This window comes from Hibiscus syriacus, unplaced genomic scaffold (assembly GCF_006381635.1).
Source record: "Hibiscus syriacus cultivar Baekdansim isolate YM2019G1 unplaced genomic scaffold, ASM638163v2 tig00111837_pilon, whole genome shotgun sequence".
NCBI classification, from domain to species: domain Eukaryota; kingdom Viridiplantae; phylum Streptophyta; class Magnoliopsida; order Malvales; family Malvaceae; genus Hibiscus; species Hibiscus syriacus.
In genome coordinates, this window is record NW_024063194.1 from 10,060,046 (window position 1) to 10,132,134 (window position 72,089).

The 72,089-nt window shown below is 34.4% G+C and overlaps 2 protein-coding genes and 1 pseudogene across 3 annotated transcripts; 2 read left to right on the plus strand and 1 right to left on the minus strand.

The window, feature by feature from the left end:
- Positions 1–23,110: 23,110 nt before the first annotated feature.
- Positions 23,111–27,830, minus strand: LOC120171907 (CLK4-associating serine/arginine rich protein-like). 2 transcript variants are annotated; one of them, XM_039179514.1, is made up of 13 exons: positions 27,570–27,830; positions 27,434–27,472; positions 27,090–27,238; positions 26,838–26,913; positions 25,918–26,200; positions 25,731–25,840; positions 25,186–25,233; positions 24,892–25,095; positions 24,522–24,623; positions 24,278–24,411; positions 23,964–24,102; positions 23,365–23,490; positions 23,111–23,270 (listed from the first exon to the last, which is right to left on the minus strand). In XM_039179514.1, the coding sequence occupies exons 1-13, from the start codon at positions 27,764–27,766 to the stop codon at positions 23,246–23,248; spliced, it is 1,632 nt and encodes a 543-aa protein (XP_039035445.1). In that variant the 5' UTR covers positions 27,767–27,830; the 3' UTR covers positions 23,111–23,245. The 2 variants fall into 2 exon arrangements, with proteins under 2 accessions (XP_039035445.1, XP_039035444.1); XM_039179513.1 differs by having other exon boundaries at positions 23,122–23,270; positions 23,365–23,493; positions 27,570–27,829.
- Positions 27,831–30,029: 2,199 nt separating this feature from the next.
- Positions 30,030–32,492, plus strand: LOC120171786 (red chlorophyll catabolite reductase-like). Its single transcript, XM_039179436.1, has 2 exons — positions 30,030–30,387; positions 31,742–32,492. The coding sequence occupies exons 1-2, from the start codon at positions 30,052–30,054 to the stop codon at positions 32,351–32,353; spliced, it is 948 nt and encodes a 315-aa protein (XP_039035367.1). The 5' UTR covers positions 30,030–30,051; the 3' UTR covers positions 32,354–32,492.
- A 23,786-nt stretch (positions 32,493–56,278) lies between these two features.
- LOC120171820 lies at positions 56,279–56,840 on the plus strand (annotated as a pseudogene).
- The last annotated feature ends 15,249 nt before the right edge of the window (positions 56,841–72,089 follow it).

A 72,089-nucleotide genomic window follows, 5' to 3' on the forward strand; every position in this document is an offset into this window, starting at 1 on the left:
ACTTGTCTAACCCTAAGTTTTATCTCCTGTAGTAAACTCGAGATCCACAAAAAAATGAGTGCTAGACGTGGTCCTCGAACTAGCCGTGGACGAGGGTCGAGTGGCTAGATTTGTAGACCCGATCGATGAGATACGAGTAGATCCCCCACCTCTGATAGGTGATCATGCTCCTACGACCCCAGCGAATCTGCATCCTGCCGCTGGTATTGGCATGACTACACCGATCATAGGAGCGACAGATATTGAGTCAGAGTCTACCGGAGTTGCATTGGATGAGAATTTTGGTAGACAATTTCTGCAGTTAATACAGGGAGCAGTCAGAGCTACTGGTGTTGTATCAGAGGTTCCTATTTCACAGATTTTGATTGCCAATGGAGTTAGAACTTTTGGGGGACAGATTGGAGGATCTCCTACTGAAGCTGAGGATTGGCTCCAGGATACAGAGAGACGCATGGATCAGTTGGGTTTGGACTCAACTAAGAGATATCTGGGTGCTGTAGCGATGTTAGATGGCAATGCCTACACTTGGTGGGAGACAGTGACTAGTAGTGTTCCTACCGATCGTTTAACCTAGAATTTCTTTAAGGATCATTTTCGGAGCCGTTTTCTGGGAGAGCGTTACTTAGCTCAGAGATGAAAGTAGTTTCAAGACATGGTTCAGGGAGACATGACTGTTTCTGAGTGTGAGATCGAGTTCTTGAAGTTGCTGAAGTATGGATTCAGTATGGTACCCACTGAGAGAGATCGATGTCATAAATTTTCCCTTGGACTCAGATACGAGCTGCGTAGGCAAGTTGTAACCCATCAGGATGAGATTTTTGATGTGCTGGTGGGCAGAGCCAAAGATGCTGAAGAGGTGGAGGTTTTAGCTTCTGGTAGAGAGCGTGGTTGATCAGGAACGATCTAAGAAATTTTCAGGCCCTATTGAGTCATCAGCACAGTCTGGGAAAAGGACTTGTACTTCAGTCCCTCAGAGAAGCAATACACATTTCAGGCCTGTAGCATCCTCACCGTTAGTTGGCAGTCGAGGCGGTTCCTCGTCGTATTATCATGGGTTCCTCTGTGAGTTTTGTGGTAAACAACACATAGGATAGAGTCGTAAGAAGATGGGTCTTTACTATCAGTGTAGATCTAGTGGTCATTTTCGGAGGGATTGTCCTCAGTTAGCTTCGTTTTAGTAGACCGCTACCCAGACTCCTGTGCGTTCTCAGACTACAGTACATACCCCAATTAGAGATCGTATTCAAGGAAAGACTCTAGGATCAGTATTCAGGACAGACAGTAAAGCTCGACCTCAGCAAAATAGAGGGCCAAGAGTTTCTGAGGCTAGACAGCCAGCTTTGGTTTATGCCACTAGACGACGGGATGACAGGGATGAGCCTAAGGTTATTGCAGGTACATTTACTATTTATTATATCCCATACTTTGCATTACTGGACAATGTCTTCACCCACTCCTATGTATCGAGCTCGGTATCTCGAAACCTTCAGATTCCGATCGAGAACACTGAAAATAATGTTATAGTTATGAGTCCAGTAGGACATGCAATATTAGTGAATAAAGTATTTCGGCGTTGTCCTCTCGAGGTTCAGGGAGAAATTTTTCTCGCTGATCTTATGGAGCTTCCTTTAGAGGAGTTCGATCTAATTCTTGGGATGGATTGGTTGAATAAACACAAGGTAAATATGGATTGCGAATACAAGCGGGCTACTCTAAAGACTTCAGATGGTCGGACTGTTGTGTTAATTGGTGAACGGCGTGGCTATCTCTCCAATATAGTTTCAGCGATGGAATTGATCGTATGATCCGAAGGGATATGAGACTTTCATTTCTTGTATTTGAACACTAAGGTTCATTGTCCATGATCGAAGAGATCCGTACAGTTAGCGAGTTTCTTGATGTATTTCCAGAGGAGTTGCCTGGTTTACCTCTGATAGAGAGGTAGAGTTCGGATAGAGACTTATCCGGGATCTGCACCTATTTATATGGCACCTTATCGCATGGCTCCAAAACTTAAGGTTGAAGGTCCAATTGCAAGAATTATTCGATCGAGGATTTATTCGGCATAGTACTTCACCATGGGGGAGCTCCAGTTCTGTTCGTGAAAAAGAAGGATGGGTCGCTAAGATTATGTATTGACTATCGAAAGTTGAACCAGATGACGGTCAAGAATAAATATCCACTACCCAAGATTGATGACTTATTTGATCAGTTGCGAGGAGCTACTGTATTCTCTAAGATTGATCTTCGTTCGGGGTATTATCAATTGAAAGTTAAAGGATCTGATGTTGCAAAGACGGCCATTCGCACTAGATATGGTCATTATGAATTCTTAGTGATGCCTTTTGGTTTAATGAATGCTCCTGCAGCTTTCATGGATTTGATGAATTAGGTGTTCCGACCATATTTGGATCAATTTGTGGTGGTCTTTATTGATGATATTCTGATCTATTCTCATACTGAGGCAGAGCATGACGAGCATTTGAAGATCGTTCTGCGAACTTTGAGAGAGCATCGTCTATATGCCAAACTAAGCAAGTGTGAGTTTTGGCTTCAAGAAGTGTCATTTCAGGGGCATATTATTTCTGCGCGAGGTATTCAGGTCGATTCAAGCAAGATTGAAGCTATTGTGAATTGGAAACGACCCAAGAATATCTGTGAGATTCGCAGTTTCTTGGGCTTGGCTAGTTATTATCGATGTTTTGTTGAGGGCTTTTCGATCATTGCTTCTCCTTTGACAAAGTTGTTAAGGAAGAATGTGTCGTTTGATTGGGGTGAGGCACAACAGGAGAGCTTTGAGAAATTAAAGGCGGTATTGACTCAAGCACCAGTATTAATTCAACTAGAGTCCGGGAAGGATTTTACAGTGTATAGTGATGCGTCACACTCATGACTCGGCTGTGTTCTAATGCAGGAAAGTAAGGTGGTGGCTTATGCATCCCGTCAGCTGCGACCGCATGAGTGTAATTATCCTACTCATGATTTGGAGTTAGCAGCAATGATTTTTTCCTTGAAGATTTGGAGACACTATCTTTATAGAGAGAAGTGTTACAGTTTCACGGATCATAAGAGTTTAAAGTATCTTCTGACCCAGAAGGAGCTTAATTTGAGACAGCGACTCTGGCTAGAGCTTCAAAAGGATTATGATTGCGTGATTGATTATCACCTTGGTAAAGCTAATATTGTAGCGGATGCTTTGAGTCGCAGCAATGATTTTTTCCTTGAAGATTTGGAGACACTATCTTTATAGAGAAGTGTTACAGTTTCACGGATCATAAGAGTTTAAAGTATCTTCTGACCCAGAAGGAGCTTAATTTGAGACAGCGACTCTGGCTAGAGCTTCTAAAGGATTATGATTGCGTGATTGATTATCACCCTGGTAAAGCTAATATTGTAGCGGATGCTTTGAGTCGAAAGGCGGTAACAGAGTTGAGATCTTTAATGGCCAGGATGAATTTATATGACGATGGCACTCTGTTAGCAGAATTACAAGTTAAGCCGACCTTGGTTGATGAGATCAAAGCTAAGCAGCCCCTTGATAGCTCATTGCATTCCATCTTTGAGCAAGTAGAGCAAGTGACAAGCTCAGATTACGCCCTTGATGAGAATGAAGTTTTATTCTTCAAAGGTCGGTATTGTGTGCCGGATGATGCTGAGTTGAGGCAGACTATCCTTACGGAGGCTCATAGTAGTCCATATGCTATGCACCCCGGTGGAGATAATATGTATCGAAATTTGAGAGAGAGGTATCATTGGGTCGGCATGAAGAAGGACATCTCGAATTTTGTGGTGAGGTGTTTGACTTGTCAGCAAGTTAAGGCGGAACATCAACATCCATCAGGTTTGTTACAACCTATCAAGATTCCTGAATGGAAATGGGAGCGTATTACTATGGATTTTGTTATTGGTTTACCTATGACTCCTTTGAAAAAGGACTCAATTTGGGTGATTGTTGACAGACTTACAAAGTCAGCTCACTTCATTCCTATACGGGTAAATTATACGTTGGACAAGTTGGCGAGGTTGTATATTTTAGAGATTGTTAGATTGCATGGTGTTCCATTATCTATCATTTCAGATCGAGATCCAAGATTTACTTCGAGATTTTGGAAGGCGCTACATACGACTTTGGGTACGAGATTGGATTATAGTACCTCCTTCCACCCACAAACTGATGGTCAATCTGAGAGAGTAATTCAGATTCTGGAGGATATATTACGGGGTTGTGTAATTGATTTTCATGGTAGCTGGGAGAACTTTTTGCCTTTGGCTGAATTCGCTTATAATAACAGTTACCAGACCAGCATTCGTATGGCACCCTATGAAGCACTCTATGGGCGTAGGTGTCGCACCCCGATTTGTTGGACTGAGTTACGTGATAGGAAGACTTTGGGACCTGAGTTAGTGCGTGAGACAGAGGACACGGTCAGATTGATCCGTGACCGTCTGAAAGAGGCATTGATAGGCAAAATCTTATGCAGATCAAAGGAGGAAGGATATACAGTTTGACGTTCAAGATCAGGTTTTTCTCAAGGTATCTCCATGGAAGAAAGTATTGAGATTTGGACGTAAGGGTAAACTGAGTCCGCGATTTATTGGGCCGTATCGTATTCTGAAGAAAGTTGGACCTGTTGCTTATCAGCTTGAGTTGCCTTCCCATCTTAGTCTTATTCATGATGTTTTTTATGTGTCTATGTTGAGGCGATACCATCCAGATCCAGGTCACATCATTCAGGTTGAAGAGGTAGAGCTGAGACCTGATTTATCCTATGAGGAAGAGCCCATTCAGATCTTAGAAAGAGATGAGCGAGTTCTTCAGTTTAGGCGTATCCCAATGGTCAAAGTTCAATGGAGTAATCGAGGCCCCTCAGAAGCTACTTGGGAGACATTGGAGTCAATGGAGGCTCAGTTTCCTCAGTTATTCTCATAAGGTAAATTTCGAGGACGAAATTTCTTGTAGAGGGGAAGAATTGTAACAACCCGAAAAAAACAATTTAAATCGGTGTAATTTGGTGAAATTTGGGGATTAAATTAAAAGTTTTCAAAACTTGTAGGCAATATTAGAAGTGAAGGAAATTTAGGGACCAAGCTCTGAATTACTCCTTTTAGTGTCGGCAGGAAATTTGATATATACGTATATGGTTTTCTGTTTTCAAAACAGAAAACAATTGTGAAATTCCTCCTCCCGCACTCTACTTCAAAGCCTGATTCCAACGCCGTCCGACCTCCGACCGTCAAATTGAAACCACCATCGTGTTCATCTTCGACCCGTGAACAAAACCCAGTAAATCAATTATAGCGAAACGCTGCCAAACGACGTGAATTTCGAGTCAAAGTCTCGACGTTTTTTTAGCACTACCGTTGAGAAAATATTAAATTCATCTCCGATCGTTGATCGGTTTTCGACACCTCCCGCACCATCGTGTTCCTTGTGCCGTTTCGAGTACGCCGGTGTCAACATTGGTCTCCGTCGACGGCGTCGCGTGAGGAGGTGGAGCGGTCAAAGATTTGGCCGAGTTGAAATCGAGCTCTCCGCCGTTCAAAAATTTGAACCGATCTTTGTAAGTATCTCGAAATCGCTCAAAATAATTTTTAGAAATTTTCCATAATTTTTAGACCCCCGGAGGAGGCCTCACGCGCCACACGCGCCGCGCAGGGAGAGTAAGTGGCTGAAAACCGGTTTGATGGGTTTTGAATCGGTTTGATCGCTCTGAACCGCTCTGACCCGCCCCGACCGACCGTTGATCGTTGACCGTTGACCGTTGACTTCCTTTGACCAAAACTTAAAATGGCTTTGACCGACCATTAAACGACCGTTAATCTTTTCCGAGTATACCTATTCTGATAGTTTTCGTCATCCCGAATCCATTTCCGAAGTCCGTTTCGTCAAATTCGAACCCGAAGGCCTCCAAATCGACTGTCAAAGTGGTTGAATTTGACTTTGACCAAGAATTTAAATTTTTGAAAAGACATACTTTATATTTTTTGGTGTCCTGATTCTGATTCCGCAATCCGTTTGGCCAAATTCAAACCCAAAATCCTCCAAATTGATAGTCAAACCTTGAAAATGCTTATATACTTAAGAATTTTAGCTTTGAACAATTAAGTAAGATTTGGAGCTGATAAATTATTATTGTTTAAAGGTACAAGAGACTCTCCGGATCGTTCGACAGCTCGACCCAGCTCTTCTAGATCAATTAAACCACATGTGCCAGTATTCACCCGTAAGACCCGTAAATTTTATGATTTAGAGATTTATTTATGTTACCCATAAGTAATATAGTGTTATTATAAAATAGGTTCGAAAACTGTAGCAGAGCGTGGTGAAACCAGCAATCAGTAGATCTACTATTTGAACCTATTATCGAGGTGTGTTCCCTAATTATTACTGAACTGTTTTATTGGTTTTAATATGAGGTACACTGAGTTCTTTGGTTACTGTTTTATTGATGCACCAATTTAATGTGATGATTTATGGAATTTGTGTCACGGTGCAATTGAACTTTGGATGAATTACAATAGTATAGCTCTGATCAAGCTAATAAACAGAATGGGTCTAATGTGACTCTTGGGGCCCCAAGATACATTAGGTTGGCTTCCCTTGCTGTGTGCTTAGGGTAAGCTATATGGACTTGGACTTACGGGCTTAAGGATACAAGCTATAAAGCTTATCCTTAGGTTGGCTTTCTTTTTGCAGTGTGCTTAGAGTAAGCTATTTGGAAAATAGTTTTGGAAATTATTGATGGTGTACAAGAAAAGAGTTTAAACTATGATTTTCAAAAGTTAAACTCTTTTATGAATTTATGAGATTTACTGGATTATGATTTGTTTAATGTACCTATTGTGATTTTAAGGTAATATTGGGACACACTGAGCCTAGCTCACCTTTCGAAAATGTTTTTCCCCCTTTCAGATACTGTTGGTTAGATACATCGGTTCGAGCACTTGGAGGATCAACATATCTCTTGAAGTATATCTGATTGTAATGTTTTATCTTGCTAGTTGACTTTGTTTTGGTGACATGGACCTTATTTTAAAGTATCGTATTTTAGGATGATGACACTTTTGCTATTACTGTTCGGTTTATTGTGATTTTGATTTTGAAGACCTGTTTTAAATTAATTTATTACTTATTGGTATTATTTACAAGTTGGGTTTTGATGGTATAATTTTTTCATGACATTTAATGTGATTTACCATTGATTGAATAACGGTTTCAGAAAATGTCTTTAAGAATCATAATGTGATCCACTAGACTTAGTCGAAACGCATAGGCCGGGTCTAGGGGGTTACATCTATTCGGTAGAACAGACTCTCCAGCCTTTAAGGGAAAGTCTCTCATGAAATGTCCTGTTTCCCCACATCGGAAACAAGCTCTTGTTTTGACCCTGCATATTCCTCTATGATTTGTTTCACAAATCTGACAATGCCTAACTTGACTCTGTGCTCGCACATCACCAGGCCCTACAGATTGAGTTTGTCTAACTCTCATTTAATTTGATCCTCTAGCAGAGGATGCCACAGATTCTGACCTTGCTTGAGATCGAAAACCAGAATCTCTACCTCTCTTGGGCGGTGCAAAACTCGATGAAGCTCTAGTTCTTTTTTACGACTGAGTTCTTTGCTCCCCAAACCACTCATTCTGAACTCTCTCTAGAGCTTTGGAATGGTTTACTACTTCTTGGAATGAAGACAAGTTCAGCACAATCAACATCTCCTTCAGCCTCGGGCGCAAGCCTCTAAAAACCATTCGCATGCATCATTATCTGTAGGCACCAATTCTACTGCAAAGTGACTTAGTTTGTTGAACTCACACTCATACTTATACACTGTACGGTTCATTTGCTTTAGGTTCAGAAATTCTTGCTTCATTTTCTTGATGAACTAGTCTCCTATATACTTGTGCCGAAATTCTTCTAGAAATAGAGACTATGTCACCTGATCACTAACCATCCTCAAGGTGATATTTTTCCACCATATTCTCGCTTGCCCACGAAGCAAGGAGACTACTCCGTCAAGATTCTCCATATCAGAACAGTGGAGTCCTTCTAACATAATCTTCACGTCATTGAGCCAAAGTTCTGTAGAAACGGACCTTCTTCGGCTTCACCTCAAAACTCTGGAGCTCCTAAACCCTTCAACTCCTTTGCAACATTCATTATTCTCGAAGTTGAAGTAGCAGGAGGTTAGAAACGCGCCAATACCACGCCCAACGTCTTAAAGAACACATCTTGATCAGCTACAGGCACTCCAAAAAGTACTTGTTCTTCACCTTGCCTGGCTATGGCAGGTGAATTACTGCTCTCAGCTAATCTCTCATCTCCCGCTTCACTTCGGGAGCTATCTTGTCCGGACATCTAATAAGACATAACTAAATATCTCTATTAGCTAAACAACATACTCATTGCTCTTATCAGATCAGAAGTTCTTACTACTATGTTGGCATGTACACTTTTTAAGACACTTTTGACTCCGATTTATATCGAGAATCGACTAAACTGTAGCTCTGATACCATTAAATGTAACATTCCAAACCCGTATCCGACCCGGATACGAATCCGCATTAAACCTCGATCAGAGCGTACATATTATATGACTCTATTTATATGCCAACACATATATTACATAAACACACATACTGTGTAAGATGCTTGTAATACCCCAAAAATTCAGATAATGACCAAAATAAATTTTGAAAGTTTGATGGTCAAAGTAGAAAATTGGGAAAAGTTTGAGGAATCAAGTGATCATTTTATAAAAAGAAATTTTATTCCATTAAAAGATAGTTTACTCTTGAGAGTGGGGTTTTATAGAAATCATATTTTTTGATTTGGAATTTTAGTAAAGGAAAATTAGAAAGGGTTAAAGTCCAATAAGGAATTGGTAATTCGGATCGAATTAGAATTTTACAAAATTTGAAGGATGTTATAAAATGGTTGTAAATATTATTTTAATATTTTAGATCAGACAAATTTGGTTTAGAAATGTGCAATTTTTTAGAATTTTTCAGATTTAACAGAAATAGTGGAATTTAGTGACTAAAACGCAAGATTTGAAAATTTCAGGGGAAATTTCGTAAGTCAAAGTAATTCATCTTTGACTTTGAAAGATGATAAGGATGAGTTGTAATGGTTTTATGGTGAATATGGAGATTCATTAATGGCAAAAATGAAATTTTCTATTGAATTGAATAAATAATTCCATTATAATATATTAAGCCATGTGCTAGATTATTTAACATTAGAATATCAATAATGGTGAGCATTTTCAGCTTCTTCTTCATCCAAGCAGCCGTGGGTTTTCTTTAAAAGTGAGAGAAAGCTTCAACTCAATTTTTAAGCAATTTACTTAGGATTTTGAGTATGTTGTAAATAGAAAATTGTTATATGCGAAAAACGCTATCTTTTGGTACCAATATTGAACGATAATCTTGTTGGTGTGCAAAGATCCCAATTCTAAGGGTTTGTGTTCATATAAGGGATCATGAAATTGATGATGAATCTTGATGTTTGTGAGGTAGTAGATTCATATTCAAGCATGTATGATGATTAGAAAATGTTTAATCTTGCTAGAACTTGTTCTTTAAATTTCGGCCATGGATTGTTTGAGTGAGAAAAATTATGGAAAAATTATATAAGGGTTGAAAATGATGAAGGAAGTATTTTACAAGCCTTAGAAAATTTAGGACATTTTTATAATTTTTGAAAAGTTAGGGATCAATTTGTAAATTCTAGAAAATTAATGGGTTGTTGTGTAAGTGTTGTATAATTGATGTACCATGCTGGAAATTGTTTGGGAATTGAAATGAGTGTTAGAATGTGAAATTTGAATATTTTTGGAAGTTTGAAAAGATTTGTGGTTTAAGTATAATAATTTCATAGTTGGGGTACTTAAATGTAATTATGCTTTTGTCAAAGCATTTGAATGGTAATAATTTCAATGAGGGAATTGTTGGTATTAAGAATTAATAAGTGTTAAAGTAATTGGTGGTGAATAGTTTGAAGTATGATTATGGAATTTATTTTTGGAAATATATTATGGAGTTGTTATGGATATGTTTATGTTAGTAAAATACTAACATATGTATTATTATGAATTTGTGATTTATACAGATCATGATTGATTTTTGATTGAAGCAAGTCAAGCATAAAAAGGGTTTATTGTGGAAAATAGTGAGGCACATATTTTGAAAGATATAAAGTACCAAGGTGAGTGCAATACATGCATGAAATTTTACATGGATGTTTTATACATCATCAGGAAGACTTGCGATAAGTCAACCTTGTTTATAGAAGCATGATATTATGTCATTTATCATATATTTGACATATTCTAAATATGTCAAAGGTGGAATATAAAATGCATCGATCACTGATTTTTTCATATGATGTTATCATGAACATATATATTTTTTATCATGAATGATATTGCGGGTATGAACTGCCCAATGTTAAATGGTATTGATATACTTTGCCATGGATGGATCAAATAAAATTGATTATATGCCCAATTATGTTATTGAGGTTTAGTGGTATTAATGACATGCCATAGAGTCTAGCAACTGCATATTAGGTAGCACTAGAGTGTCTAGAGAAGGCACATAGTGCAGGCCTCAAAGTGTCTAGTGAAGACATGGTACAAAACACTACGGTGTACTAGGTGGGTAAATCCCGACCTCAGCACTACGGTGCATTATTAGGTGAGCAAAGCTCGACCTCAGCACTTCGGTGCAACATTTGACTCCTATACCGGGTTCCTCATACAATTATACTTTGGGTTATGGTTTATTGGTTAATAGATGGTAACCTTGAAAATAAGCTTACGAGCTTGTGGAATAAACGGTAAGTATATTGGTAAAATATTGGATATGTTGGTATCATAATTTTATAGCATTGTGAATTTGACATGGAAATTCATGCATGAATTGTATTGCACTGATTATTGTTTAAATTGCCTCACTAAGTTTATACTTAGCATGTGATGATTTTCACGTGTATGTAAAAAGCCAGTAGTGGAGTAACGAAATCAGAACGACATCAAGCATCGAGGAGTATATTTCAATATCACTAAGACATCCTATAATGGAATTTTGATATAGATAGTGGCATGTAATTAATAATGTTGATTTATTTTGTTGAACAAATTTGGAAACAAAATGGTAACCTTAGAGTGAAGAAATGTTAAGTTTTTATGAGTTTTATGTAATTTTCAGAAATTATTGTAGCAGTTACTGTAGCAGTGCATCGATACACATTTTTATTCAAAAGTTTAGTGCATCGATACACTGTTCACGTACTGTAGCAGTGTATCGATACACTGTTAACTATTCACTATTCATAAAAAAATATTTTACCTTAAATTTGTTATAATGAAGCATAATTCATATGATATGATATTTTTATAATATCATTTATCATTTTAAGAAAATAAATTTTAAATCACTTTTGGTTTGAAAATGGTTTTTAGAAATTCAGGTAACATTTATAATCTGTATAGGTATAATTATACGGGTTATGGGTGTTATAATGCTTCTGATCTGATCTTCAAGTTGTGGTATGTTGCTCTGTTGCTTCTAAGACTGGTCTTCTTGCTTTTCTGTACCTACGTGTAAATCACTTACACGCTAAGTCATAGACAATACTAATAGTGAGACATAAACACATAATAATGCATTTCTTATGAATATGAGCATGTACCCTAATATGCAAATAAAATCATCACTATCATTCATGTTTCATTTCATTTCATATGATTCAATATAACCATTACTAATATGATAACATATAATGCAATACATCCACTTTTCTGTTCTTTATAGGCCTATGTATATATTGAGAACTTAAGATATTCGAGTGCATAGAGTTTGTGCACATTTGTTGTCACCACAGCTCATATAAGTTTCAATGAGTTGCATATGAGATTTGTCCCTAAGGACCTATGAATATGTCCTGAAGGACCTATGAAACCCTTGACTCTTGGCATGCCAACTATACCTAAAGCTCTCATATCACACCACATGGGCATTACTATTATTATTCATATGTTCATGTATTCATATCCTTTCTCCTGTATTCGCATATGTCTTTTCTTTATCACATAGCACATGTACATGTATTTGTCCATTTTATATCATATAACATTTAACAATTACTATAAACATATATAACATATATAACTTATGCATATACTTATAATAACCATCATGCATGCATGTTCATAACGACTATGTTATAACTATTAATCATAGGAATAGACTTATCACAAGTCATAATTCCTTTGAACTACATCTCTAATATGCACTCACCTTAGCCTTGTTGCTTTGAATCGATCCTAGTCCTTCGATTGTTCCAGAACGAGATTATGTTCTATATATCTACATAATAATACATGGATCCATATCAATATTCGAATTGATAGACTTTAATCGTTCATTCCTTAAACTAAAAGAAAGGTTATTTTCATCTTTTATTTAAGGTAGGTATCGATACACTCTGTAGTATCGGTACATTCCTTAACATGTGTATCGATACACTACCTATGTATCGATACACAAATTGCGTTCGATGTTTTTATTTACCAAGAGTGTATCAATACACTTTCTATGTATTGATACACAAATTACATTCGATGTTTTTATTTTAAGGGGTGTATCGATATACTTCTTGTGTATCGCTACACTTTGAATATATACACGCTAGCCCAAAATTCACATTTTATGCACGAAATTACTTAACTTAGCTCAAAAACTTCATATTTCATCTCCCTTACATATTCCTAACTCACCTTCATATACTTAAATCCATTACTACTCATTTATCACCTCTTAAACCTTAAAATCCTATCATCCGTGTGAAATTCAAGAATTACACCAACTTTGCAACATGTTCTAATTCCAATTCTAACACTTTTACATGTTAATAGGTTGATGACAATCAAATTCAATCCCAAACTTCATTAGAGAACCTTCTTCCAAAATTTCACTTATTTTCCCTTTTATATACTTAAATCCATTACTACTCATTTATCACCTCTTAAACCTTAAAATCCTATCATCCGTGTGAAATTCAAGAATTACACCAACTTTGCAACATGTTCTAATTCCAATTCTAACACTTCATACATGTTAATTAGGTTGATGACAAGTCAAATTCAATCCCAAACTTCATTAGAGAACCTTCTTCCAAAATTTCACTTATTTTCCTCTTTTCTTTAATTCCCTTTATTATCTTCATCCTATGGTTTGAAGACAATTTAAGCTTTCCTTAAGCTTAATTATCATCTGATGATCAACAAACAAACTTAAATTCAGAAAGAAATCAACCAACAAGAAAACTCACCTTTACTTGGCTCTCACGTAGGAAAGGAAGGAAGAAGAATAAGAGAACTTTGGAACTTGTTTTTGATTCATTCTCTTCCACGTGGGTTAATATAATAACATCCCAAATAATTATCTTGCTATCAAAAGACACTTTTATCCTTTTATTCATCCTTCTTTATAAATTGATCCTACACAATATTTTCATATAAGTCCTTAAACTATTCATTATTCTACTTTAGCAACTAAATTCTAAAATTTAACAATTTGGTCACTAACCCGATATTGAGGATGTTACATGGCATGACAATTATACCCACAGTTCTCATATTACATAACATTGGCTTTACCACTTATATATTTCATATGTTCACATATTCAACCAAATCATCACATATACATGTACTCATATAACTCAAATCATTTCTCATGTAACCCCATGGGTCCTATCTAATAACATATATCATATGTACATATAATCACTTATATCATATCATATAGCTTATGTTTTGTTCTCTTATGTTCACATGGATCATATAACATATATCATAACATATAACCATATGTCACTTATGCATGTACTCATAATGATCATAACATATACATGTTCATAACTATTGAACTATGAAATCAAATATAGGAAATAGACTTATCACAAGTCTTGCTTCCATAAAACAACATCTATACTATAGTATGCACTCACCTTAGCCTCACTTAGTCCAATCAACTCTTGTAACTTTTATCTCTCTCATGATCGTTCCTAACTCTTCGATCGTTCCGGAACTTGCTTATGTTCGATATCTACACAAATGTACATTTGATAATGTATTAGAATTTTAATCCTTATTAATCGATCAACAATAACCTAAGCTAAAAGAAGTACTTAATTTAAATTTCCACTTTGAGTAGTATCGGTACCCAAGGCATAGTATCGATACTTACTTTACTGTGGTATCGATACTGTGCTTTGGTGTTGATACTCTTTCCCAGTTCTGGAATTCCATTTTAAAAATGGTATCAATACTTTCCTAAAGGTATCAATACCATGGGTATCGATACTACCCTTAGGTATCGATACTCCTTGAATAACTTATCCTAATTTGGCTTATGGTATTGATATTGTTCATACATTATCGATACCCTCACCCCAAATATCACCCTTTTCTCTTTGAAGTGTCGATACTGGATGAACAATATCGATACCTCTTGCCAAGAATTCATCCTTTTAACTAAAAATTTCACCAATAACTACTTATACTTTCCATTTTGAACTCATTTCATGCCACTAAACTTACTAAAACCATCTTATATTCATATAACACATCATCATCTTCAATATCTCATCATAAATCTTGAAACCAAGAATCTTACTGAATTTCCAACATTTTCTAATTTCATTTCTAACACTTTATACTTCTTATTCTAACTGATGACAAGTCAAATTTAGTCTTAAACTTCACTTACTAACTCATTTCCAAATTTCACCTGAACAACTTTTATATTAAATCCTTCCTATATTCTCATCTTTTGGTTTTAAGAAATCTTAAGCTTTCCTTAAGCTTAAGTATTTTCTAAAGAACATAAACCAAGCTTAAATTTGATAAATTATCAACAAACATGACACTCACCTTTCCAAATGGGGTTCACGGGTAAAGGAGGAAGAAGAATGAATAGTTCTGGATATTTTGGTTTTTGGCTTCCACAATCTCCAGGTGGTTATAATATAGCCATAACAAATTATTAATTATCTTACTTGTTAAATGATCATTTTGCCCTTCTATTCCTCCTTCTTTGCTATTCAGTCCTACATAAAAATACTCCACTTACGTCCTTGAACTTTTCAATTTATCTAATTTAGTCATTGAATTCTAAAATTTTACAATTTGATCACTAACCCGGTGTTTGGGATGTTACAGATGGTCAATGAACAATAACACAAACTTTTGAGTTCACGAACTATTTCTTGCCTTTGCATATCATCGGAAAACTAGAGAATGAGAGAAAATATTTTTCAATAAATTAGAAGTTCTTGAATTCTAAGATGTATTTAACCAAGAAGGTTAGCGTTCTATTTATAGGGGATTGTCAAAGGAGAATTTACTAAAACTAATGTTATTCATTTATATTCAAACTTTAAAAGATAATATATTTTAATTTAAAATATTTAAAATATCTTTTTGATTTTTAAATTTAAAAATATAATAAATATTTTTTAATTTAAAATATTCAAAAGATATTGGTATCCTTTTAATATCTTTTTAATAATCAACTTTAAAAAGATAATAAATATATATTAGTTTAGAATATTTCATCAATGAATTCACTTCAATTTTCCAACAATCACCCACATAAATGAAATTGATGATTTTATCAAAACATTTTGACATGATGTGGTAGTAGACTCTACGATTTATATTTGCATAGGATAGATATCCATCCTTTTTTTAACCTTCTCGTGATAGTATATTTACTTTACTGGCTAAATAATAGATGTGATGTCCTTGAACTATTCTTTCGTTAGTGTAAACAATTATATACATCACACAATTACCCCTTTGACAAGAATTTTAGTTCTCATGGGTATATCCTTAAAGCCATGGACGTCGTCTGATTCTACAAAAGTTTGAAAGAACTACGCTCCCACATTGTTAACTTATGTTGCTCGGTTTACCGAAGCACACAATGGTCCTTTGGTTAGCATATACCACTTTGATCACTATTTACATCATATGAATAAACTTGGGATAAAACCCCCACATTGATTGTACACGGTTTATCCAATTAGGTTTTCTATTTGAACCTAGATCTTGGGATATCTAGTCAACAAGTTAGGGTTTTCCTTCACATAACTTCTTTAAATTTCATGGGTTTAGTCTCATTCCTTTAGATTTTTTTTCTCAACTTGATCTCGATTTAACTCTCTGGTTAGCAGATCCATGATGTTATCATTTTAACTTATAAAATCAATAGAGATAACTCCATTTGAGATCAGTTGTCTAAAGATATTATGTCAACGATGCTTATGTCTCAATTATACATTAAATTTTATGCTCTAGTAATTGTTGTTTGGTTTTCACAATATATGCATACTGTGGGAACAAGTTTCAACCATTCTAGAATATCCTCATGAAAGTTCCAAATTCATTTTGTTTCTTCTCTAGATTTGTCTAGAGCTACAAACTCATATTCCATTATGAATCTAGTTATAATAATTTTTATTGAGGTTTTCCAAGACATAACTCCTCATCCTAAAGCGAATATATATACACTTGCATATTTAGTATCTTTAATATCAAATATCCAAGTAGCATAGGAGTATCATTCTAAGACAATAAGATCTCTGGAATAATGCAATCCATAATCCGAATTTATCTAAGATATTTGAGTATCCTTGTTATTGCTTTCCAGTGGTTTTCACCTAAATTACTCATAAATCTGCTTAGACAACTCACAGTAAAAATAATGTTTGGTCTCGTACAACTCATAAGATTCATTAGGTTGTCTATAACCCTTGCATATTCCACCTGATGAACACTTCACCTTGATTTTTAGGCATGTGAACAAGAGTCTATTGAAGTTATGACTATACCAGAATCATTCTTGTTAAATTCTTAAGAATTTTATCCACATAGAGTGATTGAGTTAGTATGAGGCTTTTTGATGACCTTTTAATTTAGATGCCCAAAATCGTATTGGTCAATCTTACATATTTCATTTCAAATATTGAATTTAACTTGTCTTTGATACGTTTTACCATTTCATTGTTACTTCCATCAATGAGTATATCATCGACATACAATCATAGAATAATATATCTTATGTTTGTAGTTTTGACGTATACACACTTGTCATACTCATTTATCTTGAAGTCGTTTGTCATCATGACACTATCAAACTTTTCATGTCATTGTTTTGGTGCTTGTTTAAGTCTATACAAAGACTCAACCAACATATATACTTTCCTTTCTTTGACTTAGAACTACATGACCATTACGTTGTTTCATGTATATTTCTTCGTCAAGGTCTCTATTAAGGGAAAACTGTTTTAACATCACTTTGATGTACTTCTAAATTTTGTAAAATGGAAATTATGAGTATCATTCTTATGGTTGTTATTATTGATACATGAGAGTATGTATCAAAGTAGTCAATGTGTTCCTTTTGTCGGTATTCTTTTATTACCAATCTAGCCTTGTACTTATAGATTGTTCCATTTACTTTCATTTTCCATTTGAAAACCAATTTAGAATTTAGTAGTTTAATCTCTAGAAGAAGATCTACTAATTCTCATGTATAGTTCTGCATGATGGAATCTATTTCACTTTTAATGGCTTTCTTCCATAATGAGTTACTTTTAGAGGATTATATAGAATCACTATACATTTGAGGTTCAACCTCTAACATAAAGATGAAGTCTGGTCCAAAGGATTTTTCCACTCTTGCTCGTTTACTTCTTCTTGGCTCTATTTCAATTTCAACATCTTGTTGATCATCTAGACTATCTTTGTTGTTAGTCTATAAAGTTCATTTTTTTGAAAATCGATCAAACTCCTTAGATTTATAAGGGAAAATACTTTCAAAGAATGATGCATTCTTTGATTCCATTATTATGTTCTTATAAATCTCATGATTCTTCGATTCATACACAAGAAATTGTTATGCATTGTTATATTTCGTAGAGTCAATAAAAATACAATCCATAGTTTAAGAACCTCTTTTCATTTGTTTAGGTAATGATTCCATTACTTGGAAAGACAACAATACATTTTTAAATGTTTGTAGGAATTTTTTCAACCTTTCCGACCCTATTTAAAAAGTAATTAGCCGAAAGGACAACTTGTTCTCACATGTTCTATGATAACCCAAAACTACCTAACAAGACATTCATAATTTCTTTTAAAGTCCGATTTTTCCGCTCAACTACTATTTTATTAAAGATATATGGTGATTTTACTTCATGAACAACATGTTGTGAACAAAATTCACCGAATGGTTCAACGTATTTACTTCATTTATTAAGTTGGTTTTCAACTTACTGCTTATAAAGTATACATTTCTTTATAGCTTTATCTTTGCTCTTAAGCAAATATACATAGTAATACTTTGTGCTATCATCAATGAAGGTAATGAAATATTTATTCCCTCCCCTTATATGAATAAATTTCAAGTAACAAACATCACTGTGAATTAAATCAAGAAGTTTCGTATACTTTTTAAAAGTTTGAAAAGATGACCTTATTAATTTTGCCTCAATACATGTTTCACATTTATAATTATAATTAATATGAAATAAAGGGATATGTTCTAAGTTAATTAATCTTACAGAGCATCCTAATTAACATGTCCAAGCCTACCATGCCATAAATTAAATGACTCAAACATATAAATGAAAGCAAAAACATTATTCTTATTCATGTTTTTGGCTTTTACAAAGGTATCATTAAGTTTCCATGTATCATTCAATACATATCCTCTACTCACAAACATTCCCCTTTTAGAAAAAAATCAGCTTTTGAGATTCAAATATCATTCTAAAGTTGTGAACACTTAGGAGTGTTCTATAAAGAAGGTTCTTTTTTCGTATGTCAGGTACATACAAAAACATTCTACAACTTGAGTTTTTTTTAGAAGTTATCTTCAAGACTACATTACCCTTCTCTTTTATTTTGGAAGTCACGACATTACCCATGTAGAGCTTTATCCATTGTCGCAAGGTGTCAATTCAGAATAAGAGTCATTATTGCAACAAATATGACGTGTGGCTCCAGTATAAAGCCACTCTTCTCTTGGATTAGAGTCAACCAGTTTACTTCAAATATCACAACACATAGATCTATATCCTCCACATTCTCAGTCATTCTTTCCACAACATTAGCCTCGTAAACTTTAGCTTTCTTTAGATGTCTTCACTCAGAGAACTTGTGCCCCATCTTTTCACAGTTAAAACACTTCCCTTGAAATTTCCCCTTATTGGAAAATCCACCTTTAGGTCCCAACTTTGACCTATTTTTGTGTTTTTTCCTTTCTTGAAGTCCTTGATTTCTATCACATTTGTCTCAGCCTCTTTGAAGGTTTCTTTGACTCTAATTTCGTCTATTAAAAGTCTAATAACTAGTTCTTCCACGATCATTTTCTTCCTTTTTTACTTCATATAATTCTTGAAGTCACTCCATTCAGAAGGTAATTTTTCAATAATCACGACTACCTGAATGGATTCTCCTATGACCATTCTTTCGGAAAAAATCTCATTAATAAGTAGCTAGAGTTCCTCCACTTGTTTCACTACTGGTTTTGAGTCAACCATAGTAAAATTCAAGAACTCTAAAAGATAATATCTTTTGATATATAATATCTTTTGATATAATATCTTTTAATTTGAATTATTTAAAAAGAAGTTGATATCTTTTTAATATTTAATTTTTTTAAAATAATAAATATCTTTTAATTTAAAATATTTAAAAATATATTGATATCCTTTTAATATATTTTTAATATTCAAATTAAAAAAATAATAAATATCTTTTACTTTAAGATATTTAAAAAAGATATAATTATCTTATTAGTGCACGTTGATGACATATTTTCCAAATGACAAAAATAAGAGATTTGGGGATGAAAACAACGATTTTTTATTAATATAAGATAAGTACAAGGCAATATCTATTTAACAATGTCTCTCAAATATTTGATATTGAACATTCACTCTCTTGACATTCTTGATGCTCGAACCTGAAACCACAATGAATAACAACAATTCATTTACCACTGAAATCACTCGGTTCGTGCAACGCAATCATTTCTTAAATAAAAATAGTGACATTAATTATATATTGTTCTTTTAAATTCTAGACATATCTCATACATAAATGACCTTTTTTCTGGTGACTCTTATTATCATCATTTTTATTTTTTTATATTATATATATATATATATATATATATATATATATTTGTATTTGTGCTTTTATTAAAAAAAACTATTTTTATCTTCTAAAATTTTACAAATTCACATTCTTTTAAAAATTTACAAATTCACATTCTTTTAAAATTTTACAAATTCACCCATAATATAAAATAACATTAAAAAAACAACTTTTAAATCCATCCTATTCTAATCTAGTCTTAAAATTAAAATCAGATACAAATAAAAGAGAAATTATCTCATTTATGGAAATTTTAAATTTTATAAATAAAATTATACATAATCCTTCATATATAAAAAAACTAATTTTAAAAGACACCTCAATCTTTTTATTACGTTTGTAAATTATTTTTAGGGTAAAGGTCCCTTGACTATAAGATATTGCTTTATTGAGTCCATTGATTACTAAAAGTTATAAAATGGTCCATCGAATGTAGGAAGTTACTTTGTTGAGTATCTCGATTATTAAAAGTTACAAAATGGTCACTCAATTATTCATTATATTTTAAACCCGTCCTTTTTATTAAAAATATTAACGATCATTTGAGTTGTACGTTAACATGTTGATTGAGAAGTGATAATCATTTGAGATTATGAGATCAAATTTTATCATATCTCAGTCAACAGGTTAGCGTACAACTTAGGTTACTGACAAAATTTTAATGAAAAAGGACGAGTTCGTAACATAATGAATAGTCGGATGACCATTTTGTAACTTTTAATAGTTGAGAGACTTAACAAAGCAACTTCCTATACTCAGGGGACTATTTTGTAACTTTTAATAATCAAGAGACTCAATAAAGCAATATTCTATATTCGGGGGATCATTTGTGTACTTGACCATATTTTTTATAATTATTTGTGCTTAATTTAATAGTTAATTAATTTATAATAATAATTAAAAATTTATTATAGGATGATTCTTTAAACTTAATTTGTTGAATTTTTAATATGATTGAAATTTCTGGATTGAAATTTCTGATCATATTCGACCAATCGATAGTTAAGATCACATTTGTAAAGCTAAATGTAAAATACACAAATAATCCCTTAATTTTTAATTCTGTCGAAAAGAAAACATATATTAAAAAAAAACAGCGTATTGGAATATTGTAGGGTTCGTGGTGTTTACGAGAATGAATCCCTTAAGCATCGGAAAGCTCTAGATTTTTTTTCTTCTCACCTGTGAGTAAATTGGATGCCTCCCTTTATGATTTTAGTGTAAGGTTCCTTTAACTAAGCTCATTTTCAAGCAATGCTTTCGGTTCAAGATGTTTTTTAGTAAATAAAAAGAATACATCTTTGAAGTTATTAAAGGGTATTTGCCCAAAGCTAAAGAAAGTTACAAACTGTCATTCTTTTCACTGCTCCATTTTGATTTTCATGCTAATGGAAATGATTAAATTGTTATTAAAATAACTGTGGTGGTCACATATTTTCGATTATATTCATGAGTGATAAGGATGGAATAAAGGGTTGGATTCCTTTGAAAGTTTTTTTTCTCTCTCTTTATATATGTATATAACAAGAAAAAGAGAAGGGAGAAGAATTTTGTTTTAGATCATAAAGATGGGTTGCGATCACATAAAACAAAGATATGTAAATGTAAGGTTAACTTTAGTTCTATTAATTAATTGAAGGGCAAACTATACGTTTCATACCCTAACTATTAATTTTGATATGTTTAGGTCATCTAATTATTTTTTATAAAAAATTCATATTTAATATTTAGTTTTGGTTTCATTTTGATCACAAGTTGTTAAAAAAATCAACGATGATGCTGAATATCATTATAAGGTGATGCCACATCATAATTGTAAAAATGTCACATTAGCAATTCTGTTAAATTTTTTACCAGTGGGTGATCAAAATAAAATAAAATTTTAATACTAGGTATGATTTTGAAAAGAAAATAGTTGAATGACCAAAACGGAATAGAAATGATAGTTAAGGTACTAAACATGTAGTTTATCCAAGTGAGCCAACTTGCTAATTTTCTCATAAACGTTCTTCAGATGTGCACTTGTTAGAAAAATGAAACTAAATCATTCATAATTCAGAACAGATATTAGGTAGGATGAGAGTGTTTTATGAGTTGAATAAAATAATTTAAATTATTTGATTTGATAAATCTTATTTAATAATTTATTTTTAATTTAAATTTTTATATTGAATTAAATTTTTAAAATTTGAGTCGAAATGTTTGATTTTCTGTTTAAATTTTATTATAAATATTTATAATATTATGATATTATTGATTCGAAGTTTAATATTATGATTTTATAACCATGCGATACATATATATTCTTTTATATTTTTTCATAAGTGATATATATATATATATATCTTAGACAGTCGAGAAACTCAGGTTTATTCATTAGTTACTAAAAGTTTATTCAAAATCTATTTTACAACTCAACTCAAATTTAAAATTTTTCGTGTAAAATCGCATCAAAAAGATTTATTTTTTTAGTCAAATTTTACTCAACCCGGATTAAATTTGTTGGACTTGATCGTCATCATCTAATGTCTCGTATAATTTGGGAATCTGAAAGAAGATGCGAAAAGTTCTGCCGTCTCAGACATCTCAAGAATATAAAAGAAAATGCACATAGTTTAACAGTGAATCAATTGCATTACAATTCTCGAAATTTTCCGTACACAATGCTTTAAAGCTCAAGAAGCCCAAGTTCTCCTTTCAATCACTATTATTATGTGTTTTCTTTTTACCCACTTTATTTATTTTTAATTACAAACAGAAAACAAAATGGGTTTTATAAGAGGAATTTTTCAGTTGCAAATAATAATAATAAATCCAAGCATGTAAAACAAACGGGGTTATAATATTACATAAATTCCACTAAGTCCAGAAGATGTTGCATAACTCATCAGAAAATAAAACCCTAAAATATTTGGCAAATATATTGACAACCTGGAGACCAAAACTAGCATCGCATGATAACTGCACTCAAATACTTCTGCCTCCAACATTCACCGCGATCACCTATTCAGTACCTCGAACGACTTCTTACCCTGCAAATTTTACACAAACCCTTAATGAGCCCTCCAAGCATTACATATCAGAGCAACAGAAAATAAGTCCCGACTATCAGAGCAGAACCACAACCTTGGTGAGCACGAAACTGAACGAGATCGAGAACGAGAACGGGAGTGAGAGTGGGACCAAGACCGTGAGCGTGATCGAGAATAATATCTTCTAGAACTCCTACTAGGACTTCTACTCCGTCGATACCTTCTGCAGTAAAGAAATTATCCACCAGATAAATATTACATCTTTAAAGAGAGCAGAACAAGAAGTTTTCACACTAAAAGAATGCATATAGCTAAAACACGTAGTTGCCCTGTAAATATCAGTCATAACTCGACGGAAAATATAATCAACAGCAGTTAAGAGAAAATAATCATACTAAATCCGTTGACAATGGAAAAGGGACAAAAAGGAAGAGAATGCATAATGGTATTAACTAAGACATAAATTTTCTGGATGTCTATTTTGTTTAAACTTCAGGCAGCACCTCCTCTTTTGTATACCAGGCTACTACATCTTAATACCTCCAAGTTACCTCATAATAATAAAATAACCGAGGGAAAACTTGAAAATTTCATTATCTTTGGTTGGTTTTTAAGGAGACATTATTCTACTGCAGAAAATATTCATCAGCCATATGGATAGAACATAGAGATAAAAATACTTCAAGATATAACCTTGGAGGAGAGCGACTGTAACTCCTACTGCGGCTGCGATGCCTTTGACGACTTAATCGACTTGTTTCTGCAAGTTTTTCCACTCTTTGACGCTCCTGCTCTCTCTTCTTAGCCATTTCCGCTGCAGTGTCTTTCTTAACTATAGAAGACAACCTTATCAAATCATGAATAAAACTCCAGAAAACGTGTAACACTACAAACTCTAAAGCCCTTCTCATACCAACTTACTGCCTCTCTTTTCTTCCAAGCATATTTACAGATAAAATAAATAGCTATCTAGGAAAAAAATATGATAAGAAAAAGTATACGCATACTTTGTTTATTTAGCTGTCTGTTCATAATCCTTTTTAGCCGCTCTTGAGGAGTTTCTTTCTTCTCAACCGGCCCCTGTTTGGAGGGACCTCCAGAGGCACTTGCTTTTGTCAACTTGGCTACTGTTGGTAATCCACTGACAGAAAGGAAATACAACTGTTAAAATCAAGGCAACGCAAAACAATAAACCAATAAATAACCGTTACATGACAAATATGATCATAGAAGTAAAAATTATGGTGATACCTTACTGTTGGTTTTGACACTTCACTGCTCTTTTCTTTATCAAGAGACACACCAGATGCAGGATCACCATGAAGTGCCTCAAGTATTTGACCAGAAGATAGCCTGCAGTGAAGGAAAAACATTAGATTCTTCCATAGGTCATGGTTCTGAAATACTGGGAAGCATTCACACAAATTCCATTTCAGGAAGAATGTGAGCTTTAGAAGGGAAGCCTCCTTCCTCTCCCTCTTTCCAGTTATGCTGATAACCCTAGGGCAGATATATTTTAAACCAGAAAAGTTTGCCTCAGGCAACAAAAGTGGGATAAGCTGCAGCAGAGTAAAGACTGTCCAATCTATCTTTGCAAGAATTAAAGGTCGAGTGCTCCGACCGGTTCAACTTGTCAGACTGAGATGGAGGAGATGATGGCGGAGAAAATCCTTCAAGCTTTGCTTCATCCCTGTCTCCAGAGCCTCCAAACTCTGTAATATACTCTATTTTTGGAGCCTTCGTTTTACTTCTATGAAAATCATCAGAATAACTACCATGCGTATGGCGCCTCGAGTATGGTGGAGAATATGAACGTGATCTTGACCTGAATAAGAAAATCAATACATTAGCAAGTCAGGCATGATGTCATAGGTTGGACTCCACCTAGACACCCTGTATGTAGAAAAAGATATACCTCCTAGAACGTGGATAAGCATCATAGGTTGGACTCTGCCTAGACACCCTGGACGTGGAAAAAGATATCATCAGCAAGTCATGCATGTTGTCACAACCCAATTCTAGGGCTGAGCAAAAAAGTGTTGATCCAAAAACCGAACCAAAGTGTTTTGGTTGGTTTATGGAATTCAAGTTTAAAAACCATGGTTAACCAAACCGAGCCAAATTCATTTTTTATTTAATTTATATTTATTTTTTGATTTTTATAATGGAAAAATAAGTTTCCTATATTTCAAATAATGAAAATAACTTATAAATATTATATAAGAATTATAAATTCTTTCTATTTATTTGAAAATTTATTTTTAGAAATATTTACATAAAAAGACTTTGAAAAATTATCAAAAAAATGTAAAAAAAACATTAAAGAAATCCATTTTGTCAAAATAAAGTAAAAAATGTCTAAACCAAAAAATTATTATGAAACCCGGGAACCGAACCGAGTGGATCTCACCCATACCCCAATTCTACAAGCTTGTAAAAAATATCTTCTAAAATTTTTACCGGTAGGGATCATTATGAAGGACTCGTGCTCCAGTTATCCGAGCAGCTTCTCTTTCTCTCTCCCTCTCTATTTGAGAAGCTTTCCTCCTTTCTTTGCGACTCAATTTCCTCTGAAAAGTTTAGAATTTATTATCAACAATATTAATAATAAACAGCAACTATAAACAATGTATCTTAACAAACTTACAATTGCAGGATCGCCTTTGACTACTTCGTTTTGTCTTTTTTCTTCCTCTTTTGCTTTTTTGTCCATGTAAACAAGCCAACCATACCTTTTCACACCAAATTCTTTTGCTATTATATCCATTCCTTCATCATTACTATCATCACTGTTGAAATCCTCATCTTCTTCTTCCTCATCATCTTCTTCACCCGCATCAGAAAAATGAGCTTCTTCTTTCCCATTTCCTTCATAAGAGAATCCAACTTGGGAATAAGAACCTTTATTGGTTGATTGCGCAGGCTGTGATCTGCCAAATATATCCAAAAAACCAAAAGAAAAAAGCAACATAACCACAGATAGCAGTCAGATACATCAGCATCAGTGAAATCGGCCAACAGGGCATTTATGATGAAATTATATTGTGCATGTAAAGAAACAAAATGAAGGACACCCATCAGCTGTAGAAACGATCTAAAGAAAACCTTATAAAAGGCCACCGAATGATCTTTATGATATATGGACCAAAGCCATTGGAAAATGGCTTTTTCCTGCTTTGCAGTAAAATAACTACTAAAGCAGAGAATAAACCCATCAAAGATGATTTCCAAAAGGCCATATGGAAAGAAAAATAAAAAGAAACCCAAGTTTATAACTTTGATCTTCTTTAATAAAACTAAGATGTCTACATTTAATTCCAAACAGCATGAGACAGAAAATATATCTCCTGCAACCACCATCTTATCTCCATGTCTAAGATCATTCCAGAGCCCCATGCAGCATGCAACATGCAGCAAAAGTATTGGTAGAGAAGCAGACTCTGTTAGAAATTTGAATACTGCCAACACTAATATTTTTTTGGGAAAAACACTTCAGTACTATCACATCACATGCATCACATTTCTTACCAAATGGGTACTAAGAGTATAGGAAAGAACATATTAAACCTGTCTGGTTGAAATGGTGCGATTACTTTTGCCTCCACTTCCATATTCACATGCTGTAAACCATCCTCATCGGTAACTGTCAAAAGATACAAGCCTCTATCTCATAAAGTTCATTTGATTACTCATCGCTATTCTTATAACGTATTTCTATCCTTTTATCTTTCATTGCAATACAACCAAAAAAGAGGCATTGGAAATGAACAGGACTAAACACACAATTTATCAATTCAGAGAAATAACAAAAGTACCGACATCCTCTACGGCGATGCTTAATTAAATCCCGATATCGCTCGAAATTAACAAACTCTTCTACTTCTTCTTCCTTTTCGGACTTCTCTTGATTCCTAAAATGTCGTGTCCCTGGCTCCCGAATAAAATCAAGTAGGGCTCGGCCATCAAATCTAAAACATGAGCATAACGAATTAATTTATAAAAAAATCGTCTAGAAGAATCCTGGTAATGAAGATAAATGAGAAATCAAAACTACCTATCGATGCTCGGCCATCAAATCTAAAACATGAGCATAACGAATTAATTTATAAAAAAATCGTCTAGAAGAATCCTGGTAATGAAGATAAATGAGAAATCAAAACTACCTATCGATTAAAATATCTTGTTTTCCATTCCAAGGTATCCTGTAAACAAAAGTAACAAATTAGAGATATTGATGGATGAAATAGAAGATTATATAAGGGGAAATAGAAGATTATATAAGGGAAAATAGATGCTTACAAGCCCTGCTGGTCTTGAGTGGCATGATAAAGGGCGTCGTCTCGGTGGATACGGCAGCGAGAGCCGATGACTTGAATGGATTGCTGAGGATCGCCGCGTCTTTTGGCAAGGTAGATGGCCCGTCTTTGTGCTCTCTTTCGAGCCGCGTCCATCATGTCGTGGACCTTTCTTTCTGATCTCCGCGCTTCGTGCCACATCTTCGAGAACAGAATCGGAGGATTGAAACCCTAAAGAGAGAAATAGGTAAAAGAAAACAATCTCAGGATCAATAATATGTGGGAAACTTTGTATTGTTTTGGTAAGAGGGAAGTGGGCTTTTACTTGCTCTGTGCTTTTACGGTCATTATATTTTCCCAAAAAGGGCCCAATTTTTATTATTACTATAATAATTTACACCACTATATTAAATTTTTATGCAATTTTAAACAAATTATTATGATATTAAAAAATAATAGGGTAAAGTACATAAATGGTCCCCCAACTATAGGGTACTACTTTATTAAGTCCTTTGACTATTAAAAGTAAAAAAATGGTCTTTCGACTATAAAATGTTACTTTATTAAGTCCCTTGACTATTAAAAGGTACAAAATGGTCACCCGACTATTCATTATGTTTCAAACTTGTTCTTTTCTATTAAAAAATTGATGGTTTTTAAGTTGTACGTTAACATGATTATTGAAATATAATAATCGTTTGAGATTCTGTGATCAAACTTTTATCATATCACAGTTAGCAAGTTAACGTTCAACCTAGAATAACGTCCATTTTTAACGGAAAATGATGAGTTTGAACCATAATGAATAGTCAGGTGAACATTTTATAACTTTTAATAGTTGAGGGATCATTTATGTTCTTTACCCAAAATAATAATATATAGTGTTTTTTCAATAAAATTTGAAAGTTTATATTATTTTATCTTAACTTTTGAATATTCTAAAATTTTTAACTCTTGAACTTTTATAATAATAAAATTACTTTTTAAGCTCTCTAAAATAAATTTATAGTTTAAAATTTCTAACAAAGATAATGCATAAAATAATAATAAATTTCTGGTTTGGTGACTAGTTTGTGGTTTAGAATAGGAAAAGCAAAATTCGATTCATTTTGGAAAATTCAATTTTTGACTTGTCCTTAAAAATATAACTCAAAAATATAACTCCAATTGACAAATAAAATTTAAATTATAAAATAAGATATAACTCAATTTTTAATAATTCATGATTGATTTCAAATACAAATTAAATCTCTCAACTCTTCGTTATATATATACACACACGTATGTATTTGATTATGAAAGTTTTTTTTTTTTTTGACAAATTCTACATTAATCCCAATCCTACTTAGAAGAGAACGAGAACAAGAACTACAGGAGAAGGAAGGTGGGTGCTCCTAATAGGATTAAAACTCATGACTTAGGGTGTGTTTGGTTCACGAAATATAAGATTACTAGTGGGAATGTAAGATTACTAGGGAATACGATTACTGGGAATGTTGTATTTTGTGTTTGGTTGGTTTAGCAAGAATGTAAGATTACCGTGTTTGGTTAAAGGAATAAAAGATTATTGAATGTATATTTGACCAAATTGTCCTTATTATATATTTGTTTTTTTAACAAGTTGAAAAATATTTATACATTTTCTTTAAAAAATTTAAATTCATAAAATTTATATATATATATATATATATTTACAAAATTGAAAATATAAAAAGGTTTAACGAAAGGGTAAAATTTTATTTTAACCCCTGAACTTCATATAAAATTTTAATTATAGATTTTTTTTTTGTAAATCTAAAATAGTTTAAGGATAAAGTTGTAATTTAACCTTCGTAAAATTTTTATTATTCAATACAGAAGAATGATATTTTTGAAAAACAAATTAAGGGCATTTTAGTCCAAAATGCCGGTAATCCAACAATACATAAGGAAAGTGACGTAATGACATTCCCGGTAATATACAAAAAAAATCTACTATTGGTAATAAAACATTACCGGAAATGAGATTTCCAGCCAACCAAACATGAGAATGTGGATTTCATTCCCATGAGAATCTCACATTCCTTGAATCAAACAGGCCCTTAAGGGAATATAATGATACAAAGATAAATAACTTGTTCAATCAACCAAATACACTTACTCGATTATAGAAGTAACTTAAATTAGAATCAGTTAATACCAAAACATTAAAAATATTTACTATTAGATTTTAAAAAATTTAGATCAACTCGACTCAAAATTTATAAACTTGACCTTAATAAAAAATATGAAATAAAATTTAAATTATAAAATATAATTCATTACCTAAGTTAATTAAAATAAATAAATTCGATTGAGTGACCCCTGATTTGAAATGTAGTTTGTGTACCTAGGACTGATTATCACATTCCCGTGTAGTCCGTAACGTGGTAACGTGAAGTGTTAAAATAGCTTTGCATTGATTAAATGCAAGGGCAGGCAACTCAAGTTCAACAACACAACAACTAATGGCTGTCGTCTTCCCACGTTTTCTAAATTCCCCTCTCCCTCACTCTTCACTTGCTTCTTCTTTGGCTCCGCCTTCACCCAGGCCTCAATTCTTTGCATCTTCTGCACCATCATCGTCATCTCCCATGGAAATCGCCCCCCAAAAGTACACGGATTTCACATTCGTCTCTGCCCCACATAGGAACCTTATGGTTGATATGGTGTCGACGATGGAGAATCGTCTGGACTCTCAGCTCAAACCATGCACTCTACCCTCTGATATACAATATTACTACACTCCAAGTGGGAACTCCCATGGCTCACTTTATATCAGATCAGGCCATACCTCTTCTCCGGTATACTTTTACTCTCTAAACTTTTCACTTCAATTCTTTCATTTATTGTTAAGAAGCATACAAACTTGGGCAATTCGATTTTTCAAAGCTGTCCATTCATACTGTTCAATTTCTTTTCTTATTTAACTCAAGTATGCACGCTTGAGTTGGCAACTTCTCCAGTAACTGAATGAGAATGAACTCAAATTGAACGGAAAATGCATCCTTTTAATGATCAACTGCTTAGAAAAAAACAAGTTGTTATTGCAAGGGTAAAATTAGAAATGTTGAATTGTTGATGAATTTAGGGTTCCATGCCTAGTACTTTTCGGTACATGTACACAACTTTTGGTATAGAAACGTTTTGCCGTTGGTTCTAGTGAATAGGATATTCCTATTTTTTTAATGCAATAATTCAGTTTTGGTTCATTGGCTAGAAGGCTTGTTGAAAGCTTTCCACAATTGCTGCTAGTCAAATCAAGAGAATTGTGTAAAGAATAGGTAATATCGTTCATGTTATATGCGGCTTGTGGTCTTTGATTTGAGGTTAATGTTTCCTAGGGTGCTAGCTTTGAAATTAAAGTTTTCCTCCTATAATTCCATATAATCTGAAGGTCTCTAGCTTAGCTGGCCAATTAAACTTTTGAAAGGCAAGATGAAGTATCTAGTTCATAGGTAGTGAATACAAGAGTGCACCCAATGGATGAAAGAATAACGACGTTCACCTTAACCCCCCACCGGAGAAAATAAATCTAATGAATTGAAAGAACTATGAGATGTTTTCTAATATTAGTATGATCAATGGATTTTGGATAAGCTTTGCATGTTTTCATGCTCGTCCTACTTCCTAGTTCTAACCTCTGTGTGTATGAATCTTCCGGTAAATTTTAGATGTATCATTTCTGTAAGAATGCTTAAAATAACATCCTCAGGTTCCAAACTCCATTTTTAAGGCTCACGATCACCAAAGTTGATCATTGTCGCTGAAAAGGTAGGGAACTAGGGATGATGTTGATCTAAGGGTATCCTATTGGTTTTTAAACTGATTCATGGAATCAAAACAGCATCATATGTTGTTTTGTATTTGAATTCTTGGCTGTGTTTCCCAGGAACTAGTTATCTCTCTCTGAGTGCTAAACTAGTGGCTATTAAAACATTTGTGAAGGTGCATAGGTTCCTCCTCAGTAACACTCTGGTACCATCGTTGTTACAGAAACGTCCAGCACCATGTTCTGCTGTTTTCATTTTGTAAATGCACTATATTGCTTCATATATCATCTGAAATTGGTCAGTTGGTATTTTGCTGATGTGCAAGCCTTATGATCTAGTGTTACATTTCCGGGATTCTGAAAATATGGTATTATGGATGTTTCAGGTTGATTTCGTTCTAGGAAGTTGGATAAACTGTAAGATGCCAACAGAGGGAGCACTGAACATAACAAGCCTTTCAGCATATCTGAATGCTTCCACAGATGCCCCGAATTTCCTGATTGAACTCATACAGAGTAGCCCTACATCACTTGTTTTCCTTCTGGATCTGCCCCCTCGAAAGGACCTGGTCTTATATCCCGAGTACCTTAATACTTTTTACGAGAACACCCGACTTGAATCACTTAGGCAAACGTTTGAGAAACTCCCAGAAGTTCAACCTTACTACTCCTCTGCTCTTTACATTCGATGCCTTACATCCCCAACTTCAATCATGATCCAAATCAATACAGAGGGATCCAGAGAAGGACGCATGGAGGAGATTATAAAGGATCATGTACACCCGGTAGCAAAAGAAGCATTGGGGATATGGTTGGACCGATGCGCTTGTGGACATAGAAATGTGGACGAGGAAGGAAAGGCATATTTGGAGAAGAGGGATGGGTTGATTAAGAACAAGACAATTGAGATTGATATAGGTTCAAGCTTCCCAAGATTGTTTGGGCCCGACATAGCAAATCGTGTATTAGAGGTGATAAGGGAAGCATACAATGGCTGAGTCCCAAATCAATGCACGCATAAAATGGAATCCCAGCATTGGAAAACAATTTAAGTAGCTTTTTTACTCGGTCAAGTCATTGAAACAGGGTCTGATCTTTTGTAAATTCAAAACTTAATTCGACTGAGTGAGTTTATTCAAATGTTAGGTTTTAGTTTCTGTTATATTTTTTTGGTGAGTTCAAGTTTAAATGCCATAAACATGCCATTCAAGCCTATAATTGGAATGAGGTAAACATAATTTTTATACTTAATTTTAGTATCCATTTTTTCTTATAATTAGATATTTAACATTTTAATGGTATAGTTATTTAAACAGTGCAATTAGATGTTCGATTTTTATTTTTATTTACGTAATTAGGTGTCTAACTCTTATTTTTCTGATATATTATATGGTCATATTTAGAATTTAAACATTTATCTTTTGAACTTGTAATATTTATTATATTTTCAATTAAATGAAGTTAAAATTATAAACATGAATTAATTAAAACCGAATATGTGTCAAACAAAATTATAAAATAAAATCTTTATATTCAAATAATTTAAAAAAATAATATAAAAATTTTATAATCAGAATTAACCGAATCAAATTAAAATGAAAGATTTAAAAATGGGTAAACAACCATTAATGTTTGAGTAAGTTTCGTTTTCCCATTGAAGTTTCAAAATTAACAAATTGATCATTAACGTTATCGATTTGTAACAAAATAATAACTAATATTAACAATTTATAATAAAATAGTCACTAACATTATCGATTTGTAATAAAATTATCACTCCACCGTCGCCTAAGTTAAATTGATGATGTAACAACGTTAAAAAAGTTTAATATTTAATTTTACCCTTACATTTATTGCTAAAATAAAAAATAAGTCCTTAAATAATGATTTTATATGTAATTTACCCAAAAATTTTCTAACTATCATTTTAGTTGAAAACCTTTCCTTCGATTTTTAGACAAGGAATTTGGGTCTGTTTTTTCGACAAGGTTAATATTTAGTGTTTTCCCCAAATGCTCTAGCAGCAACGCTAGTTGAAGATGCATTAGTGTCTAAAGATTAAGCCAGTAAACAGGAATAATAAGTAGAGAAACAGAATAACCTGTCACAAGTAAGCTATGAAACTTTAGGGAAAAAGAAAGTAGATTTTAGGAGAAGAGATAGATTGAAGAAAAGAGAAATTCATTCATCCAAAATCGTAAATATTTTACTGTGAAAACCGTTTGTATATACTGTTAATTCTAGGACTGATTCCCTTATTTCATTGCAAGACTCGTACCTTTGTCTTTTAGTGCAACAGAATAACAAAATGTTGATTGATTGGTGTTTTGGGTTGATCTGCTTCAATTGTATTTACTGGGTCAACCGACTTTTTTGTATGGTCATCTTCAGTATAACCCCCCTTTCTTCATTAAATGATACATCATCGTATCCTCCAACTCCCAAAATTTTGTTGTTTCCTTCATGCATCTTGTCCTCTCCTGTAACTTTCTATTAATTTTTCTTTCAATTTTAATTTTGAATCCCTAAACCTTGGCTCCATTTATTTTTCTTTCTTTTTCAGCCCCGATCATGATATTACACTCTCTTCCACGCGATCCTTGTTCCCAAATATCAAATCCTGAAAATTGTGCCTTCAGAACAGTGTAGTCCTCCCGAGTAGAATTTTCCACTCCTAAATTGATCCATTCAACTAACCATTGAGTGACAACTTGGTTATTTTGTCTGATGATCCGTTTTTCAATAACCTTTTTTGAGAAAACTTTTAAATGGCCTTCAGCATCCACTTTAGGCGGATTAAATGAGGTAACATCCGTCTCGTCGATCTTCTTTTTATGCAAGCTTATATGAAAAATATGATGTATTTTAGATGAATCGGGCAACTTCAATCTGTAAGTTATTTTGACCCCACTCTTTGCATGACTGTGTAAGGTCCATAAAATTGTGCAACAAATTTAAGATTCTTGCGAAGGGCTACGGAGGACTATTGATATGGTCACAATTTAAGGTAAACTTTATCCTCAACTTGTAACTCTCTATCCTGTCTCAATTTATCAACATAAAATCATTCGATCTTAGGCCTTTTTGTAACCGTGATCTTAATATCTAGTTCATTGTATCCCTATTATGAATGATTTCTTGTACTGCGTACACCATAGTTTCATCACCTCAAGTTAAAACTTGGGGTTCATACCCATACAATACCTCAATGGGTTTAGTGCCCAATAAAGTATGAAAATCTGTGTTGTACCATCACTCTGTCTATGGTAACCATGTAGCCCAGGTACATGATTTAAGAAACACATGCCCATTAGGTACTGTTCCACACATTGATTCAGCCTCTCTGTTTTTCTATTAGTTTCTAGATGGTAAGCAATTTTGAAGTTGGAAGTAGTCCCTTAGCTGTTTTATCAACTCTTTTCAAAAACACACTAGTGAAAATCTTCTCCTTGTCTGAAATTAATTATTTTAGATCAACCATGAAGTTTGTATACTTGATCTAAGTAGACCTTAGCTACATCATTGGTTATAAAAGGAAGCACTAGTGGAATGAAATGATTGTATTTAGGAGAAAATAACCTCAGTGACCAAAAATCTCATATAATATACGATTTTAACCAACTTTTTCCGGATTTGCCAAAATGACCAACAAAATCGCAATGCGATCGCTAATTCGCAACGCGATCTCCATTATCGCAAATCAGTTTCCAGATTCGCAACGCGATTATTACTATCACAATGCGATTTTCCAATTTCGCGTTGCGATTTTCCCAAATCGCAATGCGAATTTGGAAAATCGCAATGTGATACTGACTATCGCAATGCAATTTTCCTAATTCGCATTGCGATTTACGTATTCGCGTTGCGATTTTCATAATTCGCAATGCGAATACGTAAATCGCAACGCGATTAAGTAAATCGCAATGCGAATTAGGAAAATCGCAATGCGAATACGTAAATCGCAATGCGAATCTGACTATCGCAATGCGATTTACATAGCGCCATTCGTATTAACGCGTATTTTTTTTTTCAAATTCCAAACACGAATTTTTTCTTAATATATCGGAAACTGAACCGTCCACAGTAATCGCAACTCATAACCTCAAACCTAAAATCACAACACTCAATCACATCTCTATCTCTCACTCTCTACGGCGAAATCCATCCCCATCTCCGAAGATTTCCGTCCCCATCGCCGGCGAAATCCCTCACAACCATTCACGGTCAGAAATCCCTCACAATCATTCAGAAATGGAAAATCAACCTCCGAGGGTTAGTTTTTTATTTTTTATTTTGAAATTTTTGCATTATTTTAGGTTTTTCATATTGAAATTGATGATAAGTTTACTGGTAATTTCAATAATAGATTAACCATTTCACTTAGATTTCTTATTAAATTCATTCGATTGCTGCCAATACTGCTAAACTGTTTAGTATTTAACCCTGTGAAGTTAGTATTTGTCTTTGTTTTGTCTTTTGGTTGAAGTAATGCAGAAGAAGAATAGTTTCGAGAATGAAAATCGCAAGGTGGAAATGACTATCGCAACGCGAAATGAAAATCGCAACGCGAAACCAAAATTGCATTGCGATTTTCATTTCGCGTTGCGATTCTCTCGTTGCGATTTTCATTTCGCGTTGCGATTCTCTCGTTGTGATTTTCATTTCACGTTGAGATTCTCTCGTTGCGATAGTCATTTCCGCGTTGCGATTTTCATTCTCTCGTTGCGATTTTCATTTCAACCAAAAGACAAAACAGTGTTGCAAATTTTAGTTTCAAGAATAAACTACTATTTATGTTTATTGTTTTTGGTATATCTTCACAGTGTAGTTTTTGGTATATCTAACTTAGTATGTTTATTGTTTTTGTAGAAATTTTTTTCGGCTTCATTGACATTAAGGAATAAAGTTAGCCTAGCCACTACAATTGCTTCGAAGCTTTCACCTGCACAAAGAAAATTGTTTGAGGAAACCTGCTTCGGGCCATGGCTGAGAGTACAGCATACGGGTGGAGATTCTAATTTGACCCATTTGTGGCTTCAGACCATGACTAGCGATCTACCCGACAGTATATAACGTGGTGAGGAAGAGATATGGTTTCATTTTCCACCGGCGTATACTTGTTTTGGGCGGAAGGAGTTCTGCTTAATCACTGGTCTACGATTCGGACACGATGATGTAGGCCGGTACACTCGTCATATCACCCGTCCATCATGGTTATCCAGGGTTTTTCCTGATGAGTCAATAGAGAAGCCGAACTTACACGTCGACGACATGAAGAAATTGTTTAATAAGAAAGATGGTTTTACTCGGATGAATGACGTCGATGTTGTCCGAGTATGCCTTCTACTACTTTTGTATGCCGGCGTTTTAGGCAAAGAGGCCAGACAACCTATTCCTCAGGAGCTAATATTATTGGTAGAGGACCTAAATGCATGGAATCTGTTTTCGTGGGGTTCGTATATATGGAAAGCTACCTGGACTAAGTTGTCGTATGCCTTTGATGACCGCAAAAGTTTGCGGGCGATGGGTCGAAATACACTTTGTCAGGCTTTGTTTGGGCCTTTAAGGTAAAAATTTATATATAATGTTTTCAAAATTATAATTAATTATTTAATAATTACTAATGTTTGTTATTATATTGTTTGTAGATTTGGATATTCGAGGCTTTCCTCAGCATGCAGACATATGCATTAAAAACCTCAAATGATATTCCTAGGGCTATTTCCTGGAAGAGGAAACGTCTATTGGATTGGGAAGACTTAATACCATATGCGACAATAAATAATGTAAGTTAACACAAATACTATCATATATAAACAAGTTATTAATAGTAGATGTTTAACTTTGTTTGAGTTTTTATATTTTTAGGAGGCCAACACTCCATTAATGAGACTGACACCCACAGAGGCTGAGCTTGCCACTGATTGGTGGCAAGCTAGTCAGCGTTTTCTTGATGGCACGAATGATGAGCAGCCTCCACTTCCTCCACTTCGAGAGCCATCACCTCACCTAGAGCCATCACCTGATCGACCCGACTATACACCTCTACAATGAGAGCCATCACCTATCCCGTCACATCATCGAGCCTCTTCTCCACCATCACCTCATGATAGGTGACCGGCAAAGATGCCATGACTTCTATCTCCCTGTTCTCCACCTCCACCTCCACGGGATGAGTCAAGGGAGTTACGTGATGAGGTCAATGCCTTGCGTGAGGAGATCGGTACTCTACGCGATAACGATGGTGCATGGCGTGTGGAGGTGTCTACTTTATGTGGTGAGGTTGCCGCTCTACGTGAGATGGTAGTATCGTTGCAGAATGAGGTTCATACTCTACGCAACGAGGTAAGTTTAAGATTTTCCATATTTAACTTGATGATAAATTTACTCGTAATTTCAATTAGATTAACCATTTCACTTAGATTGCTTAGTAAATTTATTCGGTTGCTGCCAATACTGCTAAATTGTTTATTAACACTGTGAAGTTAGTATTTGTCTTTTGTTTTGTCTTTTGGTTGAAAGTAAATTTGTTCGTTTGCTGTGAATTGAAACTATTCTTCTTCTGCAAATTGAAACTTGAATGAATTGTGTATTACTTCAACCAATAGACAAAGAAAAATACTAAGTTGACAGTGTTGCAAGTTTGAAACATATTTGCCTTTGTTATCTGATGCATTTTGTGAACTATGATAGAATAATGACTTGGGTGAATTCAATGCAAGTTTGAAACATATTTGTCTTTGTTTTCACTGTTTAAAAATCATGTCTGTTTATTTACTGATATTTGTATTTAATTATTTAGCGGACCGATAAGGTAGATGCTTTACGTCGGGTTTTTCTTACACGACAGAGTTCACGCATCAGACGGCGTGCACGTGCTATTAAGTCTCCATACACCCCAATAGTGCGAAGACACCGCAAGAAGAAGCCCGACTCGCCTGTCATCCCTCAAGAGTCCACTCCTATCGTTGAAGAGGCCCCTATCATTCCCCGAGAGTCCCCTCCCACCGTTCAAGAGGCCACTGTCATCGTTGAAGAGGTCCCTCCCACCATTCAAGAGCCCGATTCACATGGCGTCATATGTAGGATTCTTGAGAAACCCTCTGATGTGCCGGACATGATGGATTCAAGTTGGCTCTTGTATGAGTTACTGGCCAGTACCATACCGGTATCTGAAGTGGAGAGGAGACAACTACCAGACACAATTCTGGATAACACCCTTTGGGCTAAGACCGCAGTTTATTTTTATCTACATGAGTGGAGCCAGGGGTGTTTCACTGACATATGCAAGCTTAACGATGATAACTATTTGTTGCTTGATCGGTCTTGGTGGGGCGTATTATTAGGGGTCGAAGACAATGGCTATTTCGATGGAGGGGTAAGTCTTATATTTTTCTTATATTTTAATTTGATTATTTTTTTTATAAATTTATGTAAGTTACTAATATATGTCTTTTTTTGTAAAACAGCATATCGATGCGTGGGTGTCACATCTTCTAATAATTAGGAAACTTAAGGAAAATAAAAGAAATACACGATATACAATTATGCCGACGTCTTTTAACGCCGTTCACTTGAAGAATCAACGAGATGAATCATTTGCGTTGGGCAATGGACAAGCTAAACTTTATCCTGCATGGTGGGAGGTCGATAAGGTTAGTATTATTTAGATTGAGTTTAAAGGTATTCATAAGTAAGTGCACAAATGAATGATTATACTTGATTGCAGGTGCTTATCCCTGTTTTGGAACGTAAACATTGGCTTCTCGTTGAGCTTCAGCTCCCATCCCTTAAGGCAATAGTATATGACAACATGATAAATTACATATCATTGGCTGATTTAAGAGATATTATTAAGGGATGGAGCTCTCATTTGGCTAAATTCTTGGATGCGATAAATTATTGGACTCGTTCTGGAAACAAGAAGCCAAAGAAGCTCAATATTAAAGTTAGCAGAGACAAGACAACACCACAACAAACGAAAGGACCAGAGGGGATTATGGTCCTCTCGTATGCTTGGCGTTGGAGCGTTTGATCATAGGAAGTATAAAGTATCTACCTCCCACCGATAGAGATAGAGCTGCAGTAGGCTTGTGGTTTCGGCATTATATGGCTAGATCAATATATACGAGACGCTGCCTACCTGATCCGCGTTATAAAAATGTCCATAAACAATTGGTAAGTTTTAGGCTTGTGGTTTGAAAATGTTTGGTTAAGTACATAGAATTCATAATTTGCTGTTTGTAGGTTTTAGATGTGTAGAAAGTGTTGTTTGAGCAAATGTTTGGTTTTATGCAGGTTAATCTCAGAAGTGAGCTGCGTGAAAATGATGTATGGCTGCAAAAGTTGATTCAATAGTAGATGAGGAAATAAGAATTATTGCTTATTTTTGATTGTTTAATTGATTTGTAAAAGATGATTTGTAAAAGTTGATTTGTTTAATTGATTGAACATATTCTTATTTGTGCTTGTTTAATTGATGAAATGTAATGGTTGATTTTGTTGATTTCAATCTGCATTATGAAGGCAAAAAGACTATCGCAATGCGAAATGAAAATCGCAACAAGAAATCGCAACGAGAGAATCACAACGAAATGAAATCGCAATCGCAACGCGAAACTAAAATCGCAACTCGAACTAAATTTGAGTTGCGATTTTCATTTCGCTTTGCGATTTTCATTTCGCATTGCGATTCCCTCGTTGCGATTTTCATTTCGCATTGCGATAGTCATTTCCGCGTGTGATAGACATTAAGATGATTGCGAACGTCATTTTCGTGTTGCGATGTCAAATGATTGCCTAATAAGTGATACAACTGAACATCATAGCAATTTTCAAACTCAAGTTACTAATACATGCGTAACGAAATGTTAAAAGTTCACACATAAAATCTACATAATACAACGTTTGTATTAAAAACACCTAAGTTAACAGTCCCAAAGGTGAAGCCAGTTGTGATTGGGATTTTAAAGATGATTGCGATTTTGATTGCCTTTTTCTTGACACATATGAGCTTTGGATTTTGATGAGGATCCATATTTTGGTAGAGGAAAAGATGATGATGGCACTGGTGATCCACATGTCAACCTTGTATGACCACTTTCCTTGCAACGACTACATGTCGGTCTCTTCTTCTCTTCACCCTTAGACGGTATACGATCGTGACTTTTTGGTTGGCCAGGTAGCCTTCTGTCCATGGCTGGTGGCAAAACTATTTGTAAGTCATCTGGTATGTCCCACTCAGAAGGATGTGGAATAGGGTAGACAATCTCGCCATAAGTCTGTCGATATACTTCTGTAGTGTAGCAATCCATAGCGTATGCGCTTGATCATCTTGGTTTAGATGAGAGAAACTTTTATAACATGGCCACACGGATAACCATATGTTTGCCATTTCATACAACTACACGTATTTGCATTTAGATCGACAAGCCCATTTAAGTTATTATTCAGTACTTCAAACAAAGTGTTTGAACATGGTTCAATTCTCCATGACGTTGACTTCACCACGTTTCGTTATCTTTTTTTGTCCATGGTGTAACACGATGTTCCAATGTTCCTGTAAATTTAATAAATAATACTTAGTAAAATATATGATAAGTTACGAATTTAAAGAAATAATACTGCATGGTTCTTTTTGTAGTACCACTGTGAATAGAGGCTCGAAAAAACTCCATTAACATAGTAAGGGTAATTTCTGGGAAGACGACTTAGAGGTAATTTCTGGGACGACTTAGAGCGTTGATTGATTCTGCACTATTAGGTGTCATGAAACCATATCTTGCTCCAAGTTGATGTACTCTTGACCATCTTTCAAACCCGACATCTTCTAGTGTTTGAGCACACTGAGGCAAAACACGTCTTAAACAGTTTATATGAATCAGAGGTTTCAGATTTGCCAACCCCGTAAGCTATTGGCAATATCCCATTGTTAGCATCCATGGCTACTGCTAATAAGTTTACTCCAAGGTATCGACCTTTCAAATGTGCTCCGTCAACTATAATAACTGGGCGAATCTATAAAATAATATACACAAGAAATATAATCATTTAAATGTGAAATGCATGTAACAACAAAATGAGTCAACAGAATTATATTGATTTACTAACCAACACCAATGGCGATAAACAACAACTCAAAGCGTCCATCTCTATCTGTTTTGATATGAGTTACCACCCAGGATTTTTCAGCTTTAAATTGTGATAAGCCGCAGTTTGGGCAAACGATGCTTCTGGCGACCCCCTCAACAATTCCAAGGCATAACATTTGGCTCTCCAAGCTTGAGAATATGATATACTAATCTTAAACCGAGCATTCATGTCAGTCATAATTTCATGTCCCCGATACCCTGCCATTCAAAACATTAACTCAGCCAGAAAACCACCCAACACCTTTTTGTTTGCCTGTCTATGGTGAGGAAACTTGGGTTCTTGAACATGTATGTTTATCAATAAAATTCCTAACTTGAAACATTTCGCAATCTTTTATCCTCTTTGCAATCATACGCCACGTACAGTTTTTGTCAATCATACACCTTGTTTCGAAACGATCTTTGCTTGATTTGTTAACTTTTAGTTAATAGCCATCTTCCACACATTTTGTATACAAATCTATCTTCAAGTCTTCCTTTGTATCAAAAAAATCATCTTTCTTGATACGAATAACTTTTGTGTAACAATCAACTGCTTTCTTTACCAACTCTTCTTCCAGTAGCTGAAGTAATTCTGGCATATTCCAGTTATACTCCCGTGGAATTTTCTTTTCTTCGGGGACTTTTTCTTCTTCTTTTTCTTCTTCAGGATTATATGAATTACATAATGGTTGTTCAACATGTTCATTCACAGTCGTAACTTCCTCCTCATCACCAACATCTTCCTCACAACGGTTGTTTCATCATCAAAATTCGGGTATTGACCAATATAAAATCATTACACGCAGGGTCTGTTTCTTCTTCTGAAACATCATCAAAATCCGAGTATTACCAATATCAAAGTCCGGGTATTGACCAATCAAATTTTGAATACTGACTAGTACTCACAATTTTTTCTCTTGGCTCATCATCGTCTAATTGGTCAATACGAAAACCGGTTTGGTGCTGAAAGTTGATTGGGATTTGGATTAGAAAGGTTGTGGATTTTGAGAAAAACTTAGTTTGATTACTACCCGCTACTGACCCAACAATACTACTTCTAGGTTCAACAACATACAATGTAACATCATCACTTGAAACACTAATGTAAGCAATGAATTGTTCAACATATTCATTGTCGGTTAACAAATAAACTTTACCATTTCTCTGATAAGATAACCTAAATCCACTTAGGGGCTCTAAATTCAATTTCTTTGAAACACGTAACATTAGAGTTTTATAAGTTAACTTTTTTAATGACAGTTTTAGTTGAAGATTCATGGGTAAAGGCATATATTGTAAAACCCCATGAACATTCTCATGACCCTCCAAAACACAATCTATCCAAACATGATCAACATTAGATGATTTCATGGTTGTAAATTAATTTACTAACAAACGAGCTGCGAACCTAAGACCTGTTGCCGAATGGGGAAGGATGTCGTTGGATATAGGAACGGATGTCGCCGGAGAGAGTGATAGATGGAGATGGAATGAGTTACGATTTAGGGATTTAGGTTATGAGTTGTTGCTGCTGCGTAGATATATACACAAAAAATTTGTGTTGCGAAACTAAAACCTGTTGCGAACTTTGAAAATCGCATTGCGATTCTGTATTATCTCGTTGCGATAGTCAAAATCTCGTTGCGAAAGTCAGAATCGCGTTGCGAAAGTCAGAATCGCGTTGCGAAAGTCAGTATCGCGTTGCGATTTTGCATTATCGCATTGCGATAGTCAGTATCGCATTGCGATTTTCCAAATTCGCGTTGCGATTTTGTATTATCGCGTTGCGATAGTCATTATCGCATTGCGATTTACTTATTCGCATTGCGAATTGGGAAAATCGCAACGCGAAATTGGAAAATCGCATTGCGATAGTAATAATCGCGTTGCGAATCTGGAAACTAATTTGCGATAATGGAGATCGCGTTGCGAATTAGCGATCGCATTGCGATTTTGTTGGTCATTTTGGCAAATCCAAAAAAAGTTGGTTAAAATCGTATATTATATGGGATTTTTGGTCACTGAGGTTATTTTCTCTTGTATTTAGTGAATTTGTCAACAATCACTAAATACAGTTGATTTTATTTGAAGTAGACAGACTTGTCAAAAGGCTATAATTTTTAAATTAAAATGTTTGATTTGTTTATTTGATATTTAGAGAACTGATATTTTGCTTCAATTTTTGGGCATCATTTTTAAATTAACCTTTCAATACTTTAAAAAAAGGGACATCTTTCAAACAAGACATATTTTCTCAAAGATTTACTCAAGAACTTGAAATGAAGTGGGGCATCTCCGGGATCACCTCCTCTTTCATCAATGCGACTCCTCACATGGTTCCACTGAAAATCGAACGCAATAGAGAAGAATATTATACAATTACTCATGAGAAGGCAAGATTCACAAAATTTGAGTCGATTAGAAAAGAGTTTTGCAGACACAAAAAAGGTAGGCCTACTCATGAGTCGAACTTGAAGTTGCTACATCTGAATGCAAACCTTGATGAGAATAATGAATATAAAATGATTAGCGTCTCTTCTCTTCGAACGCACTTCTAAACTGGACTCGATTTCATCGGCACACCTGAGAACTTATCTTAATTCTCTTGGATTTCCCGGATCTGTAGAAGAATTTGCGGGTTCCTCTTGCTTTCAGATTTTCATCTTCAACTTCAACACTAGAGAGTTTGTGTTCTGAACAGCTACCGTTAAAAGAACTGAAAGGAAGACGTTTTTGCTCATCTTCACTCTCTCACACAGGAAATTTGACTTCTTCTTCGCTTTACTTCACTTATTTCTCCATATTTGATCTCTATATTTCTAGTTATTCTTGTCAGTTCAATTTATTTTTTTGTGGATTTCTAGATCTGGTTTTTCTGTGTCTGATTTGGAATAAGTTCTTTAAAAGAAGCAATTTTTATTGAGGTAATTTGATTATTGGATTTCTAGAATTTTCAGTTTAATTTTTTGCGATCTTGTAGTATTTGCATGATTCTAATATTTTCTAAAACTATCGTTTAATGTTTTGGAGCCAAGAAAAATAGTTTTGATTGTTAATTCAAATATTTTCTGAAATCCGTTTCTCAATCCATTGACGTTCGTACATCTGTTTACGCAATTTACCTTATAATTGTTAATAAACTTACTTATTATTATTATTAACCTAATTACACAATTTATCTTATAATTGTTAATAAACTTACTAACAATAAATTAAAATCGTACTTAGTAACCAACTAGGCTTTTTAGTACCCTTCAATTCTCTAGTGTTTCCTGGTGCATCTTCTGTCTTCTTTGGATTCATTTTCCATAGTTTCTCATAGCTTCGACTATAGATGATTACTTGAGGTCATGTCCTTCTTTTAGAGCCCATGGGACGTATAGGGGGAGGGCTCAACATAGTGGTGACAAGGAGACTAGACTTAGAGTTTGCTCGTTGAATGTAGGCACATTAAATGCTAGACTGTTGGAGCTGACCGACGTACTTAATAATAAGAAAATAGATTTTGCATGTATTCAGGAGACTAGGTGGAAAGGGGCTCGCGCTAGAGAGTGTAATGGGTACAAGTTGTGGTATTCAGGCGTAGATAAAGCTATAAATGGGGTGGGTATCTTGGTATCCTCTAGGCTCAAGGAAAATGTAGTTGAGGTTTGTAGATACCGGGATAGGATCATGATGATTAAGGTTATTATAGAAGAGGAAGTGGTGAATGTCCTTTCAGTGTACGCCCCACACGTTGGCCTAGGGGAGGGGGAGAAACGTTGCTTTGGGATAAGTTAGATGACTTAGGAACATTCCGGAGGACCAAAGAGTTTTCATAGGGGGAGACTTCAATGGCCATATAGGTAGTGTAACCGACGGGTTTGACGATGTTCATGGGGGTTTCGGTTATGGTAGCAGGAACGATGAGGGACGTACGTTGCTTGAATTTGCTACTGCACACGATTTAGTGGTCACTAACTCCTTATTTAATAAGAGAGATGCGAACTTGATTACGTTTCTTAGCGGGGGGCATTGTACCCAAATCGACTACATCCTGGCTCAAAATCTGGATCGATGGGCTTGCATTGACTGTAAGGTGTACCCTGAATAGGCATGTGCATCATAACACAAATTGTTGGTTTTGGTGTTCCGCGTACCGCACGGGCGGAGCACTCATAGGAGAGCTAAACTGGGTAAACCTAGGATCCTTTAGAAGAAGTTACATGGAGCGACAGCTGATGACTTTAAGAGTAAGGTTTTGTCTAATACAGGTTTTGGAACTACAATCTCAAATAATGCAGATTTGTTATGGGAAAATATGGAAATTCCATCAGAGAGATGGGCAAAAACACCTGGGGTTGTCGACAGGGAAGGCCAAGGAACATAAAGAATCGTGGTGGTGGAACGACGAAGTCTAAACTAATGTGAAGACAAAGCAAACTTGTTTCAAGGAGTTTCTACAATGCAATGACGACGAAGAAAGGTCGAGAGCTAAACAAAGATACAAGGAGGTAAAGCGGGAAACCAAGAAAATGGTGGCTAAAGCAAAGGATAAGGCATACGAAGAAATGTACAAGAGATTAGACACCAAGGAAGGACAAAATGGCATCTTCAGGCTTACAAAATCTAGGGAGAATAGGAAAAAGGATCTAGGTAGCATTAGGTTTATTAAGGACAACAATGGTGTTCTTCTAGCGAAAATCATGATATTAAGAGAGTTTGGGGTAGTTACTTCTTTGGCTTATTTAATGAGGGTGCCTCTCCCTGTAGAGATAGTACCGTTGATAGGTCAGCCGACCATCATACTACGGCCAATGACTGCCCTACAAGTAGGATTAGGTTTGAGGAAGTCAAAATGGCTCTTAGAAAGATGGGAAGAGACAAAGCTGTCGGTCCTGATCAAATTCCTATCACTGTGTGGTTGGCCCTAGGAGAAGAGGGAGTTAAGTGGTTGACCATCATCTTTAATATTATTTTAAAGACTGCCAAGATGCCAGAGGAGTGGAGAGAGTCCATGGTGATACCAATCTATAAGAATAAATGAGATCCCCAACGTTGTGGTAACTACAGAGGTATTAAACTACTCAGTGATACCATGAAGCTATGGGAAAGGGTGATAGAGGCTAGGTTGAGACAAGTTACTAGGGTTTCAGAAAACCAATTTGGATTTATGCCAGGCAGGTCTACCACGGAGGTTATTCATCTACTTCGACGACTTATGGAGAAATATAGGGAAAAGTCTAGAGATCTTCACATGGCGTTCATTGACCTTGAGAAGGCTTATGATAGCGTTCCCCGAGATACGATTTGGAAGACTTTGGAAATGAGACAGATCCCAACTGCTTATATCCGGGTGATTCGTGATATGTATTGTAGATCTAATACACACGTCAGGACTACAGTTGGCGACACCGAGGCATTCCTGGTGGAAATCGGACTCCACCAGGGGTCAGCTCTTAGTTCTTACATCTTCGCCTTGATTATGGACGACATCTATTGTGCGACACCAGACGGTGTACCATGGTGTAATCTTTTCGCTGACGACATTATCCTAGTTGCTGAAACAAAATCTGAGTTGAATAATAGACTGACTACCTGGAAGACTGCTTTGGAAGAAAAAGGTCTAAGGATCAATATTGAAAAGACAGAGTATTTATGTTCAAACTTCAATGGGGACCAAAACGATGAAGATGTAGAAGTATGCATAGAAGGACACGTTCTCCCCTCAAAGGATTGTTTCAAGTACCTAGGGTCTATGATACATAAAGATGGGGGTGTAGATGATGATGTAACACACCGTATAAAGGCGGGATGGCTAAAGTGGAGGGCTGCTACTGGAGTTTTGTGTGACAAGAAGGTGCCTCTAAAACTTAAGGGAAAATTTTATAGAATGGCAATAAGACCAGCGTTGTTGTATGATCAGTTGGGCAACCAAGGATCATGTAAGGAGGATAGAGGCTGCAGAAATGAGAATGCTTCGATGGACATGCGGTAGGACTCTGTGTGATATGACAACAAACTCTACTATTATGATGTCCTTGGGGGTGGTGTCTGTTTTTGAAAAATTAAGGGAGGGAAGACTACGGTGGTTTGGGCATGTCCTTAGGCAACTACCGTCGGATGCGGTCAGGAGGGTAGAGTCGATTACAGTTGACGGTGCCAGATGGAGAGGACGACCAAGGCGGAAGTGGGAAGACTACTTAAGATCTGATTTGATGGATTTATCCCTTACCGAGGACATGACCTCTATAGGAAAGTATGGAGACTAAAGACTAGGGTAGTCGAGTAGTGTGGGTCACATCTCTAGGGTGTATCATCTCTGTCTTCTTTTAATGCCTTTGTAGTAATTTCCATGAATTCTATTTTTTATATGTTTCTGTTATTGGTATTTATGAAGGCTTAGAACTGGGCTTGCTATCGTTGACTTCTGTGTAATATTCTCTTCACTTTCAAATTTAGTCGGGTCTTACGTTTCTGTCTATATGCAGAGATTTTTTTCAGGGATTTATTTGCAGGGATTACTTCCCATTTCAAACACGCATATGATATTAATGATATTTATGACTGCATATGAATACTGTTCAACTATGTATTTATGTATTTATTTATACATGTTTTGCATTTTATCTATATTTTTAATTTTCTGACTGCCTGAGGTCTTCCACGGAAGCTACTCTCAACCTGGCGTTGGGGGCAGCCTACTACCCTACCTCCCCCTTACCCATTGCATATGGGAATTGGGTTTTGTTGTTGTTGTTGTTGTATTAGAGAAGATTATCCAATGTATTAAGAGTTTTCATTTGATTTTAAGTCATCCAAGGAGATCTCTAGCCTGATATTGATTCAACATGAATATGATATTTCTTGTTAAAGGCCCGAACAATGAGTATGATATTTCTTGTTTACTTATGAATATCTGAACATTCTTTATCTATCTTAATGACTCGGTAACATTATTTAATAAAACTTTTTTTGTTGAACAACTTTAGATAAATAAATATAATGAGTATGATATTTCTTGTTCCTTATGAATATGGGAAATCACCACTCTACCTTATATCAGATGGTATTTCCCTTTGGTTCGAAATGTTGAAATGTCTACAATTTAACTTGAAATTTTCGAGAAGAAGATTAGTGATTCACCGCTTTAGTTGAAAATAAAAGGGATGCCACTCTACCTTATATAAGGTGGTTAACTTTCTCCAATTAAATTTATGAATCATTAATTTTCTCTCTTTAATTTTAATAAGTTAAATGTCATTGTATTTATTTAACTAAAAAGATGATTATTAATTAAATTAAAATTTGAATTTATAAATTCTATGGCATAGACAATAATTAATCGACTAGGTATCGATTTTGGGCGTTATGGGTGTGCTAATCATTCCCTGCACGTAATTGACTCCCGGACTCATTTTTCTGGAAAACATATCAAATTGTTATTTTAATAATTTTTAATATTAAATTTTATTAAAATGACAACATTTTTGGGTGATTCAGTCACACCCTAAACAAAGATTAGTGGCGACTCCCTTGAACCACATTTTTCTTTTAAAACCTAATTTTAGTCAAAACGAACCCTTAAAATTTACTTCTTGATTTTTCAAGACGTCACAACAATTTGCTGCAAAATAAAACTGCCCAATAGGTACTCGACTTTCGAGTATCAATACTCTGTTTTTTATATTTAAAAATATAGTCGTTAATGATCGTTGGGCTTGACCATTATCTAATTTAGGGTTTATAGTATCGATACTATTGTGTATGTAGTATCGATACCCGTAGAGTATATGTACCAATTTTTCATTCTAGAATTTGAAAAACAAATGGTAGTATTGTAATAAGATGAGAATAATGATACTTCTCTTACCTTTGGCGTCTGTACCGAAAGAATAGCATTGATACCATTCATGCAATATCAGTATTGTGAGAACAATATCAATACTACTTTTCTAGAAAATTCTTTTTGTGTTCGAATTCTTGTTTAATGAAATTTGAATTATTTTTTAAATATTTGAACAAATTCAATCAAATAAAAAATTGTTCTTATTTGTTATATCAAAATATAGGTTAAAAAATCTTCCCCTTTTGATATAAGAAAACCTTTGAAAAATATTTTTTGACAAAAACTCCCCCTTAGTAAAACATTTCTTGAAAAAGATAAAATATTTAAAAATATTTTGAGATCCCCATTTTTCATTGAGAAATTGAGTTTTTCAAACCTATATTTCTCCTCTTTTTTGTTATATAAAATAATTCAAACTTTATTAGTTCAAAAATTAAATAGAGAAAAAATAACAAAAAACCATTTGAAAAATTAAAGCTCCCCTCAATAAAAGCATTCTATGTAAAATTCCAGCACAAAAACTAACACTTCAAAGAATATTAAATTTCAATAAGATAGGAGAGAAAACATATTAGTAGTACATGAAATTCAAAAAAATAAAAGTATATCATACTTTATGCAGAAAAATGGACTATTAAAAGCTCATATGCAGAAAGAATTGTAAAATGTTACACATTTAACATAAATATCATTTGTTAGAGATGTTTATAAGTGAAGACACATGCATAAACATTCAAATTAAGGCCAATGTATTTTAAAATAAATCTTTTAAAAATGAATACACTGATAAAAAAATATGATGAACTAAAAGGTTAAAAATATAGTTTTAAAAACATATTCATCATAATATATTTTCAATATACATGAGATAAAAAAACATGTAATCATTCATGCATAAAAATCAATAGGAAACCAATATAAAAAATCAATAAACTTTAGAATTAGAGGTTACTCATCCTTCTTTTGTGGGACTAAAGCTTCCAAGATCTTTATCTTTATCATCATTCCTCCAACACACCTACAAGAGATATTCATTTATATTTTGGTATCCAAATTATTTTGGGTCCTTGAGAGTTAGTACCAATGTCTCTAATTTCCAAGGGAACCTATACTTATCTAAGTTTAAAAGATTTTTTATTTTTAATAGGATAAATATGAACATTGTGACTATAATAATGAAAATACGAGCATTTTACCATTATTAAGCTAGATGAATTATTATTAAAATTTATTTCTTTTTCTTTGATTAAGCTATCAAGATTAATTTTAAATCAAAGTTTCCTTTTTTAAACTTTTTAATTTTCACTTTTGAAATTTCTAATAATTTTCAAAACTTCATTTTTGTTGTTCAGAATCTTATTTAGCTTTAAAAACAATGTCATTTTCAATTTTGAATTTGGAAATCAATTTCTTATATTTGTAATTCATGATCTCAAATTCCGAAACATAATTCATCCGAAGAATCTTGTAACTCTTTAAAAGAATAATAATATAAATCACTAGATTTAGAAGATACCTTTGAATCTTATTGAATGGCTATGAGGGAAAGATAACTACTTCATCTTCATCATTAGAGTTGTCCTCATCACTCCAAGCAGCTACAATGTATTTTCTTGTTTATCTTCTTTTTTAGGAGGGGACAATCATACTTGACATGTCTCGTTCTTTGGCATTCAAAACACACCGAATGACCCCTTTTAGATTCATACTTCACTACTTTTCCTTTAAAAGTCATAAATCTTTTGAAGTGCTTGGTCATTTCTTCTTCTTCTTCCACCTCTTCACTTGAGTCTTAATTACTCTCATTGGTGGACCTGAAGGCAATGTCTACCTCCTCCTCCTTCTTATCTTTCTTCTCTTCATCATTTTCTTATTTCATTTGGAGTCTCATCTTATGAGTGAGCAATGATCCAATGAGTTTATCAAGAGTGAGCTTCTCTAAATCTTTTGCTTCTTCGATGGCGGTTCTCTTTCATTCCCATGACATTAGTAAGGAAGAGAACATCTTTCTCACTACTTCTTCATTAGGATAAATCTTCCCAAAACTCTTGAGCCCAATGATGATGGATTTGAATCGATCATACAACATCTTTATTTCTTCATTGGAATTCATCTTGAAGTTCTTGCAGTTGAAAGTGAGAATGCCAACTTTGTACTTGTTAATTTGGCTAGTCCCTTCATGATTCACCTCCAACTTGTCTCAAATTACTTTGAAATTTGAAATGAAACTCGACTATATTCATTTGATCCACTTAGAAAAAAAGAGAATGTGCATCACTTTGATATTTAGTTGGACTTGATTCTTATATTCACTTGTTCATTCTGCCCTATTCATTAGAGGGGTGGGAGAATCATCGGTGATGACATCCCAAATTGAATAGCCAGTGGATTGAATGAACAATATCATCATATTCTTACAATAAGAGTATTTGATGACACCATTGAAGTAGGGAAGTCTCGGGATGGAGTGAGAATCCTTGAGGTAGTACGAGCCATAATTCAAATCCATCTTTTAGTTAAATTGGGAACTGATAGAGCACTTCTAGGATCTTCATAAGGTTGTTAAATTTTCAATTATGACCCGCTCTGATACCAATTATTGATATTATTGATGTTATATGATCAACCGAAATTGTGCCAAGATTGAGTGAATTAGCCTTTTGAAATTTGGGTGTAGAAGGAATAAATATAGGAAAATTTGCACAATGATTTAGAGTAGTTCGACTTTATCAACCAAAGTCTACATCCACTACCTTAACTCCACAATAAGGATTTCTAAAAAATTCACCAATTTTTTTTCAGGATTAAGAGTAACCTTTACAAATCTCTATCTTCTCAAAAGCTACGACAAAACCACTTTCTTTTTACAAAGGATAAAAAGTGTAAACAATAAAACACAACAAGGTAGATGTTTACAAATTTGAACTCACAATAATGGTTACTAAAAATTGCAATTAAGCTCTAACACTATGTACAAGAGAAAATGGAAAACAAAGAGTGAAAGGGCTTTTCTTTTTATCTCTTTTGGTTGGATAGGTGTTGTAACATTCTTTAAGTGTTCTTGACTTATTTTGATATGTTACAAAACAAAATTGTCTAGTACAAGGAGTATTGGTACTTTCTTTGTTATATTTAAAAATATAGTCGCTAATGACCATTGGGCTTGAACAGTCTTAATACCAGGGTTTTGTAGTCTCAGTACTATTGTGTAAAGTAATATTGATACTCAGAGTATCTATACCAATTTTGCATTCTAGAATTTGAAAACTTAAAAAACAAATGTTATTATCGATACTACCATGTGAGTGTCGATGCTTCTCTTACTTTTGGCATCGATAGTAAAAGAACAATATCAATATTGTTCATGCAGTATAGATACTGTAAGAACAATACAGATACCACTTACCCATAAAATTCTTTTTGTGTCCAAATTCTTGTTTAATGAACTTTGAGTTATTTTTAAATCTTTGAACAAATTCAATCAAGTTAAAAAAAAATTGTCTTTATTTTTTATATCAAAATATAAGTTCAACAATTTATTGGTTGTAAACTTCCGGTTGCCAAACCAAGGATGCCCCAACCCCATCGTTGGTTTCATCATTGTTTTCCCCGCATAAATCTTGTAAATGTCCATAGACTCCACACTTGAAGAAAGTATTATGAAGTCCCTCATATTCTATTTTTTTGAATGAAACCATCTATTATGATACACGAAAGAAGTGGTTTATTGATATCGACCACTATTGCTAGTCATGAAAAATTTCCCCTTCCACTCATATTTGTGTTATAATCAAATTTGATCATCTTTTTGAACTCTACTGCCAACAAAATAAACAAAGATTTGGTGTAGTAGCGATATGGGAGACCCAGAAGACGCACCTAGATAATTACATGCGATGGGTAATTTTCAGACAGAAAATTCTGACTCCATGATTGAACCATTAAATAGTTCCTCAAAAATCACCCATGGTCCTTCCGTCAAGACTTTCATATAGTCTTCTTCTTGCTCTAGCTTCACAAGATAATAATAATTATCTAAGTCAACCAGTAAAAACCTACCTTTTGACTGTCATATCGCTTTAATTCTGTTCCAAAGAGCCCTATAACCGATTGTCTTCTCTTGTAACCACACAATAACCATGTTACGCATATTGTAGTCTATAGAATCATGCACTCGATTTGAGAATTTTATAATGAAATATTTACCTCTTCTATCAATCTCCACATCCCCTTCTTGAATTATAACCTCTTCCTCAACAAAGCCTTCAGTTTTCGACTGGATATTCTTAGCAGCCCCCATTAACGTCGAGGCGTAAGACTTTGTTATCTTATCTTTATCTTTACCTCTACTCAAGAGAGATGTCTTAACAGTTTCATCCTACTCTATTGCAGTTGCATCTCCCAACTCATTATTTCGGTCAGACTTCTCCACTTCCACCGGAGAGTTCAGCTGCTCTAGTCGAGGCAACATACACATGTCGGTCGGCTTTGACGCTGGTTGCGTAGATACGGACATACAAACCCTAGTGTACTATGCAAACTTTTAAACTTCTAGATTTTTTTAGGGAAAATTCTAGCATCTGTTTGGTTTATAAAAGCCTGTTTTTGAAGTGAGTTCAAGCGCATTTTTTTGTTTTATTAAAAAATATCTTAAATACAATTAAGAGAGAATAAGTAAAAAACTAAATGTAGATATGATAGGGAGCTTGATATTAAACAATAAATAAAAATAATGATATATTATTTTATCGTTAGATTGAAATTAAAAAAAAACTAAAAGTTAAAGAATATTTGATAATTGAAGAATGAGATTTGAAAAAGAGAAAAAATATATAATTAGATTTAAATTTATATTAAATAAATTAATAATAAAATAAAAAATATTATGAAATTAAAAAAATTAAGACCCAAATTATAAATATAGAAATTGAAGGTCTTAAGCAATAGCTTAAGATGCTTCGCTCCTACTAATAGTCAGTCATGTGCCCAAATCATAATATTTGTTAAATCCAACATACTGATGGTGTCTTAATGAAACTTTATATTATACGTGTGCTTAAAATAGGTTGAATTTTTTTTTTTGAAAATAAAAAAAGGCTGAAACTTGATGCTTGTGTAAGGGTTATTTCCGGCTTGTGTATGGGTTATTTCTTCCGAAGATATATTGTAGGATATATAATGATATCGTTTTTAAATTTTAGGATTTTTCTTTTTCTATGTGAGATTAATGTTCCTTGCCACTTTTTTAAAGTATGATATTTTTCTATTCAATCTCGTGAGGTCTTCTTTATATTGTATCTCTATTTTCTTTTGTTTTGTTTTTTCAATAAGTCTATTGGTATGCCATGTTTTTATCGATCTTTATGACACATTTTCTTATACTTTTGGCATGTTTTTCAGTTATTTGGCATTTATTTCATTTATCTTTTTCTAAGGGTTGATTTGACATTGTCACGACTAATTAGGATGTTGCTTATCTGATATCTTGATGATCTTTCCTGCTTTGGACACTCGGATTGGATGTGGATAGCTTTTTGCATCGCTCAAGTCTGATTTATGGTTTGTTGGTGCTCTTTCAATAGCTTGATCCTCTTTTATGGTTCGTTTACCGATGCGATCAGATTTGTTTGTATCTATCTTTGTTTGAGTTTCTTGGTTAGATTTTTAATCTTTCATTGTTTGGTCCTTATGCGATCTTAAGTTGCTAGTCTTGTTTCAATGATTTTCCTAATTATGTGTTTAATTTACGATTTCAATTATAAATCTTTATTGTAATTTGGGATATTTCCTATTTTGAATAAAATTGTTTGTTTCTATAAAAAAAACATGTATGATTAAATTTAGGGTAAACTACTCCAGATACCGTCAAACTTTAGGCGTTGTATCATTTATACACTGAACTTTTAATTTTGTCAATTAACACTGAACTTTGACTTTCGTTTCAGTTATACCATTGGATCGTTAAATCATTAACAGTCGGATCAAAACGACGTCGTGCAGTCATTAGCCACATCATCGTGTCATTAACGATTTAACGATTCAGTTGTATAATTGAAATAAGAATCAAATTTCAATGTTATAATTGGAAAAATTGAAAGTTTAGTGATATAAACGATACAACACCTAAAGTTCGATGATATATGATGTAGTTTACCTAGAATTTATATATTTTTCCTTTTCCACTCCAAATTCTCTATTTATTTATTTATTTATTTTTGATGTAGAACTATTCTTATCTCTCAAAGACATGATATTTGTCTCAATCGAGTTGTCTTTGTAATTGAATAAATGAAATCCATTAAAAAAGAAAGTGAATTCCAATACATCGTATAGGACTCCGCACTCTTTTCTTTCCGATTAATCTTGCACGTAATTCTCAAAACATTTGGTCCATTATTGATAGTTACGCTCTGATTAAAAAAAAGGATTGATTGCCGAAAGGCGAGTGGAATTTGAATCTTCCATTGTCATATATGCCTATGATTCAACTTGGAGAGCAATAACATCTTTATTCTTTAGCTTGTCTGATTTGTAACAACCGGCGGATCCATTAAAGTATGAAGGTAAATTAACATTTATATTAAAATTCAATTTTTTTTTTCAAATAATTATATTTTTTATAACATTTATCTTAAATTTTATATTGTTAATATATATATATATATATCTTTAAAGATATTTGTAGATCCATCATTACATATATTAGTAAGTTTCTTTATCACGCTACCACATTCCAATACTTGTATGAACGGAATCCATCTGTTTAGAATATGAATATCAAACCCAATCTCAACACTTTTTTCCTCTTGTTTTAGGTCCCCAAATTAGAAGTCAGATTCCACCGTATGATCTTGCAATTTGATCACACGAAGTCAAATTGTCAAGAATATATATATTCATGGAGAAGGAGAGGTGGCTGACATAGGAGATTGTGAAAGAAAACCATCAAATATCAAAAGAGTATGTCAAAACCGAGCTTCATGGAGTTCAAATATGGATCATTTACTCGAAAGTTGTCAAGGAAACCAAAAAAAAGTCGAGCATCAGCAGCAGGGAAAGACAAAACTCAAACCTGTCATCAACAACTTATCAGCCAAATGTGGAAGAGATGAAATGGGTGTTCGACAAATATGACACCAACAAAGATGGAAGATCTCCAAGGAAGAGTAAAAGTCGGCATTGAAAGTACTAGGAAAAGGAGTGGCGGAAACCGATGCAACGAAATCATTATGACAATCGACACGGACGGGGACGGCTTCATCGACAACAAGGAGTTCATGGGGATGATGCACAACATGGTAGAAGGGATCACATCCAAAGAGCATTTCGGGTTTATATTTGGATGGGAATGACAAAATCAGTGCCGAAGAGTTGATGGCGGTGCTTAAGAAGATGGGAGAGAGGTGTAATTTGGAAACTTATCGGAATATGATTCGAGGGGTTGATGCTAATGAGGATGGCTTGATTGACATGGTTGAGTTTACCACCATGATGACTCGCACCATGAAAGTTTTTCAGAAATAAATTGTTAATATTAAATTTTACGTTTGTCTAGCTCGTAAAAAGAATTGGCAAGTGTTTTTTTTTCGTTACATCCTTATGCCTTCTTTTCATGCTGTACTAAGAAAATAGGGTCTTTAAAATTATTACCGAATAAGAACCCTTTGGAAACTTTGGAACTGTATTTATTTTGAGCAAAATTTCTATCACCAGCTTTCTAGAGGATCCGATAATTTTCAGTTTAGCAGAATATGTAATAGTAAAATAGAAGAGTTAATTGTGTCACATATCCTAAAAGTATGTCCATCATTTAAATCCGTCCCTAAACTTTTAAATATCTTAATTTCATCTTTAAACTATGATTATCATTCTAAATTACTCCTTAATCTTTTAAATATTTCGATTTCATCCCCAAAATTTTTGAACATTCCAATTTCATCCCCAAACTTTTTGAACATTCACTTTCATCCCAACATACATATACAATCATATCCCTTATTAATAAAATCATTAGGACAAGTTCTACTATTATATGTTTGAAAAAAATAAATAATTTTTTGGTTAAATCATGATTAAATCTGATTATTTGGGTGAATTTGGGAATAAAATTGGAAGATTCAATGATTGTGGGCAATTTAGAATGAGGGTCATAGTTAAGAGATGAAATTAGAATGTTCAAAAGTTTAAGGACTAATTTAGAATGAGGATCATAGTTTGGAGATGAAATTGGAATATTCAAATGTTAAGGACCAATTTAAAATGAGAATCATAGTTTGGAGATAAAATTGGAAATTCAAATGGTAAAGACTTATAGCTCCCTTGTACAGTTAACTAGTGTGGTAGGGGAGGTTCATTCCAATGTGTTTGGGTGATATTGTTGATGATGTGATCCAAATCGGCAACATAAATAACCTTGCATCTCCAACCTTTCACAATAATCAAAGGGGGATTTTCTTTAACTTATTCTTTCTTTATACCATAGTTATAATAGTAGTTTACATACATTACATTTATAGTATGATGATGGTATTATGTAATGTATGAAGTTACTATTAAACCACATATTTATTTATATCTTACATTACTTAGCTAATAATATATCTTTCTTTGTAGTGCATATTCAGCCACATGATGGGAGCTAACTTAAAGCTAGTATTGGAGTCCATGAGCTATGGAAACTTGACTAGGACAACTCCGGGACGGCTCAAGAACATTTTGGGACAAAGTTTCCAGTTGACCCCGAGCTCATAGCTGACTTGAGCTGGACTTTTGAGCTAGCTAGAGACCTCATTTCAGCTGGAGAGTTTCACCATCACACACCACACAAAGTACTTCAAATATGGTCTACGTCAATTTTTGTGGATTCGTACCTTTCGCGAAGAGTTGCCATTCCAAGAGGTGCCTTTTTACAAGGAGTTGTCCTAAGACTTAGCTTCATATACTTCATCTATGGCCATCATCTTCAGCTCAAACACATGGAAAATCAAATGATGAAAGGTTACCTTCCACAAATGTGACTTTCATAACAAGTTGCTGCCAATTGATGACATGTCATTTATACACATGTTGGATGCCAAGTCACACCTAACTTGCTACTTATCTTCACGTCATGGAGGAGTCCACACCTTAAGCATTCTACACCATCCATGTGAGTGCCTCATGACCAGCCACCCATGTGCCATGCGTGTGGATGAAATAACGCCAAAGTGAGGGGACTCTCTTTATTCGGCCAAAGCAAGGTGATGTTTCAAGTTGGCGCCAAGATGAACCAACAAAGGAACCATTCGGCCAAGGACATCTCCCTTCATCAAAGCATCATTTATTTCAAATTAAGTCATGTATTTTGCCGAAAGGGCATGTATCTATTCGGCCAAATTTTTGCAAGCCTATAAAAGGCTTTGACATTCATTTGTAAACACAACCCTTTTGATAATATAAATCTTTGTGAGATTATTCTCTCTTCAAGTTCTTTTTTAGAACTATATCGATTAAGCAAGCTTCTAAAGTTTGTGGCGTCAAACCTCTTCCATAGATACTTCAAGTTCCTAGTTCCTATAACTAGTGGGTTCAAGTCTGCTACCATCCCATATAACGACTTATAAGAATCGGGTCTTTGTTCATCTATAGCATTAGTTCATTCTTAGTCTTATAAGATACTATCTAAAACACCACCATCTTTCATTACTTCACGCCTACAACATCTCATTTCCATCACCATAAAACCATCCTTCAATCTTCATCAAGGCAAGCATCCATTATCACCATTGGAGGTCGAATCCTATTGCATTTGAAGGACAATTCAACAACACTTCCGCAGCGAACATTTGATAATTTCTATCAATCATTTATTTCCATTTTCATTTCCATTTTTTTAATTATCAATTCCTTAATCATTTCTTTCTTTATATTGTAAATACTTATATATTCAAGTGTAGCATTTAGTGTGTCTCCTAGATCGAGAAACAACAAGGCTGCCAACTTCTCCATTATGAAGAAGCTGAATAGCCTTACATCAGTTGATTAAAGACTTCGCGCTGGGTTTTTTAGATAAATATGTGAGATTTAATAATTAATTTTTAGATTAAAATTGTCTTTAATTGAATACGATATAAAATCGTCTTCCGGTACTAAAACTTATTTCATATTGAATTTGACACTAGTTAATGGTGACTTTGAAGTACAACCGCTTATATGGATAAATTAAATGGACATGAAACTTTAAGAAAATGAAGGGTAAATTAGAAGGGTGGTTCCTCATTGTAAACATTAATTTTCGTTCAGATTCGCATTTGAGAGTTTTTACTTTTGATTGTATTTTAGATATTTTCTTTTAAGTAGATATAACATCAATATACTAAATAAAATTGATTTACTAATCAAATTAATTATAATCATTATTTTAACTAATATTTTATTATTTCTTACTGTTAAAAATTACAAAACCTAACAGCTAGTCATTGAAGCCCCAATCTAAACCTAGCTCTCCAATCTTGCCACCACCGTTGCTAGCAGCACAGGGACTTCCAGAGCTCACGGGAACCAATCCAGTCATCACTGGGATCATCTCTACGTCGATGGAAGGACCACTAGTCCTCTCTCCCCTCTGCTACAGTCTGCAATGACATGCAGAACCCACACGCATATACGTCCTTCACCATCTCTTTGGCAGCATCCTCACAAGGATTTTACGAAGGAACATCAACACAAAAATGAAAGAGAAAAAAGAAACCATTTTTAATAGGAGCAACACAAAGAAATAGAGAAATAGTGAAAAATATAGAGCATCCTCACAAGGATTTTTACGAAGGACATCAACACAGAAATGAAAGAGAAAAAAGAAACCATTTTTAATAGGAGAGCAACACAAAGAAAATAGAGAGAAATAGTGAAAAATATAGAGCAACCAAAAAAATCACAGCAAAAAATAACCATAATCAAGAACAAAAATTTAGACAGCAAGAAGAGAAACCACCCGATTTTCTTCAAAGCCTTGTAGATATAGAGAACCTTCGGGAATAGAAGGACATTTACCGTAGAATGGTCATAAGAAGCCTTCCTTATGACAGATGTGCGATTATTCAATATGTTTATCCATACGAATAGTGAACTTGCAATAAATCAAATATATTTTGCATAAATGTCTACTTATTTTTTTAATGCCTTGTTCGATAGAATAATTAATGGAAATGTCTTTTAAATGGTGAAAGTATAATTTAAAAAAATTATTCGATTAAATAGTTATTTTCTCTTAATAATTTTTCATTTTAAAGTGTGCATTAATCCTTTGTTAGCATGTCTTACTGTTTTATTCGATACTCTAACGCATTCATATTCGAATTATACAAATCTTGTTTTCATAAGTAAAAGAGGAATGTTGTTTTACTAAAAAGAATTGATGGGATAGACTTCTTAATTGCGAAAATACGAATCGTATTGGTTCGTTTGAAAGTAGAAGAGTGTCCTTTCATTGATTTGAGTGAAATATTATAAAGTAAGTTGTTTCCTAAAAAATCACTAAATGTTTAATAAAAAAGATCACATTTTAAATTTTGATTCGACTTTGTAAATTCCACTACTACAACAGCGTATAAGCAATTGAGTACAAATATTGGGCATTGTGGAGGTATTAACCATTCCCTACGCATAAACGACTCTCGAACCTTTAAAATGAGTCTTTTGTAAAACGTAGACCATTTTTGTCTTTCAAAATGATTTTCCTTAAAAACATTTTAAAATTCAATGTTAGGTATTCGACTTATCTAACCCAAAAGTCGATGGCTACTCCAAATCAAATTCGAAAATCCAAATTTTCCCAAAATAAGTCATAAATCAAGTTTTATTTTGAAAAGGAACTTCGTTTAAAAATGTTATTACAGCTTTCAACTCCGTTGAGGTCACTGTAGAGAGTTAAGCCGTCAATCGCTTATATGTTATCGTGATATTGGAAATTATGAATTCGATTCCAAATTTAGCTTGTAATTTTGTCTGAAATTTTCAATTATATGCATTCTTTAAATAGTTTTTCTATTGTTTAAACTCATGTTTTCAGCTTCATCGAATTTTCCTTTTCTGAAGTGCTTCTATCTTTTTTGTCTTTATTGAAGGTTTGTAAGTTTGTACTCACACACGTCATGTATTTCATGACATAAACTCTATACCTAAGTTGTAACCCAAGTAAGTAGAGGCGAACGCTTTTTTTTTGTGAATTTATTATTCATATGAGCCTTAGAAACATATGGGGTACACATGTCTTATATATTCGTGGGAATTTATTCCTCGTATGTGTATAGGGAAGTGTATCATCTTGAATTGAACTCAATCTATGAGTCTATAATAAGTGAGGATCGAGGGTCTAACTAGACCAAGGAGGCAACAATAAGGAAAATTTGAGTACATTTTTTCCTTTAGAGCCAAAACCTAACATATAATAAACCATAAATGGTCACCCTAGTTAGAGTCATACTAAACCTTTGTCTGTTAGTAGTCACCCTGTAGGTGTACACAAAGAAGAAACAACTATGAACCTTTACCCTTTTCTTTAAATTCTTATAATAATTTTTTCGAATAAAATTATTTGAACTAGATATCATACAATTAGGGTTTATTTCTTAAAATAAATCATGTTGGGTAGAGAGCATGTTCAGGTATGAATGTTATTTAATAAAAGCATGTTTGGTTAGATACCATGACGAGGTGTGTTATGTTTATATTTGAATAACATGTTTATTTATCGTTTATCAATTATCTTTATCGATTATCTTACTTGTAGTAACTCATTTTTCCTCATTTTTTGTCAGTTTTTGCCTTTTTGTTGCATCATGACATAATGTAAAGATTTGATCCACAGTTGACTATCTAATTGAAAATTTTCTATAAATAAAGAATTTTTTCAATCAAGTAGTCATATACACAAACATGTGTTGATGGCCAAGGGAAACTAAGATAAACGATGAGGAAGCTCGCTTGTAGATCATGCATAAGAGTTGACTGATAGAACATCATCCAAGATTTAAAAGGTTATCTCTTGATCCGAGTAATGTTGCATTACAAATCTTACTTATGATTGTTACACTTTTAATTATCAAGGAATGATACACAACTCTAGCGTCGTAAGGGCATGATCCAAAATAAAGATCACATTTCGAATGGAGTCTCTATGCAAGCCCAAGAGGTCATACAATACTTGAGAACATAGTTTTCGAGGATGAATTCCTTAAATACAACATCGATATACTTTAGACCAAGGTCTAAGAAAAAACGTCTGTAAAAAAATGGAATATCTTGTAATAACAAATTTTTTATCTCTAATGGAACTAGTTCTATGATATTCATCTTTGGGATTAACACCATTTTCATTTGCATCTTTCATTCTACATTGCCTCTATTTAAGCATATGCATTAATCATGGAAACATGAAATTAATTCATGGAGGATTTTGTGGCAGTGATCCTAATCACACAAATTTATTCACACAATACTAAGATTGGAAGCGATATTTGAAAAACGGAGGAAAGAACTACAATAGAATTACAAAAAAAAAATGCAACAACACTTAAAAACAAAAATGGAAAAATGAAAAAGACCAATGTCGACGCGTCATACAAATAAAGTAGCATGGTAGACCATGTTGTTGCAAAGCTAGTTGTAATCAATTAGAAAAAAACAAGGAGAAAGCCTCATCGACTGTGGAAACTCCCGAATGTATGATGGAACATGCTACCCTAAAACTAATCACTTCATCGAGATGCTTCTCGACTACCACTCATGTTCCTTTTTAAAACTCAAACAAACGGGTAATCCTCAAAACAAGCTGTTAATTATAATATGCTTAGTTTTGATGAAATGGAAAGGGCTAAGAATGAGATCCTTGAGAACTTAAAGGATCGATACAAAGAAAGTTTCAAAGAATTGAGAGGATGTATAACACCCACAAATCTGGGATAGTAGTTTCAGGTATGTTGCTTTGGCTTATGAACTCATAGAAAAGCTTTGTGGGACAATTGGGTTCAGAATGACCTAGATTTGATCTTAGGTTGGGCCCAAGTGAGATGAGAAATGATATTATTTTATTAACGCAATTAAAGGAGGACCAAAAGAGTAGTTTACCCATTTATAAAGCAAGGTTAATTTTCATTAAATGAAGATGAGGTCTCGTGGAAGGGAAAACATGCTCTATTGTCTTCTTCTTTCTTTGCTCTTTCTTTCTTCATCTTGTTTGCAAGAAACCCAAAGGTGTGAACTTTGTTATTCTTCCAACCTAGGCTAAACTTCAAGTGGTAAGAATAATCATCTCCCATCAGAGCTTTATTTTAAACCCTTAATCTTAAAGGTTGGGTGATAATACCCAAAATGGGGTTTAGAAAAAGGTTTAGGGTTTTAGGAACTTACGATGTTTCAAATCCTTCCCTAAGTGTTTAGAATAATATTTCAACCCATTTAAAGCCTTTAAGTTAGTTAGTAATTCTTTTTAATTGTTCAGCTAGAGAGAAGTTGGTGAAAGCTCAAAAGATAAGAACAAGGAGAAATTCATGTTTGGGCTGATATTATGAGCATTTTCCATAAGTTAGTGCTAAGGTAACATACACTTAACTCACATATACCACTTGTGATTCTTTAATGTGTTACTTGCTTGTATGTGATCTATGGAGCATTTGGGTGCATTTGGGCTTTAGCATGAATTTGGGTATTTTGATGTTGCTCATGCATAAAGGATTAACCTTTTATGATACTTTAAACCCATATAAACTTTAAATAACTTTTGGGGACCTCTAAGAGTGGTTTGGGGGAGTTATCCATGAGAGAAATATGGTTTTTTAGGTTAGGGGTATCGGTATTGTATGAACAGTACCAATATTGATCGTAGAAAAGGGTAAAAATATGAGGATTTTTTTAGGGAGTATCGATACATGTTCTTGGGGTATCGATACACGTTCTTGGGGTATCGATAATTTAAAGAGTATTGATACTCAGAATTAGTATCGATACTACTAAATTTCAAACTCTAGTAGGCAATTTTGATGTACTCAAGCAAGTGCCAATACCATAGAGGCTAATATCGATACTCTAGATAAGAGTATCGGTACTCGAATATTTTTCCAAACATTGAATGCAATTTTGGTACCGATACTAGGGGTAGTATCGATACCACAAGAATGGAGTATCGATACCAAGGTGAGAGTATCGGTACTCATATAATTTATCAAACACCGAATAAAATTTTAGTATCGATACTCAAAGAAGTATCGATACCCTAAGAGGGAAGTACCGAGACCCAAACTTGAGTATCAATACCTTTGTGAAATTTGAGTAATGTGCCTTGATTACTTTAGAAACCTAAAAAATGGGATTTTGAGTGAGTAAGGACTTACCTAAAAATTACAAGTGAGAACCTTAATAATGGTATAATAACATAAGACTTATACCTTAATAATGGTGTATGATTATTTCCAATCTTACATGTTTGCAAATATCAGAATGTGAACTCTTTAGTGCAAAAGAACTTAAGTATTAGTACAAATGCACTTCCGTATCAGTGCTAGCACTTCAGTACTAGTTATCAATAGTACTTAGTTAGAAGGTTCAATGACTTAGAGTTTATAAGTATCAATGATGTACATGCCTTAAAGTATCAATAGTACTTAGTTATCTGAAAAAGATGATAATGACTCATTTCTTTTCTTTGAATTTCGTAGGATATGGTTGATGATCCCGTACATAGTTAGAAGGTTCAAAATAAGAGTCACGTCTCAATTGATGGAGATATTAGCAATGAGTTTATCTCAGACTCCAAGAACGCAGATATCCCGTAAGACACATGAATATATGAGGCTCCCTTCTTTCAAAACCTCACAATCAACCTTAGGAATATTGTTAGGGATATTTTGAGAACAACCACCATACATGCACCACTCGTTCCACCACTTGCTATACCCCAAGAATCATTGGTGGAGTAACTCTGAAGTTATAAGACCTCTGATTCTCTGGGTTCTGGGGAGGACGACGCTATTATCGTAGACTGATGACTTTGAGAAACCTTTCGTACCCTTCGAAAGCTTAATATACCCTAGAGGGTAACCTTGACTGCATCACTGCTTTGTTGAAAAGTGATGCCATAGATAGTTGGGAAACAACGATTTAGCGCTAGAGCTAGGAAAGTTGACTTGGGATTCTTCTAGATGAGTTCAAAGAAATACATCAGTAAGGCCTACAATGATGATCTAAGGGACCCGTTCACCTATTTGGTAGGGTGACCGATTGTGTTGGAGTATGCATGACTTTATTTCTTGAGCTGCTACACACCTGAGCTGGTATTGAGGCCCTTCACTACAAAAAGTTTAGAGAGAGGTTTACATTGATATTCTCACTCACTTGGTAGTCAATCCCCTTAGGATCCTTTCGAAGCTAACTCGCCAGGCTAAGGCAATCGAGAGGGTACAGTCTATGAGGGCTTGTTTGAGGGGTACTTCACGATATCAAAGCCATAAAGCACTAGATTCTGTTAAACCGTGCCATTACTCGGTCAAGAGGGCCAGAAACTCCTAAGGAGCGATGAGGCCCTTACTGTTACATTATCAGAGGATAGGGCAGAGCTCAAGACATCAACATAGGTCGAAGTCCTGTATGAAGCCTCTGACTTTGGCCTCTATGGCGAGTAATAGAGGTTCGGGCAGAGGATTATATCATTCTCTTTACAATCAAAGTGGGAAATTCCACATTGAAGAGTGTCATCGAGTTACCAAGGCGTACTTTGGATATAGTTCAGTGGAGCACTTTATTAGATATTGTCTCAAGGCAGGGAGTGGTGCGCCGGTATCTCAGAGGTTAGTTTAGTCATCCTAGAGGGGTTAGGGATCGATTAGAGGGTTGGTAATTATGTGTCAAGGTAGAGTCATGGCACTGCCAGATTAGTAGCTAAAATCGAGGTTAAGGTTACCTTGAGACAGTATGCAGTGAGGGTTTAGTAGGACTGTGAGCCAACATATGTCATCTTAGGTATCTTTATAGTTTCCAGTACTCATGTTACCGCTTTGATTGATCTAGGTTCTACTCATTCATATATAAGGTATGAGCTTGTGCAAAAGTTGGATATTCCAGTCGAAGACCTTGAGTTTAAAGTTAGAGTTTCGAGTCTTTTAAGACTAGATGTACATATGGACATGGTCTATGGTATGTGTCTGAGAGGTTTAGGGAGTTTTCTCGTTCATCTTATGGTGTTACCTTTTCGAGAGTTTAATTTGATCTTAGGAATGGATTGCTTATACGAGCAGGATGGAAGTTTAAGATATAAAGCTAGGTGACTTCAGCTTAGGCATAGAGATGGTTCCAAGGTAGTAATGTTTAGTGATGAACTCTATTACACTTCTAGGATTATCTCACCCTTAACCACTCAAAGATTAAATAGTCGGGGTTGTGAATCATTTCTAGCTTATGTGTTGGACACTCGAGTTTTGATCCTAACGCTTGAGGAAATCTGTACTGTGTGAGATTTCCTGAGGTATTTCTTGGTTTACCTTTGGATCACGAAGTAGAATTCAACATCGAAGTGTTGACAGGATTAGCTTGGGTGTCAAATGCTTCCTATTGTATTACCCCAACTAAGTTGAAAGAGCTTAAAACTCAGATTTAGAAACTATTAGATTAGGGGTTTATTTGTTCGAGTGTGTCCCTGTGGGGAGCGTCGTATTGTTATGAAAAGAATAATAGGTTGATGAGGTTATGCATCGACTACTAATAATTGAACAAGTTGAAAAAAGAATCAATATCCACTTTCGATGATAGATGATTTATATGACCAACTTAGAGGAGAAAGAATATTTTCCAAGATAAATTTGGAATAAGAGTATTATCAGTTGAAGGTTAAGGACTCCAATGTAGCAAAGATGACATTTAGAATTCGATATGGACACTAGGAGTTTCTGGTGATGTCTTTTGGGCTTACTAATGCACCAAAAACATTTATAGACCTAATGAAACACATCTTCCACTTGTATTTGAATATGTTCATAGTGTTGTTCATTGACGACATCCTAGTTTATTCAAAGTCAAAGGAAGATCATGGTCATCATTTTCGCATTGTCCTTTTAACACTCAAAGAACACCAATTGTATGCAGAGTACAATAAGTATGAATTTTGGATGTTCGAGGTATTCTTCCTAGGCCATGTAGTGTCCGTCGAGGGTATTTGAGTAGATCCATAAAAGATTAAGGTTGTGGTGGAGTGGGAACCACCACAAAATATATCCGAAGTGCATAGCTTCCTTAGACTTACCGGGAACTATCGTCGTTTTGTCAAGGGATTCTCCATGATCGTCACCCCTTTAACTAAGCTTCTTTAAAGACACAAGCCTTCTTTTGGAATAAAAATCATCCAGAAAGTTTAGAAAGGTGGGAAGAGATCTTGTCTCAGGCGAAAAGTAGTAGCTTATACATCACGACAACTACTGCACAAGTACATCTATTCGTGTTTGTAGTTGGGCGACGTGGTCTTTGCCTTGAAGATATGAAGTCATTATCTCTTTGGAGAAAATGTTATATCTTCACCGACCATAAAAGCCTTAAGTATTTGTTTACCAATAAGGAATTGAACCTAAGACAAGTCATTGGGTTGAACTACTAAAGGTTTACGATTGTGTTAGACTATCATATGGGTAAAGCTAACCTAGGGACGATACTTTGAGTCTAAGTTGATAAAGGATCTTTTCGTGTTGTTCAAACGGTTGAGTATGACCTTAGATTAATAGCATAATTACGGGTCGAACCAGAGTTAGAGGGAGAGATAAATAGGTTACAAAATATTGATAGTCGATTGATGTATAGAATAAAGTGAGTTTATTGTGGCGAGTTACCAGGATTTCAGCTAAAAGATAGAGACATGTTGTACTTTAGGGACCAACTGTGCTTTTCGGCTAATGATCAATCGAGGGCAAGAATGCTTGGTGAGGTTCATTGTAGTCAATTCTCAGTGCACCCCAGGGGTGATAAGATGTACTGAGAACTCCGAAAGTTATATGGTGATTGGGCATGAAGATGGAGGCATCTGAGTTTGTATCTAAGTGTTTGGCTTGCCAACAAGTTAAGCTGGAATATTAAGTTCAATCGGGTTTGCTTCAGCCCATTTAGATACCATATGGAAATGGGATAAAGTTACTATGGACTTCGTGATTGGTTTATCGATGACACACTACAAACATAACGAAGTTTGGGTAATAGTAGATGATTAACAAAGACACTCATTTTTTCTTATGGGAATGGATTTCACCTTAGAAAGGTTGGCTCAGTTATGTTAAGAAATTGTGAGACTTCATGGAGTGCCTACATCGATCATTTTTTTATAGAGATCCGTGCTTTACCTCAAGGTTTGGAAGGAGCTACACGAAGCCTTGGGTACAAACTATATTTCAGTGTTGTCTTTAACCCTCAAACAAATGGTCAATATGAGAAAGATCTAGATAATTGAGGATATGTTTCAGTGTGTGTTATCAACTTTATGGGTTCGGAGGATCATCTCATTGGTTGAATTTCTTATAACACCTACCAAACAAGTATTCAGATGGCTCCTTATGAAGCGTTGTGTGGAAGGAAATGTAGAACTCCCTGTGTTGGACAAAACTTAGCGAAAGGAAGTTGGTCAGACCATACTTGATTCGAAAGGTCAAAGAGAAAGTCTACTTGATTCAGGGTCATCTAAGAGAAGTGTTTGATAGGTAAAAGTCTTATGCAAATCTGAAATGGAAAGATATAGAGGTTTTAGTAGGAGATAAATTGTTTCTCACAATGTCACCTTGGAGGAAGGTTTTTCATCTTGGACAGAAAGAGAAGTTGACCCCACGCTTTATTAGACTTTATGAAATCCTGGAGAGAGTTGGTCTCGTAGCTTGTTGTCTAGCCCTACCACCTGATATGGAACACATTCACAACGTGTTCCATGTGTTTGTGGTTTGAAGATACCGCTATGACTCTTCCTATATCATTATGTTAGAATATATTGAAGTGAGCAAGGATATAACTTTTTTGGATGAACCATTGAGGATTCTGGAACTAGAGGTTAAGGAGCTATGAAACAAGAGGATTCCATTGGTAAAGGTCATTTGGAGGAACCATGGTGTCGAGTAAGCGACGTGGGAAACCGAAGAGATGCAATTCCTTCAATATATGCACTTATTCAGTTCAGATAAATTTCAAGGATGAAATTCCTTTAGGAGGAGAGTTGAAACACCCAATTTTGGGTTTGTAGTTTCAAGTAAGTTGTGCTTGGGTTGTAGAATCACATAAAAGCTTTTTGAGACAACTGACTTAAGAACGACCAAGGATTTAGAATTGGGTTAGGTCCAGGTGAGATGAGAAATGACATTTATGTATTAAAGCAATGAAAGGAGGACAAAAAGATTAGTTTATGTATTTTTGTAAAACAAGGATGATTTTCATTACCCGGGATGAGGTCACGTAGAAGGGAAAACAATGTTCTCTTGTCTCCTTTTTTTCTTTCCTATCTCTTATCCTTCCTTTTTAAGAAACACAAAGGTTCATATTATTCTTCCAACCCATGTTGAACTTTAAGAGGTAAGAACCATCATCTTCACATTTAGAGCTCCATTTTAAGCTCTTAATTTAAAGGTTAATGATGAAACCCAAAATGGTGGTTTAAAGGAGGTTTTAGGGTTTTGGGACCTTAGCATGTTTCAAATATGTCCCTAAGGGTTTAAAATCATATTTCAACTCATTTAAAGCCTTTATGTTAGTTAGTAATCCTTTTTAATTGTTTTGGCTAGTGATAGAAGTTGGTGAAAGCACAAAAGGCAAGAACAATGAGAAGTTGGTGCTTGGGTGATCTTATGAGCACTTTCCATCACTTAGTGCTAAGGTAACAACACATAACCTCACCTATAACATTTTGCGGATTTAATGTGTTACTTGATATATGATCTATGGAGCATTTGGGTGCATTTGGGCTTTGGCATGAATTTAGTTTGATGTTTCATGCATAAAGGATTGATCTTTATGATGTTTTAAACCCATAAGCTTTAAATAACTTTTTGGGACCTTGGGAGGGTCTTATGAGTGGCTTGGGAAGTTATCTATGAGAGAAACAAGGTTTTATAGGTTAGGGGTATCAGTATTGTATGAACAATATTGATATTGATCATAAAAATAGGTAAAATGTTGAGGGATTTTTGAGGGAGTATCAATATGTTCTTGGGGCATCATATGTTCAAGGAGTATCGATACTCAGGGCTTAGTATCAATACTAGTAAATTATTTTAGATTCCAATAGAAAAAATTTGATACTGGTACTCAAGAAAGTACTGATACATAGAGGCTAATATCGATACTCTAGATAAGAGTATTGGTAATCGAATATTTTGAAACAAGGTTTTATAGGTTAGGGGTATCATATTGTATGAACAATATTGATATTGATCATAAAAATAGGTAAAATGTTGAGGGATTTTGTGAGGGAGTATCAATACATGTTCTTGGGGCATCATATTGTTCAAGGAGTATCGATACTCAGGGCTTAGTATCAATACTAGTAAATTATTTTAGATTCCAATAGAAAAAATTTGATACTGGTACTCAGAAAGTACTGATACCATAGAGGCTAATATCGATACTCTAGATAAGAGTATTGGTAATCGAATATTTTTCCAAACATCGAATGCAATTTTAGTACCGATACTAGGGTAGTATCGATATTAGGGTGATAGTATCGATATTAGCACAATTTATCAACATTGAATACAATTTATTATCGATACTAGGAGAAATATCGATACCTAAGAAGGAAGTACTGGTACCCAAGACTGAGTATGGTACCCTTGTGAATTTGAGTAATGAGCCTTGATTACTTTATAATGCCAGAAAAGGGGATTTCATGTGAGTAAGGACTTGCTATAAATTAAAGTGGGAACATTATAATGGTATAATAACATAAGACTTATACATTGTTTGATACTTGGGAAACAACGCGGACACCGGTTACTTGAGTGTATGACGATTTCCTATCTTACATGTTGTGAATATTCAAATGCGAACAACAATGATAAGCCACATTAGTATTAGTGCGAATGCACTTCCCTATCAATACTAAGACACTTCCATACTAGTGCTAGGGAACTTTAGCTATTTGAGGGCAACACCCTTATACTGGACTGTGATCATAAAATGAATGTTAATTATGAACAAAGTTTAAAGCACCATGTGATTTATGACTATACTTGCTAGTATATACATTGATGATTGCTTGTAGTATCATTGTGTTATTTGTGGCATTAAGCGTCATAGCTTAGCATTCGAAATTGTTTCCATTCGCAGTTCCTTAGGTGTCATTAGATAAGCCTATCATCAGTGTGCAGATTCATATTTAATCAAGTCCAGAGCATGTCTCGGTTATTTTAGTGGCATGTGATTCATAGACCATTTTTTTGTATTGGGCCATAACTTTTTTTTGATAAACTTGATGTATTTTGAGATGTTATTTTTGGAAGCTCCATTTGTAAAACTTAATTATTTCATTTTAAATTATAGATGTTTTGCTATAATTTTGAGTAATGATTTAAAAAAATGGTTTGTCACTTTGGTAATTCATTGTAATATCCAAATCTTTTGGGATTTTAGGTCGAATCGGATTTGGGTGTTACATGACATAAACTCTCAGGATGAAATGGATTCAGTGAGTTAGTCTTGGTTCATAACTTAGTGCTTCTACCCAAATTCAAAATGCTAGATTTTGAAAAATACAGCAGAACAAATTTATTGTCCATCTCACGATGTTAT

Coding starts and splice junctions, on each gene's coding strand:
- LOC120171907 (XM_039179513.1), bottom strand. CDS start 27,766: ATGTGGCACGAAGCGCGGAGATCAGAAAGAAAGGTCCACGACATGATG. Junction 27,239..27,433: donor CAAGATATTTTAATCGATAG/GTAGTTTTGATT, acceptor CTCATGTTTTAG/ATTTGATGGCCGAGCCCTAC. Junction 24,412..24,521: donor GTGTCAAAACCAACAGTAAG/GTATCACCATAA, acceptor CCTTTCTGTCAG/TGGATTACCAACAGTAGCCA.
- LOC120171786 (XM_039179436.1), top strand. CDS start 30,052: ATGGCTGTCGTCTTCCCACGTTTTCTAAATTCCCCTCTCCCTCACTCT. Junction 30,388..31,741: donor CAGGCCATACCTCTTCTCCG/GTATACTTTTAC, acceptor TGGATGTTTCAG/GTTGATTTCGTTCTAGGAAG.